The sequence below is a fragment of the Glossina fuscipes genome, unplaced genomic scaffold, assembly GCF_014805625.2.
Source record: "Glossina fuscipes isolate IAEA_lab_2018 unplaced genomic scaffold, Yale_Gfus_2 1, whole genome shotgun sequence".
Classification (NCBI taxonomy): domain Eukaryota; kingdom Metazoa; phylum Arthropoda; class Insecta; order Diptera; family Glossinidae; genus Glossina; species Glossina fuscipes.
This window is the reverse complement of record NW_023998415.1, coordinates 532,107-604,195: the sequence shown is the minus strand read 5'-3', so window position 1 is coordinate 604,195 and position 72,089 is coordinate 532,107. Positions and strand designations below refer to the sequence as shown.

General features: G+C 33.2%; 2 protein-coding genes across 2 annotated transcripts; one reads left to right on the top strand and one right to left on the bottom strand.

Moving 5' to 3' along the window:
- Window positions 1-35,014: 35,014 nt before the first annotated feature.
- On the bottom strand, window positions 35,015-36,183 carry LOC119632046. The gene is made up of 4 exons (XM_038024732.1): window positions 36,061-36,183; window positions 35,854-35,973; window positions 35,506-35,765; window positions 35,015-35,222 (listed from the first exon to the last, which is right to left on the bottom strand). The coding sequence occupies exons 1-4, from the start codon at window positions 36,181-36,183 to the stop codon at window positions 35,015-35,017; spliced, it is 711 nt and encodes a 236-aa protein (XP_037880660.1).
- Window positions 36,184-37,346: 1,163 nt separating this feature from the next.
- On the top strand, window positions 37,347-38,536 carry LOC119632370. The gene is made up of 4 exons (XM_038025235.1): window positions 37,347-37,645; window positions 37,742-38,040; window positions 38,118-38,228; window positions 38,292-38,536. Exons 1-4 carry the CDS (start codon window positions 37,532-37,534, stop codon window positions 38,470-38,472), a joined length of 705 nt encoding a protein of 234 aa, XP_037881163.1. The 5' UTR covers window positions 37,347-37,531; the 3' UTR covers window positions 38,473-38,536.
- Window positions 38,537-72,089: the final 33,553 nt, after the last annotated feature.

Sequence of the window (72,089 nt, the reverse complement as noted above, 5' to 3'; positions counted from 1 at the left end):
CGAGCTAAGATCGATGGTCACTCTGTAGTCTTTACCCAGAAATGACGTTGAGAGACATTAATATGATAACCGAGTTTTCTGCAAACATCATCCTTAAGCGGGGAAACCAGTGCAACAACCAAAAAAAGAGCATTTTGGTAGTTTTCTTTGGATGAAAGAAAAAGTATAAGAATAATGATATTTCAACGGTTTAATTCTTGTATTAGTACGACTTCAAGTAGTAGAAAAAAAATTTCTTTTTGAAAAATATTAAACGTCGCAGCCGTTCTCTAGAGATACCCTTAGCTCAAGGCGCTCTGCGGCAAACAGCATGAATGGCCGAAAATTTAATTAACATAAAAAAAATCATTTAATCTAATTTACATACCTACACCTAGTAAAACACGTAGGGGTTTTTCAAAGTATTGATTTTTGTGTAATTGACGAGCGTTCGAGTGGAAAAGCACAATTTTCGACCAAAAAAAGACAGTCTTGTATTAATATAAAATGTTTAAATTAACTTATTGAAAAAATCTTATGTGTTTCACTAGAATTTGTTGTTTTGAAGACATAATAAAGAATTTGAATGAAAAATTTGAAAACTGTTTGAGTCATGCTGGTTGCCAATTTTAAAAATTACTTTCCAAGATAAACGCGTTTCAAGTTTTGACCTGTGGTAAAGACATGTTTGCTTATCGCAATAATTTTTTTTTTTTTTTAATTTTCCCATTAGTCTGCAGTTGGCGGTCCATAAAACTGCCCTTCCGAGTTCAAATACTCCTCCTCTTTCTTGTTTCTTGAAGATGTTATGCTGCAAGTTGCCTGTTTTGTAACATCTGTCAAAGTACGCTCATCTGTCTTGATCCGGTTAACCTAGACTTCAATGATTGGATACCAATACCCATTTTTCCGAAACTTTAATGACTTTTGGAATACTAGTCATACCGTCATTAAAATTGCACACAGCAATGTAAGTCGCTATGTCCACGATATTTTATTTATCGAAAAAGCCGATATTTCAATGAAAAACTTTTTTACGAGTAATGAAAAGTTTCCCATGCATTCTAGAACATAGAATGCATCTATCAAGCCCAAAAAAAACGTCAATTGGAAAAATTTTCAAATCTTTATGAGTATTCAATAAAGAAAAAGGGGGGTTTTTATCTATAAATTTTCAACTTTGCTTTTAATAAATAGTCAAACTTTTAGGCTAAATAACTTCTAACAAATTGTCAAAAGGATGGAAAAATTTTTAAAAGGTAAATCATTTTTTTAAAAGTAAAGTAAAAACAACGACTACTAGCACAACTGTTAAGCAAAATTAAAACGTCGTACGAAATCACTCTACGCATAAAGTTCCAAAATGTTTTCAAATATAGTAGAAATGATGTGCTAGTGTAAGAATTACAAATATGCAGAATTGCATATGTGTACGTTGTATGATTCCTATTGGGACCAGAGGTTTCAAAGCTTCATCATGTTCACTAAACATATTTCTTTATTTCAACTTACACGGTTTGCTACATGTTGTCTCTTAGAAAACTTGCGTTCTCTTCAATCGATGTTTCGGTTTCTGCCACGCACTCGATCGTGGCTTTTTTTAAAATGGAATTGCAATGTAGTGCAATCAATAGTTCCGTATCTTTAAAACATCGGTCGCCACAATACGACGGATAATCTTTTTTTTAACGGTCCCCTTGGTATGCATATTATATAAAAGTGGCCGGGAAAGAAGAATGCGATACGCTAAGCATATTAATTCTAAGGTAAATATGGTAGGCCTCAGCAAGCAACAACTTATCTTTTTCTTAACAATCCCCTTTGTATCAAAAAAAAGGGTCTGCGTGCACAAATTTTTTCAATTGGGATGTTTTTTTTTTTTTGATGAGCTAAAAAGTTGAAAAAGAAACTCTTTCTCAGAACCACTAAACAAAAGCTTAGGAGATAATTTGACATTAAAACCTAAAGTGCTCCAAGAGACTCTAGGAAACAATTTATTTTCTAGGATTTAATTCATCGAAATAAAAGCTTATTTAAAAAAGTTTTTTTTTTTTATTAATTTATTTATCCATGTTCTATCTTTATAGATGAATTTCCGAGAAACATATTTAAAAATAGGATGCAGGTATGCCCTGGGATATTGATAAGAAGATTAGGAAAAATACTACATAGACGCGTTGTATTATATTCATATTTTCAAGAAGAGTTTATGCGAGTTCCTCTTCCTCCTAAAAATTGGGCCATCCGATCCAAATTTTTCATATCACCTTGGCAAGAAGTTCTGAAAATTGGAAGGTCTATCTTTTTCATAATATGGGGCTGTGGTCGTAAAACGGGTTCTATGACGCCTTTTAGCCATTGTCTACAGATTTCGCCAAATCAAGTCAAGTGGGGCACGTCAATGTACCAAATCCGATCCGAAAATTTACGAGATGTAGGTTGAACACAAAAACACAGGCAGACAGACGGACGGACAAACAAATTTAAATCGATTAAGAAAATGACTCTTAATCGGTTGATACTGAAGGAGGTAAGTGTTGCATATACCAGCGCAAACGCAATAAACCCTATATAACAATGTAGATTATAAATAGAATAAAGCGAAATAAATCGAACTAAATTCAAATAAAATCAATTTCCGTTTTATTTATAACTTTCTTTTCAATCTATGTGGTAATAAATTTGCGTTCTCTCTTTATCTTAAATAGTAACAATATTTTCCTAGCGCATTCTAAAACGTAACATCGACAACACCGTCCAACAACGTTCCTCTCGCCTAAAACATATTGTAATCATTACCAGGAAGTCTTTGTAATGAGGAAAAAACACGCAAGGAGAAGAAGAACTTGTGTAAAGAATTTTTTTTAGATCCCCTTTCTTCATAACGTGCAGCTTCGCTGCATTATTTTGCAATTGTTAAGCCGCAGGGTTTACATCGGAAACAATTAATCATGGTTACAAAATGTGCAACTGTACGGACATCAATACATATATTTTTTTGCAATTACATTTGTTCGTATCCTTTCGCTGCTCCGCTTTAGATATTCGTCTGTCTCTTTTTGTAATGGATGACTGTCTGGCAAGCTGGTTGGCTCTTCTCTGGCCTGTCAGTTTAAATCTGTTATATGGGAAAGTTTTTTTTTTATAGCACGACAACTTATTTATGAATATAAACGTGCGAACGCATGTGTATATGTTGTGTTGAGTATACATTTTCTTTTAAACGCTTTAACATATTTATATGTATTCAGTAAACATCTTTTATATATTCTACATGTTTTACTTTCCTTCGTCGTTGACCATTACCTTTGGCGAGGACAAAACATTTGACCTTTACAGATTATTTTACCATTAATCTGTTACAACAATTATTAACACAAAAGTCAATAAGTCCCGGCACCGATACGTGTGTCTCGTCTCTGAGTTAAAGTCCATATTATTTTTAGGAAATGTCAGTCCATTTCTGTCATTTGCTTACAAGCTCCAGTAGTTTTAGAGATACTACCTGTGTTATTTTCAAAACAATGGCGTAATCCGAATTTCGTATATTAAACAATGCGCTCCTGTAAAGAAAAAATACCATCTCAACGCAGCATTGGTTTGAGAATTGTTTTTGCAGTTCTTAATTTTTGAAAAAAACAGAGCAATTTAAACGAAAACGTACAGTCATCGATTATCCAAAAGTCAAGTTACAGGAGAGGTTTGAGATTCTAAACATATCAATAGAGAAAGTATTAAAATTGGCCGTGAGTAGGTTGTGTCCCATATGATCGCCGCGTTTACCCACAATGTCACAAGTCAATGGGAAATTATGTGAATTGGATTGACCCACTCGTTAAATTCTCCAAATCTGACCCCCAATGCTTTGCGTGCGTACCTCAAAAGTATGTTCCAGGGGAAGGTATTTAGATCAACGATGACGAACTTATTACGAAAACTGAAGCTTGTGTTTCGAGGGTCTGGACAAACCATTTTATAAACCATAGCTTGAAACGTTAGAGAAGAGTTAGGATGTATAACATCGTATATAGTCCAATTTTGGAATAGAAAATTTTTTTCTTTACATTTAGTCCCGGGAATCAGGGACTGACATATTTTTCAATGACAGTACTGGTTTGAAAAATGTTACGGCAATTCTTCGCTCTCGACAACAGAAATATATCGATGGTTTGCTGATTTTAAACCAGGTCGAGCAGACACCAATGATGCTGACGGCAATTAACGCGCAAAGGGTGTGGTTACATTTAAAAAACCTAAAAATTTGTTTTTAATAATCGACACATGATAAAACATAAAGTATATTCGCTATTTGCGGATGAAAAAATTTCTTGAATTGTATGAGATCTTATTATTTGGATGTGGCGCATAACGTTCTATTGGCGAATATCAAGAGAATACTCCGTGGTGTGCGGTCATTGTGAAAACTGAAGAAAATCCTAAGAGTTTAACATATCATTCCATAAGAGAAGCATCGAAACTTCATAGCTGAAACTTTACACTGTTCTCTCTCGACGAATTTTCTCATATTGATTAAAAAAAAATTGTTCTTACTATTTAGTCCCAGAAAGTGTTGACAAAAATATTACATATAAAGTTTATACATTCAGTTGCGCCCACATCGGCACACTGTCGGATTTACTAAGTGTAGCCTGAAACAAAATGCGGAAAGCAACTAAAACGCTTTCGTAACAACACCCTTAATCGGTTATCGTCTTGTCATTTCTAAAAGAAAAGAAAGAGAAAAATGCTGTGAAAAAGTGCAGTAAAACTCAACTAAAATGGGATATCTTAATACTTATCACTATTTTGCACGCTACCGTGATTTTGTGATCAGTGGATTGCCATGTCCTTTTTAAGATATCCTTATATCCTACACCACTTGTGGTGCAGGGTGTATTAAGTTTTTCGCACGTATGCATCACCCAGTACGACTTGAGACAGATTCGACATTTATTATATCCGTCAATTCAGAATCGTTTTCTGAATCAATCTAAGCTAGTACGCACGTCCGTCAATGTATTCTTGTGTTCAACCTACAGGTCGCAATTTTCGAGATATCTGGATAAAATTCGGTGCACTGATGTGTTTTGGCTACGAACAAATTCTATTGGAAATAGTTGGGATCGCACCAGTTTTTCGTGTGAATACATTGGAACAGTTGGGGTTATTTTTTTAACCCTTTACCATATAACCTTTCGTACGAAAATTAAACCCTCATATGGTAAAAAGGCCTAATTTGCAATATTTCTTGATGAAAATTTCGAATTTGGACCACGTAGGTCGTTTTGTTGGATTCCAACCGATATAAAGGTTCTAATGGTGAGTAAGTCTTTATATGCCAAAAAAGTCTAGTTTTTATTATTTTATAATAAAAATTGGTCCATAGAGAATTTGGCTCAATATAGATATAATTTTTAAACCGCACGACATATAGAGGCTCTCATGAAAGCAAAACTTCTATACCCGCAAAGTTTAATCTGTACTTTGTAAGTAGACGTCGATATGAGCGCCTTTAATGAGAATTATACGTTTACATAAAAATATTGTATAATTTTTGATGTATTATTAAGGAAATATGTAAATGACTGTAGCAGGCCGAGTGGTGTAGCGTGTTTCTGGTCGGCCTTGTTCAGCAATATCTTTCTAACTTGTTTTGGAGTAAGCTTTCTGAAGAAAAATGGTCGAATTTTAAAAAAAAATTTTGCGTCACTATTTTCACGCATCCCACGCATTTTCTTTTTTGCATTTTAAATGAATTTGACTTGATAACCTTTTACCATTTCGTTGAAAACATTATTTTATTATCTATGAAATCAACCACCTGATCAGGTTAAGTCAACTTACGATGCACAATTCTCCTTACACACGAACTATCGATATTTTGCATAAACCTATTTCTATTTCTGGTTAATACTTTTTCGGGAAAATCTTCACGCGATCACAAGTTGTAAATGAATATATAAGAAAATTTGGGGTGTTATTTCGCGATTGTTTTATTATCTTCTTTATTGCGGAAATGCCTGCAGGCAGGTAACATACATTTTTTAGCCATAGACGCCCAATCGATCATCGAATGCTCATCCCAACTTTTAGCTCACTATCGTCACTTTTGGGGCTATGGTAGTTTTGAAAAAAAGGATATCAAAGTACTTCCTTTTGGTAGAAATCAGTGCACCTTTTCTGCATACAAACAACAGCTAGAAAAAATTAATTGTAGATATTTAAAGGTCTTCTCCTATTTAAACAAAAGTCAGTACAATATTTTGGAATTTTTTCATGTCTTATAACCGCGTTTTGAACCTCGAAATTTAAGGGGAATCGAAATGATTTGCTCGGTAGTTCTAGTGGTAAAATCCCACCAAACAAATAGCATTCATTTATACGATTTCAGATTGACTCTTACCATCGTTTGTGCAACTTTCTTGATCTTGAATGTAAATATCTATCGTATATAGTTGTCGTATGTAATTCGGTTTTCCACCTTAAATTGACAATTATAAAGAAGTGACAAAAGAGAAGGGGAGAAAGAAATAAGGAGGTAACTGATGGCTACAGCCCCGTAAATGTACGCCCAATCGATAAGCGTGACCAAAAAAAAAGAAATTTGAACCCACGAAAACTGATTTCGTAGCCGCGAGTGTTATCTGCTGGGCTGCTAATGCGGATCGTACCTAGCTTCTTTTTATGTTTATTCTCATGCAAATGGTTTAGAATATATTTTTGGCTAATGCTAAGTTCTGACGTGATAGCAATAGATAAAATATGGCGACCTTTGCTAATTTTTTTAAGAATTGCATGCCATTTATCAAACCCCAGCTCGTTTTTAACAGCGAGGCTCTAACAGAAAGAACCTGCGAACTATTCGCTTACTGCTGATTGTGATAAACCATCTTCACTATAAAGGCTACAAATTTCTTAACACATCTGCGAAACGTCATCGACTTTGTTTAAGTGATATTCGACCGATTTAACAAACTTTTTCTTTTTTTTAAATCAGTTTTGTATTATCAGGTTTCGTATATTTTGATAGCACTAATATTGCTAAAGTTCGGAGAAATTCTAGGAAAACGTTTCATGAGCTTTTTAAATGTATAAGATAAGCTGACATAAGCACTATATTTGATTACTTTAATTTTTTATATAAAAGTGAATGTGGAAAAAAACAACCCAAGTCTTCTTTCTAAAGATATATTTGGCAAAGCCAATAGGGTCTCAAAGAAATCTACAAAGCGAAACGTCTTAGCTTTTCGTAGACACACTATGAATGTCTTCTTCATTGTATATTACTATGTGTTACTAGCATTTAACACATTTCATATATACTCCCTATAGTATTTATAAAAAAAAAAAGGTTTCTTAGCCCAAAATTATAATGCCTTAAAGGTGCCTTTTACGCATTTCATTTAAACAAAGCCCACACGAATACAGCCTAGATGACGTTGAGCATAAACAAAAACAGAAAACAATTTTAATTTCCTTTTCGTTAAAATTACAATTGCAGCTGCTTCTCCCTGCACAATTGCAGTTTAATTATAAATTTCAAACAATTTTTGGCTAGATTTACTGTGAACTTCAGACCATAATGTGTAAGGATATAATACCGCAAAGAATATCTAAAGGATATTGAAAAATAATTTATTAACCATTCAGTTGCACACAGAGCGAATCGAAAACCCTATAAAGTGTCAAAATTCTATATAAAGTAGTTTTCTAAAACTCAGGACTATTGCTTTAACATTATGAGTTTCCAATATAAAATATATGTACGTTTTACGTTTTTACTGATGTAAGTCTCTATGCACACAGCTGATTGCTACAAAAATTATAACAAAATTAACTATAAATCACTTTTAGTTCTATGCCTAAAAACAAAAAAAAAAAAAAACAAAAAAGAATTAAACACTATCGGTTATGTGTTCTGCTCCGGAAAAAGAAGAATGCCTGTATATGCTGCTGCGTAGGTCGAATGTTATTTACCCTTAAGCTATGCAATATTCTTCAAATATGAATGAATTCAATAATGGTTAAAATTTCGAAGATCGGCTCTCTCATCGGTTCTAATACGTCGATAAAGATGTAAAACTTGTTAGAAATCTTTAATGATCTTGAATCTTTATTTTACATCGATAGAATATAATCTTTGTTGATTTTTAACAAGATATTTAACTGACTACTTCGATAGCTTCGCAGCGCACCTACTGCTGTCCCAAGTATCCATTATTTTATGTAGACTAGAATTGTAACCTAACGGGAGCTATGATCGACTTCTTATAAAGAAATGCACTAAATTGTACAGAAAAGCTACCTCGATGACTGAAATTCAGCTCTTAACCATGTGCTATTGCGTAATAGATATTTAAGCGATATTTTTAGATGGTCGTTCAAATTAATATACCTACCTGAGGATATATATATAAAAAGGATATTTTCATTTAACCATATAATAGCAACATTATCATTATTACTTCTATTTGCTAACATCACTAAAGCAAACGTATTGTAAAAATATTGAAAGAACACAAGTTGCCTATACTCGTGCGGGGAAGTTACCCAACAAAATTAATGGTGCCGAAAATCTCAATATACGAAAATATACGAAACGATGCTTTCCGCAAAAAGAAGAAGAAAATCGAATATCTTTTATGACAACTCCAAACATATTTCGAATTAGATCGAAGACGAAGAATTATCAAATTCCATACGTAAACATAAAATACTACTCAAATCAAAGTTTTAGTTCAGAGTCTCTAAATACTGAATTTTCTTATTCGTTCATCATTATTAACACATTTCGGCCAGAAGTTCGATAAACCTCGCAATGAAAGGGGAAAAAACATTTAAAATTTTCCCAGAATTTCATATGAAATCTACCTATATACTTGAGATCTCATTCGACTCAGGACTCAAACTAGCAATTGTGAAAGTTGTTAGTATTTTACAAAACTGTAGGAAAATTTCGAATGATGTGTACTCACCTTTGTTGGTTTCCTTCTCCATTAAAATATATATATGTTGAGTAACAATTTGAAGGCTTCCCTTTTGTTAAACAATTGGAAATTTATCGTCGCTATTATCATCATAACCAATACCAACACTAATGTTTGCGTTTTTGCGTTAGTATAACAGACATCATGGATACAGCATGAGCTCAGTTACAATGAAAAACGAATTATATCATACATGTAATGATGACTTCTCGTTTCAGTTTTCTGCAGCGTGAATTATATGTATGAACTGCAATCGAAGGCCATTAAAATACAATTGTAAGACAACTGTTTTTAAGGATTTCTAAGAAACACAATAACAATAAAAAAGACATAAGCGACTATGTATTTTTGTTAAAAGTATTCTATCTTTCACACCAATAAAAAAAACAAAGAAAAAAAATAAATGAAGGACTACAGACATATACATACATGTAAAGTACATATTGAAGAGCGTGTAAGACCTAAAGTACATATATAAAAGGCCGAAAACTAAAAATACTGCAATTAAGGTCAAACACAAACAACAATGACTACATCATTTATATATTATGATATTAACTAATTATAAGCAAAGGGAAACATTAAGGGGAATTTTTAATTTATTGCATTAAAATTGTAATCTTAATTCTCTTTCTTCAGTTAAAGGTATTTTATAAGGTAAACAGTAGATGAGTTTAAGTATTTCGCTTTTACTCATGTGATCTAAAAAGAAAAAAATGCTTGGCCTGTAAAGATTGCACAGGGATTCTCGTTCAATAAGATTGGAGTAATCGGAACCCTTGATTGATTCTAGTAATTTTTTCCCTGTAACTTACTGTGTCTTGTTTTCTTACGAGTACCTTTGCAATTAAATCAAAATAACTTTGTGACTGAAGATTTAGTTAGCCCTCGTTTTTGTAATAGTTCAGTCTTCGTAAGTATTGTTGGGCTTATTTTTACAGCATAACATATTTGTCTTCTCCAGCAAATTTCACAATAGTCTCCAATTCAACCATTCCTTAGGCGTTCTAGCTGATTTTAATTTAACAAGCATCAAATGGCGCTTCGTTGAAGGTATTGGTCATCCTTGCCAATCCCATAAGTTTTTACAGATTAATATTATTAATAATTTCTATCTCAATCTATTGAATCTTTCATTTGCCTTTGGCTAGTTCATAAGATATAATTGATTCGAGTATTGTTCTTTCTGTTCATACTTTGATTAGTAAACAGTTAAAAAAACCAAACTTTGGCGAAACTAATTATAATTTGTTGAAACTTTTAATGTCCGACTTAAATTGATGCATTGATTGTTCCGACATTGATTTAAGTGTCCATTTCTTCCATGAACTATTTGACAATATTTGTACAATGCTTTATCGCCAGCCTGGTTCGCAGAGGAATTAAAAATGTTTATGGATCGAAGGATTAAAATCTTAAGAAAGCAATTAGTTCCCCTATAACTAGCGCAATATACATAAGTACTGCGAACATATTTTTAACACTAAGTAAATAGTATTGCTCAAAGTGCTTTCAAAAGTGAAGTATTTCTACGAATTCCTCGATTCCAAACAGAAAATTGTTGTCTTTCTCATAAAAAAGTGCTACAATATATTGACTTCATTTCGTTTCATCAAACTTTGCAAATTTGTAAATGCTTTTTACAACGAACGTAATCTTTTAGATGTGAAAGTAATCCGCCTGAGTGGCCGAGTAGGCAAGAATCTCGACTATCAACTCTTAGACTTTAGTCTTGGAATTTATTCTCTGGCCTCGCATTCACAGGGTCTTGGCAAAGTCTATGTGAATCGATATTTAGAGATACCCATATTTTTTCAAGGTGATACATGAGATAGTTACGACCTGTGTAGAAGGCTGTGGCCATAAGTAGGTCGCTGCTTTTTGGTTCCTGTAGCTATGTGCTATGCCAGAAGATCTTGTAAATATTTTTGCTAGCCGTTGCAAATGGACTTTGCTTTCAATGGTAATCTGATCTTTTCTATGCGCATTACGGCACCAGACTTTCAATATGGCTTTTCGATACGTTGCAGAAAACCTCAACACCTGTCAAGTTTCCTCGGACGCCGGTCAGCCCTTTCGTTGTCCTTAATATCCAAACGTCCAGACAAACCTATTAGTTGCCCGTCAATGTGCTTGAGCGGTTCATTCAATATTCGACGGAACTCAAATACGACCCTAGAGGTTATCGTCCATCCTCTCAGGGCTTTGTTCAGCGTTGTAAAAATCAAACAGAGAAAGTGCCAATAACTACATGGAGATTGGTAAGCTTGAGTTCATGCCGAAGTTTTCTGAACAGTTAATTGCTAACAGATCGCTACATTTAATATCATCGATAGTTTCTGCTCAACGGCAAAACTTCATTAGCGGCAAAAGTATCACTGGTCATCTGCTTGAATTTTATAGCAACCTAAAAAACTTTTTCTACCAGCAAACAAACAGACGTGATTTTCAACGGTTTAAGTAAAGCACGTGATATTATCAATCATCATCTTTGGAATATGTTAATATTATCCAAGCTTTTCCTTTTAAATTACTCCTCCTCGTATCACGAAATACATCACATGTGGAAACCCCATTTCATCTAAGTCGAACCGCCAGCAAAATTCTGTAACGTCCCGTTGACGGTGACTACATTTGTGTTTATATCCTATACTACTAATAGGGTACATGATAATATATATATATATATATAACCTGCACAGATGTGTATAATATCCAAAAACAGTTGAGACGGACCCACCCTATATTACACCAATTGATTCAAAACCACTTTTCGCATAGAGTTAAGCTTGTCTCCTCTTCTGTACGTCTCTTCGCTTATCTGTTTTCTGTCCCATACATAAATTTCCATGAAATATTTAAACCTTATATGCCAAAAACATCTAATTTTGAATATTTTATGAAGAAAATGGATCCACAGTAGCAATGTAGCATAAACATTAATCGCAAGCAGTTTACATCACGTAGATCCATTTCTTGAAACCAACCATGTTTCATGGAGGGCAAGCCCTTCTACAGCGACAAAGTCTAAAACTAATATAACCTTTGTTAAATTTAGATCGCGTTGACGTTCGAATATCGTACAATACGAGGATTTACAAGAAAATTGTGCATTTGCGGAAAAATAATATGTAATTTTTGGTGTATTACTAAGAAAATCAATGAATGCCTGATGGTATCTAATACTCAGCCTTTTACGGTGCTGGTACCTGCTTTATTTTCCTAAAGATGCAATCCATTTATATATTCACACTATAAATCACCTCAAACTATTAATTGGCACAAATGTCATGAATTATTTTAAGAATAGCATGTTGATTATCTTTACTTCAAATGTGACAAGTTTTTTAAGGAACACGAACTCTCATCCAACAATGAATCTGTTTTAAATTACAATTTTCGAAATTTCCTAACAATGAGTGATGACCTGATTAAATTTACTACAAAAAAACTCCGACCACTGAAGAATGATAAGTAGTTAATTGATTATTCCCTATATTCATGCACACTTTAGCCCACAATCCGCATACAAATTTGACTGGGTTCTGAACATGAATAGATCTCTCTATAGATCAATTATGGTGACCATAAATTTAACACACTCTACACTGTATTTTTTTGTCATTTTTATCTTTCTTCGATACGTTGTGCAACTGTACACGCTCAGATGATGATTTGGCAAACAACTGTGGGCATAAGTATTAATTTTAGTAAAAAAAGACAGGCACTATAACTTTTACAAAACATAGCGTACGGCTCTGATATAAAAAGTACTTAATTGGTCTTCTAACCAAAGAAAAAAAGAAAGTGTATTGGAAAATTTTTGTACCTTACTTTACGCTCAAAAAAGACGTGGTTCGAACAAAGAAATGTGGAACTTGTATTTAACACCTTCACTAAAGAACATCGGCCATGCTTGAATTGATGGCTAGATTGCCTATGGGCACTGATGGCTTCTGAATTTTGAATATTCAAAACTACTTTTTAAAGTAGAGCTTAATTCCTGTACCAATCTGCAACGAAACACAAAGTTGTAACTATTGTGAATTTTAAAATTTTCCTCATTCTTTACTGTATCAATCTGTTGGCGCCTAAGGATAAATACCAATAGTAGAACTAAATTAGAAATGAAAATAAACTCTGTCATAAATGGATAAAAATGCCGCAGGCTATTTATACACTTAAAACTTTGTCAAAGAAGGGAGATATCTTTTTCTGATGACATCACGTTTACCGTTATCCCTCCATCCATCATCATCATCATCATCATCATCATCATCATCAACAGCATTATCCTTACTTAGCCATCCGAAGTCAATCCATTTACAACCAAGTATGCTTGATGAATTTATTTATGCATACACATATTCGTGCACAGATATATATAGGTATACCTAACAATACAAGCTTATGTAATTCTTTTAATAGCATTTTATTTAAGAATAATGACGTACGACGAATGGTTATTGAATTATGTGAAACATACCAAACAGTTGTACAATGCGAAAAAGACAATGACGTTGTCCTCCTATAAACGAATTTATGTTGTTATATATGTTTGCTGTATATGTATGTATATCCAGTATATGAATGCTGTTCAATTCTTTTGTGTTGAAAGACAAATTTTGCTAAAAGTAAATTTTACAGAGATTAATAAACAATTATCCTTCTGGTGGCTTCTTTCTTCTTTCAGACAATTTTTAATTTTTTTACCACAGCAACTGTAGTACTAATAATAAACGAACTATGATTGTTTGTCCATATTTACGTACAAAAGCGAGGAAACGGAAATGTCACTGTTATTTATATGCATTGTAACTGATGGCTAAGATAAAAGCGAGAATGAATAAATAGAAAACGAAAATAACACAATAGACGTATCTTACAAAAATACCGCAGTCGCTTAATTGTTAATGTGAAAAGAACAAAAAAAAAAGGAAGTAAGAAAGAGTGTGTGTGACAATTTGTGATCTATCACATAATAAAGTTTATGGGCAGTATAGAGTACATGTAATTATACGCGTATGAACAATTTCTTACTAAATTTACACAAATCTAATTTTTTGTTTCTATGTATTTTCACAATATTTTACTTGGATAGACATTAATTTGCGTCAGCGCAACATATTGAGGGTATCTGAAATTTAAATAATATAGCTAAACTACACAGGAAATTTATATTAGAAACATTTCTTTCACTATTTTGTAATTTATTTATTTATTTATTTTATGAAACTCAACAAAAACAAATTAACCGTCGAATTCAATAGATTCTTGGAAGTAAATCGTATACTAATTAATATTAAAAGCTATTATAAAGTATATAAGATGAAATATGGAAACAAAAAAAAAAATATATATATATATATATATATATATATATAGAATGATTATTGAATAATAACACATGTATAAATAAATAAGAAAGAAAAAAGCCTGCACAAAAGTAGCACAGTACAGAACCAAATTGCAAATGAACCACTGAGCGATCGCAAACATGCAAAAGCTTCGCAACCGATACAGTAAACAACAATTAATTTTCGAATCATAATGAGATATTAAGGTTAAAAGTTACGTAAGTAAACACGACATAGGTAAATCGCGCGTATTAAGCAAAATTGCTTTGATGGACTTTAAAGAGTTCGTTATTGAGATTAACTGATAGACATCATTTAGCTTTTTGCAAACAACTCTAAACGGGGCTAAAAACAGCTCATAATTATATTTACGTTGGCTTAGCTTAATGAACATAAAGTGCCTAGAGAAGCCGTTAGAGAATAAATACCGCTTTCGCCCCATTTTAAAACATAATATAATTCTGTGTTTTTAAGGAATACTGGCGAACTATTATATTCCAAACTGTTTTTATGTTGAATTCTCTGCTTCATGATTTCCAGGCGACGTCTGGGATACTCGTGCGTCAGATCCATGTTAGGTGTTCAAATTAGGCTGTTATTCAATTGTGCACAAGTTTGCCCATGTACATTTATCAACAGCTGCATTTTATGGATAAAATTATTTTAACCACATCTTTATATAGCGATATCATCGACAACGCCATTAGAAGTCTAAATATATTTTTTAATGCCTTGTTTTGCACAACTTGAAGAGATTTCAAGTCATTATTCCCCTCATAGGCATAAACGATAGATACATAATTTATCCTACTTTGAATTAATGACTGAACTGACGGAATCGATGTGATTTGCCAAGACATTTGAAATATGGCGTTCGCTATTTTATAAAAACCAGGACCAGAGTTTTATCGTAAAAATCGAGTTAGGGCCATTTAAGCAATTTTTAATGACTTCTGGGATGCAGTAGCCATCCTTTAATCTTTCTTATACCAATTTTGAAAAATTCTTATAAATATATCCTGCATCGTTTTTAAAGTAGGTGCTACAGTTCACCGGAAAGGTTGCTCCACACGACTAATATGACATTAAAATTAACTTTATCTAACATGGACCCCATGCGTCGGGTTCTTCGATATCACCCCACATAACGTTTCTCATAAAAAGTAAGGCTTTTCGGCTACCGCCTAACCGAGTAGTTAAGAATCGCGTCTATCAGATCGGCATTCGGCATAATTAAATGACATTTTGGATGCCATCATAGCTATAGCAAATCCTCGATCTCTCTCTGTCTCTCTCTCTCTCTCTCTCTTTACCTCTTTCTCTCTTTATGGCCCTCTCTTCGGGCCATTAGTGCGTTAATATGAAAATAAATGGAAAAGTGTATTAAGCGAAACTGTATGGCGTAATTAAAGGAGGCCTTGCACGACTAGATTATTTTCTTTTTTTTAGAGAAAGAACTCTAAATTTTACAGCGAATAATTAGGCGTGTTCAGCAAACATTCAATTTAAAGTTAGAAACGAAGAGAATAGAAGGAAATATTAAAAGCAACCTTAGAACCACTCTTTTCGATTAAGCAGTGCTCAATGGTCAGCGAAGACAACAATGAAATGAAATTACATTCAAATCGATCCAAATTTTGTCATATTCATTATCATTTTGTCATTTTGATTGTAATAAAAAAAAAAGATTTTTATAAATTTCAGATGCACAAAGGAACGAAATCGATATATTTACCATGCTAGGACATGGTGAATATAAAAAGTACATATATAAGCTAAGTAAGCTAACTATAAACTCTTCTGTAATCAATCCCCTTAACAAATATTTCATATATTATGAGTTAAAAGAAGACTATGAAAAGAAGACGCGATCTAGCATATATTTTTTTTGTGTGTTGTGTGCGTGTAGAATTGCTGTAATGCTCGTAAATTATCCTCAACTTTTTGTCCATTTTACATGCATTTTATTCTGTACATATACATATTATATATATAATACTGTTACGAAAGTCGCTTTTTACTAAGATACAGTCCGTATCACTAGATCGTGGATAGTTTGATCAAGAGAAATACACTTCAAAGTTCTTTTATTTTACTACTTTGTCTTTCACAACAGTAGGGATATTTATTTACAATTTATTTTGACCGTACTCTCAGCTTCTACGTTCTTGCCAGACTAACTCTACTTTTCACAAATATTCTATTTATATACAATTTTACAAGCATGTTACTATACCTAAATTTATGGTTTTATTTCTAATCCCAGCCTGGTTTTTCCTCTAATCGTTTTCATCGGCCTGCACCTGCACGACGAGCCTGCGAATATGCACTTAGCTTTTACCTGTTTGCTTTTCCGCTAATCGTTTTCATCGGCCTGCAGCTTCATACGAATGCTCATTTCGTTTTTCCTTCTTTAGGAAATTTATTATTGCGAAAATTACTTAGCTGACGTTGACTGAATTTGGGATTTTCGTAACAATATAAATATATTTAATTTTTTTTTCTTTTTGTTATATAAATTTTTTATTCCTTTGTTACAAGTCATCACATTAAGAAATAAGCTTTTCTTTAATAATTAGAGAAGGGCGTCCTTTAAGTAACTTAGCATATGCACAAATGGGGACACACACGCACACACGAAAGCTCGGTCGTTTCTAGAGACGGCATTCATCTTTCAATATGGAAGTGGCAATAGTTGGCGTAAATATTTCACAAGAACAATATGGATTGAGCACAAGTAACAGTATCTGTTATTTTCAGTTAACTGCAGATACTTATATACTTGGAATTACAATTACTTGTGTGCCGTGTGGTTAACACATCAAAGGCTCCCGCATATTAATAAGCAATGTGTGAGCAATAGTTGTTCTATGACTGCGTTCTCTCTTATTTATGCTTTTTCATTGTTTCTAGAAATCCAGAAATTTTAAATGTTTCTTTGTTTCTTCTTAAAGATGTCAAGTTCGATTGGAAAAAAATATTATAATACCTTACAGCGTATATGGTACAAAATATGTTAGATTAGTGCAAATGAAGGCAACATCCAGAAGAACTTCAAATAGACCCACCTTTTATTATTTAGATTGTATGTTCGTTTAATATATGTCTCTGTGTTCACGCGTTTAACATACAGTTCGCAATTTTTGAGATTTCAACAGCGTTCCTCCTTGAGTCCAAAACACGTCGCTGTACCAAATTTCATCAAAATATCTCCACGGTTGCGACCTGTAACTTGAACACATATATACATGGACGGACATCAGATGGAGGAAAAGAAGGCTGGGAAGACGGACAGACAGACTTCAGGATTCTGAATCGATCGGTATAATAAAAAATGGGTCTATTTGAAGTGCTTCTGCGTGGTACAAATGTCCGTTCAAACTTAATATACCCGAAATAACGAATGGTGAAGGGTATAACAGTTTACGGACCGATCAGCGTTTTCAAAACGGTAAAAAAATGATTGTGTAGACAATACAAACAATACTCTTCCCAAGCTGGACACTAAAGCTTTTCCTTTCTTTTTGTTTGCTTTATAATAATGTGCGTCCATCTCTGTATTTCCATACGCACTCAATAAACTGCAAAGTTTTCAATCAATGGTTCGAAAAATCATTTAAAAATTAAAGAACCACTTAGAAACTAAATCGAACAAAGAAATATATTAGATATTCTAAGAATTTAACACGAGTGAATTCGCTTTAAAAACTCCGTAGCAGTTGTGACTGCACTTCATAAAAATCCCATCTCACATTTCTTGTATTTTAGGCTCTTCCCCCACCAACCTGTTATTACAGTGTTCCTGCTGAACAGGCACGTGAACTTAATATTTGCAGTCCGATGACAGTTTAAGATTATTGAAAATGGAACGTTACACGAGAGAGCAATGCGTTTGCATTGTTAAACAATATTTCAAATTTGAGGGCCATAATTCGCAAATTTTGTACAAAATATGACTTAACCTCGTCAACTATGAAGAGAGATTGGTTTCAATGGACTCTTTTTTTATAGAGTTACTTGAAATCAAAGATCTATGCCAATAAGCAAATAATTCTGTTTTATATTTTACTCAGACGTTGCGTAAATTTTTGGTACCCTTTATAATCTAGGGCTTAGACAATAAGTGAAAAACTGCAATTTTTCTTTAATCTTGAAGACGCCCGGAAACATGTACGTATCATCTTTGCACTAATCCGCGAAGCATGGATTTTAGTAGATTAGTACCTGCCACTTGAGGCTTGCACATTTAAAGAAGAAAACGTTTTTTTCCCATCACCGCAATGCATCAATTCATTCATCAAGCATTACGTCCGCAGGGTTGTATGAGTTGCTTTTGCAATCAGTCTACTCTCCAGATTGAGCCTCCAGCAACTGGTATGCACAATGTTAGCAAATTGGGAACGAAAGTTAGATAGCCGTCTTATCAAACGTAAACGGTTCAAATATGTCTACTCAACCCAATATCCCCGAAATGGCTTTTTGATATCAGTCAAAAATTGAAAGCCGGAAGCAAGGAGAAGGGGAGAAGAGTTTATATCACAAAAATTCTGGCGAATACATTTATAGGAACTAAGCATAATGACATCATAACAGTATGGGAGTACGTGACTAGGTTTTCTCCAATCACAACGGAGTGCATTATAAATATGGTTAGCAAGCCTATGTATAAAGAATTCACTCGACCCAAAATAAGAAACTCCAGTTGATTCATAAATTTTCGGCTTACAACTGAAAGAACTAAACTTTCTTTTAAACTATATATATAAGTTTTCTTTACTAAATATTTACAATTACAACGAGCTATAGAAAGAGGGTAAAACTCCCTGTTTCGATATGAAAATGTCGAAACATCATAAAAGACGTATTAAATACATACGTGCATAAATAGGAAATTTCTAAATGTCTGCAGAAGTTTTATGTCATCGAAAATATCGAAAGAAAGGAGGAAAAACACGCACACTCTTTCTAACTTTTGTAAGACTTCCCGTGTGCTCTCGTTCGAAGCTAACTTAAGCAACTAAGAATATTATATTCAGTTATGCTGACTTCTTTATAACCACCATCTTTATCTTGAAGACGTGTAAGACCATCACAGTCGGGCAATGCCGGAAATAAAATACCCTACACCACTTTATCCAACACACTTTTTATTTTTATTGTAAAACACAAAAACTATATCTTATTTCTACGTAAAGGCATATTTTTCATGTGCATATTTATAGAGAAACGGAACCAAAACACAACCTAATGTAGTACAAGTTTAATCTTTACATACGTCATGATCCAAAAATAGGCGTAAATGGGCCAATTTGGTACAGTTAATTTTTTACCTTATACAACTATTATGATAAAATTTTCATCATAAGGCATTGAAAATTGTACCTTTTCTCATATGAACTTAAGTTTCTGTTATATGAGAGGGGCTTTAAAAATTGCCACAGCCGGTGCAAAGTTTTCATATTAATTAATCATGCCGAAACACTACTACTCAGCCACTTTTATCAAGAACTTTTGAGAATTTCAATTTTTTTTCATATAACGAAGTTACAGAATAGGGCGTTATATGGGAAGTGGTCGAACAAGTGGACCGATCTGAACCATTTTCAACAGCGTTCGTCCTTGAGTCGAAACACGTTGCTGTACCACATTTCATCAAATATCTGAAAAATTGCGACAGGTAGCTTGAACACAAGTTTAGACATGGACAGACTTTAGGCGGACAGATGGGCAGATAGGCTTAGATCAGCTCAGATTATTATTCTGAGTCTAATACTAATTCGCATGCAACAACTTCTGCCACCATATCATATATTTTCAAGCTTAGTTAAACGACTTCAGCAAGATTAAAAAAAAAAAACAACAACGCTTGGAGTTAGTGCTTGTTAACCAATTTAAGGGGATACAATGGCTTTACTAGCTTTGTAGTTCTAATTCAGCGCTGGGTAGGACATCGCCATATCATTTAGAAAACCTTCTTAATTCCGCATGTGTACCCGAGTAGGTAAGGATAATGACTACCACGTCTATAATGGCAGTCAATAAAAGCATAACAATTAACAACCAAGCACACACACTAGGCTGACGGTGCTGCCCTTTCTCTTTCACTCTCCTTGCTTCTATCCGATCATCTCTGTATTACATGAATAAGAGTCGTCCCCCGAGTGATTGATCATATAAAAAAAAAAAAAAATTGAATACTTTAAATGCTGCGTAGTTGAAATAATTTGTTTTAATACTTTGGCGCTACATATTTTTAGTATTAATCGGTTATCAGCAGCAGGCTTAAAATCTTTACCACACATCTTTTCATATAACATAATGCAACAAATGTAGGTCGTTTTATTACCTTACCTTTAAAATTATTACAGACAACGTCATTCTAACTAAAGTTTCGCTAATAAATTGAGACACAAATTCAGGAAGACTGAAAGAGATAGAGTGAGAAAGTGTGAGAAAATGAGAGAGTCAAAGTTCTATAAAGTGGAAACGAAAATTTATAAATTGAATACACATGAATTTCCTCTCCAATGAACTTATAATTAATGGCCTGTAAATTCTTGAAAAGACCAAAAAAGGAGTACAACATTATTGACGAAGAAAAATGTAAAATATTTAACAGATTGTTGAGTTAAAAAAAAAATTATGTAATAATATAAAATTTAATACATAACCATTATTGCCTTTGGGAGATACGGGGACAATAACATATAGATAAATCTGAATACAGTCGGGTAGTCAGTCAAACACGCAAAGGTAGAATACTTACACATTATCGTACAAAATCAAGGTGACCATATATCATTTGTTTTTATACTCTACACAACTTTTGCAACGGGGAAAGTTTGAGCAGATCTACGCAATAAGCAAAAGGGCTTAAGATAGACCCACCTTTTATAGTATCGAACGATTCAGAATCATTTTCTGAATGATGTTCTCAGACGATGTAAGCGCACCTCGTCTTATTTGCTTTTGTTCAATTTACAGACTGCAATTTTTAAAATATTTTGCTGAAATTTAGCAAATTGCCGCGTTTTGACCCGAGGAGGAAGGCTATTGAAAGTGGTTTGGATGAGGCCACTTTTTCGAACCCTCCACATTATGCAAATAATTGCAATTTACAAAACGTTTTGGCAAAACTCGCTGTGTAATAGTATTTCGACATTCTAAATTATGGCGAAAAATTTGGTAGGGCTGGAGCAATTTTTTGAACCCCGTCATATATAACCAATATTTTGAAAACTGAATCTTTGTATCATAAAAAGACGTAATTTTCAACATTTCATCGTGGAAATTGGTTCGTAATAATGAATTGACAAAAAACTCAGCCTTATTAATACAATCAAAATTGAACCACGCAGATCTATTTCCTGGACCCAGCGCTTCCCATTGATAGTAGGCCCTTCAGAAAAGGCTTCATTTTTAATGTTTTTTAATGAGAATTGATCCATAGAAGCAATTTAGCAAACAATTGATGGTAGGGAATTCGGATCACTTACGTCTATTTTTTAAACCCTAACATATGTAAGGGCTATTATGACAAGTAAGGCCTTACTCAGAGAGAATGTCGAATTGCTCATTTTTTATGAGCAAAACTGAAAAATAATAACATTCTTAGGAAGTAAATTAAATTTGCTAAATTTTGATCACGCCATGTGATATTCTGGGTATTCTCCAATATACGGGCTTTCATGAGAAGTGTGTTTTTGCATAAAAACAATGTGTAATTTTTCGTGTATTATTACTAAAACGAGCGAATAACTGTACTGGGCAAAGTAGTGTAGGCTATCAAAAGGTCGGCCTTGCGCAACTATAAACATGTTACTTGTTTGTTATTTATTTCATTTCTCTTTTTTGTTTTCTTAACAACATTTTTTAAAGTCAGTTAGAAGGTTTACCCTTTCTCAACAGTCTTATGAACGATTTTACATTCACCTGCATCCTTTTAGATGTGTGTTGTCGTGATAGTCAATTTTAACTCAGGTAGTTATATTTTGGTTTTGTTTTAGTATTGATCTCTTACTTTCTTATTGCTCTCCCGATTTCGATTAGCATTTGAAATCGTTTTGTAGTCATTGTATTTATTTATTTATAAAGATAAATGAATACACAAAAAGATGCAAGGTGCAATTTGACTTATTTTTCAGCTGTTTTTCGTTTCGCCACAGCCACATACCTGTAATGTATGTGATACATGCATCGCAGATACCATAAGAGCGGTATTGATTCAAACATATTCGTCGATATGTGTGATTATCATTCATTTATCTATCTATTTGAAATGACATTTATTACTATCAAATCTACGAGAATGAATTTTGTCTTATATATTTTCTTTTCCGCTCTTGTAGGTTTAATTTCGAAAGTCACCTGAGTCAACTATTTGGCATCATAATGGGAAAAAAAACTCAGAAGTTAAAGACGTTTTCGAAAAATTTTCGAATTAAAATTTTCACAATGTGAGGTTTCGCCATAAATTTTTCATTTCTACAAAGCTCGATGGTAGCTCAACGATCAAGATTAAATTGAGCTTGTAGAGCGATTTCCCGCGATATTCTGTCAATTTAATGAAAAAAATCTCTTTTGAAATATTGTTAAAATACGAATACTAAACATTGCTTATAAAAACATGCTAATGGTGAGTATCAGAAGAGTCGCTCTAAACCGAATTCCATTTCTTTCTTGTTTGAAAAAAAAAAAAAAAAAAAAAAAAGAAAGTAGAATTGTATGTTATGTATGCAGGTAACTGCGGTTACTGTGTTAGCTGGAAAACGAAACCTTTTCACCATCAGTGGCATCAAATTAACGAATGCAGCTGGAATCTTAGTATGTTTCGCATCTTAATTCCATGATTATTAACAATTCCCTTTTAAGTTAAGCGATGATATTTGAAAAATCTAAAAACTTGTTTGAAATATGTGTGCAAAGAGTGAAGACCCAAATTAAGAATTATTTAAATTCTCTTGTTTCAGTTTTCTTATCTTTTGATAAACGCATAATTAAATTTAGTGAATAGAAAATATTCTACTATCTGTAAACAATTCGTTTTATGTAAAAAAAGTCTCTAATATAACAGCTTTTCTCTCATACCACATTTTTAACGAAAATGATATAAGTTTAACGCTTAATACCGCAATTTATTCAACAAAACTTAAACCACAAAGAAGGATAACTCCCATCATATAAGTATGTATAACATAATTGTTAATAAAAAATAATTGACACAAATTTGTTCCTTCCTCTTAATACATGAACGAAATGTTTGAAAGGAAAACAACTTTTAGCATTCAAATTAACTCCTTAATGAACCCCCAAAAGCACAGTCGCCGAGATTTTTATTTTGTAGCTAATGCCCGCCTATCTTTTTCCGAAAATATTTATAGACGAGTTTCAGTGAGAAATGTCCGAACTTTATTTAAAGCTAACACATATACCTATATTGATCAGAACTATGACCTTTATATATTTTATGATCATTACTCGCCTCCTTATGGGATGTAAGTGGGCAATCAATGGCTTTCATTACGTTCCAACCGCGCGCAATTAATAGTTGAAAACTATTTCAAAACTGCCCCCTCTATTTTTCTAACCGAATTAAAATTTAAAATCATGCAAATCGGTTATTATATCATTTTGTAATTCGTAAATATTTTCAAAAAAATTTTGATTTTGACAATTTATACTTCAACAGTTGTCTCTTTACATAACAATTCTTCGAATATAATCTATACGCTTTTTCAACATTTCACAATTGTTTAGATAGGTATGTGTTATGCATTTACTTGGATAGGATATGATGTTTAAGCTGCCCAGGCTCACTATGTTTACAAACTAATGATTTCTCATAAAACACAAAGCAGTAACTGTTGAGTATCGAAGCATTTAGATCTGGCCAAAGGTAACATGCTTATTAAACGATTTTTTAGTGGATCCATCGCTCCAACCACTAGAAGTACAGCAAATGTGATATACATTTAATAACGTTCGCAAATCTAATATATTATGCCCACCAGTGAAGAATGAGGATAAACTCATTTTGTTTTTTTTGCACAATGTATGTAACACCCAAAAGGAAGCTTTAGGGAGCCTATAAAGAATTTATATTCTTGATTATCCGCCTGAATAGCCGAAGGCGAGGAATCTCGACTAGCAAGTCAATGGTCGTGGATTCGAATCTCAAGTGCGGTAGAGTTTTTAATAAAAGCCGATAGTCTTAGATGCTAGTGCTTTTAAGAGTTTAGTCTTAGAATTTATTTCTCTGCCGAAATTAATAATAATAATAATAATAATAATATATTCTTGATTAGCGTGAAGTTCTGAGTTTATTAAACTAGGTCTGTCTGTCTGTGTGGTGTTTGTTGTTGGCACTCTCCTGGTCGCAAAAATCGACTTCGAATTTGGTGAACACATAAGAAGTTTTTGCTCGCACGTTGCCGTTGAACATGGGCCAAATTAGTCAGATCAGAAGCCCACAGTGGAGTAATCGGTTAATTCTAGAATGAATATGGTAGACACCGCGATTAATTTTTTTTAATAACACCAGCGAAATGAGTATCAAATAAACGAGCTTGGAGAGTAGAATGTAAAAAGCATAGTGATGGATATCCGAATGAAAACTGAAAAACATTTTATTCCCGCCCATCACAAAAGGATTAGGAATATATTCATTTTTACAAAATGTTTGCAATGCCCAGAAGGAAGCTTCAGAGCGCCCACAAAGAATGTATATTCTTTGTCACCATCAATCTCTGAATCGATTTAAGCATGTACGTGTTTCCGTTCGTCTATATGTATGGTCTATTATAAACATTTTCCTGGCAGCAAAAATGATCTATCGATCTTAAATTTGACAGAAAGATTGGATGCTTTTGCCAGCAGGTTAAAATTTGAAAATGGACTAAATCAGCCAAAGAACCATCCTTTTCAAAAGGAATAAAAAATTGGGTTTTTGCTCATTACTCATGAACTACAGCAAATAAATATTTGTTTGTAGCAAATATTATCATTATTATTATTCTTATTATTATTAATTTAGTCAGAGAATAATTTCTAAGTCTAAAGTCTTAAAGCACTAGCATGTAAGTGCTTTCGGCTTTATTAAAAACTCTACCGCACTTGAGATTTGAACCCATGACCACTGAGTTGCTCGAGAGGAGCAAGAGTCTCGACTCTTGCCTATTCGGCCACTCAAGCGGGTATATAGCAAATAAATTTTGGCGTATATTCTATAAAGCGATGGTGCAGTACTTGTACAAAAATGGAACAAGCTGCCAAGCCTATCCAATATTGTAATCTATCAAAATTTAATTCAATATAACGCGCAGAAACAACCTTCAAAACCCTCATAAATTATATCAATTGTTAGCCAGTTTCAAATTCGGAACGTACCTGCGCGTGACCGTCTGCTCATCTGTCTATTTGCTTGTCTGCTCAATCTATAATCGCCTAAAAGATTGTAAAATAGTTTGAAAATGACGTAGACGAGTCAAAGAACGGATTCTCTCAAATCAATATCGCCACCAGCATTATACACAATTAATACCCTTGGTCTGGCGGAAAAAGTCCACTATGTACAATGCCAGGCAAATTGAACAGAACTGTTAACATCGCCTTGATTATTGAACTATTGCGGTCTTGGTTAAGCGTCTATTTGCTCGATTGGTTGATTGCTTCCGGATCTCTAGCACAGAAGGCATTATCTGGGCTAAGATAATGTTATATGAAAGTGAAGTAATAATAATAAAGCGAAGCATATGAAGAACACAAACTAAACCGCGCTACCATATTATTTTATAGTATAGTAAAAAATGTGGGAACCGATGTACAAATGCAAACAAAAACATGTGGTTTGAGAAGTAAAACTGAGGTAATCAATATAAATGTAAATAACGATAGAGAAGTTAATGTAAAAGCAAATTTTATTTTTTTTTTTTGATTAAGGAACTAACGAATGAAGAAGAATGACTTCAAAAGAAGGAGCATGGAAATGGACTTTACTGATACAATAAAGCAAAGCAAACGATTGCTTAAATGTTTTGATTTGACAAATATATTTAAAATTGGTAATAAATCGTGTTTGTTCCTTTAAAATAATATAGAGTATAAAGAGAAATTTTCCGTCGTACAACATGAAAATTTTTGAATTAGTATAAAATAAACATAAATTAGATAAATAAAGTTTAAATTTAATATAAGTTATCTTTAATGCTTCTTGCACGCTTTTTCGTTTTGTTTTACTTGTGCATGTACATGCAAAAACATATGATTATCCAATTTCAAAAAGTCCCTTAAAAAGTCGGCAATGTTGAAGTCGTATCACCGAAATAGAAACAATGGTGATCTAAGTCTTTCTTTTATATGTCAATATTCCTTGCAATTTAACTATTGAAATAGTGAAAAGAAAAAACCAAGTTTACAGAAAGATGAAATCCGATCCAGGACATTCAACTGAACAAATATATCACAAATTTTAAGTTTCATAGAGCGCTCAAAATTCCCCTTCTTCCAAATCCGTCACTTTTGTTGTTTATTTGAAGAAATCCGCTGCCGAAGCGCATCAAACATGTTCAGAAGCTTATGTTGATACTTCTCCATCATATCCCAATTGTACGTTTTCGGTTTAACGGATTAAAAGTGGCGATACAAATTGACTTGTTGCAAGGATACACTGTTGCAGCAAGCATGGCGCCTCCTGATTACCATTTGCTCAGATCAGTGCAGCAAAACTTGGCTGGCACGGGGGTTCGCAAAGCTGAAGAAACGCGAAAATGGGTAGGTGGGTGGATCGCTGCCCAAGCAATATAAGTTCTTTCGACACGATATCGCCACCTCGTCAAGATTTTTGTAAATTGTTAAAGAAAATGATGGAAACTATTTTGATTCGTTTATACGGTACCAATTTTCCACAAAATTTCTGCAAACACATAATATATAAAAGTGAACGTGACTTGTACAAAGAAACCATTCAGTCGATTGAAGTGAAATTTATTGTGAACTTATTTAATACATAATATGTACGTTTTCGCTCAAGGGAACTACGTAAAGTTTCTAGATTTCGATAGGTGGCGCTGTAGATTAACATTTGTGTTATTTTGATTAAATTTAATTATTTAATGACAGTAAAATGAAATAATTTTAACTTTGATTCATACACTAAAGTGCATTAATTTAATGTAATATTTCCATATTTTCTAAACATTTTCCAATAGATGAGGTTAGAATTAAAAAAGTGATTCTATTTATTTCTCTCTATTTTTCTTCCCTTGTTTTTCTTTTTCTAAATATACCAAGGGAAAGTTCGTTGGAACGATTAGCATTTCTGTAGATCATTTCATTTGTATTGTATTTCATTCCGCCCTTCAATTTTCCGTTTTCCATAATCTATGCTGCTTTTGTGTCCAAAGCATGTATGTACGTAAGTTTTACAATCACTATAAACAAATTCATTGAAATTCCATTTATATGTTTCTTTACAAATTTACAAGCAATAGTGGTATAAATATCCACATCTAAGCACTAAAAAAAGTAGCCGAAATTTCTATGGATCATTCATACAGGTTTAAAAGCGCTTGCTTCGCTGAGTTTCCAACATATCAATTCTTGTCATCATATTTCGCTTGCTTATAGGCGAGTATATTTTGCAAATACTGTGTGCACAAAATTATTTGCTTCAAATACGGCCATTCATGATCATTCACGTCAATTCCAAAACGAATCCCGCATATTCCCGCATTCATATATTAGTTTGGGGGAAAAGAAATCCATTATTTTTTCGGTAGATGACTGCACTGATAGATTTCTCGTAAAGTATCGATCAAACAATTTCAGATGTATGCTCGTTGGAAAGGTGACATTTCGCAGTAAAAAAAATTCTTTTGCTGTTTTTTGTTTGGTGCATTCAGTTGTGAGTTACAGCGTGTTAAAAATGGAAGTGAACAAAGAGAAAATTCGGTACATTTTACAGTTTTTCTTTGACAAAGGCGAAAATGCAAGCCAGGCGGCTAAAATTGTGAATGGTGTTTATGGTTCCGATACTGTAACAGCCAATTATGTGCAATTTTGGTTTCGTAGATTCCGTTCAGGAATTTTTGATGTTAAAGATGCACCTCGCACAGGTAGGCCGTTCGTCGAAAATGTCGATAAAATCGGAGAAATGATCGAAGTTGACCGGCATGTTAGCAGTCGTAACATCGCCCAGGAGCTAAAAATCGACCATAAAACAGTTTTAAACCATTTACACAAAGCTGGATTCAGAAAGAAGCTCGATGTTTGGGTGCCACACCAATTAACAGAAAAAAACATGAAGAAGCCTTAGCCAAACGGAATGAGATAGACCCATTTCTTAAACGGATGGTGACTGGAGATGAGAAATGGATCACATACGATAACCCTGTGCGAAAACGATCGTGGTCGAAGAGCGGTGAAGCACCTCAAACGGCCAGGAAGGTTTTGCTATGCATTTGGTGGGACTGGAAGGGGATTATTTATTATGAGTTGCTTCCATATGGCCAAACGCTAAATTCTGATCTCTACTGTCAACAACTGGACCGTTTGAAGATAGCGATTGACCAGAAACGGCCAGAATTGGCCAACAGGAGAGGTGTTGTGTTCCACCAGGACAACGCTATGCCACACACATCTACAGTGACTCGCCAGAAACTTCGGGAGCTTGGTTGGGAAATTTTAATGCATCCGCCATACAGTCCGGACTTGGCACCAAGCGATTATCATCTTTTTCTTGCATTGCAAAATTTCTTTAATGATAAAAAATTGGAATCTAGGGAGGATTGTGGAAATCGACTACTAGAGTTTTTTGCAAATAGAGACCAGGACTTCTATGAGAGAGGCATTTTGAAGTTTCCTTTAAAATGGCAACAAATCATACAACAAAACGGTGCATATTTGAACCAAATCGGACAATCCGAAGCATGTTAAATAAAGTCCTGAATTTCATATAAAAATAATGGATTTCTTTTTCCCCAACCTAATATATAATTCGTTGATTTTTTAAGCTTACTGATTGTAGACAATAACTATTACAATTGAGCCGGTTTTGAGCATATAGCATCCACGATATATGAAGGACAATGATGAATTGATTTTTAATATGACAATGTTTGACTATATTGTAGGTCCAGCGAAAACTTCTATCGGTTTGATTGAACATCTCTTAGAAAACTGATACTGTTCGTCAGATGTTATAGATTAACTTCAATTGCTATTTATTTTGATAGAGAGAATTATCTGTTAGCTTACGTTACAATATTTTGAGTTATATAAGCTTTTCAATAATTATGAACTAAATAGTATTTTAAAAGAAAACTATGGGTGGAAATTGCGCCAACTGTTTGATACGTTTTAGGATTTTTCATGCACACCTTTAGGATTTGCAAGCAATTTGACAACATTTGTGTATTTATATTTTTGTTCTTTAATCAGTTCGCTGCGTACCTATTTTTAAAAATGCAACGAATGGTAATTTCAAAAAAGTTCATATTTTAACTAAAAAAAAGGCATTCTTTTGTTAATAAAAAATGCTCAGTTGAACATGTCGAAAATATTCTACTTACTTCTCTTTAAAATTTTGAGCAAAACCTTCGAACGAAAAGAAGTTTTTTACAACAATAAATTTTTTGTTCCCTCACTGTGCCACCTCAATTCTATAAAAAATTTCATAACCGAATATTTTCCTCATTTGCTTGCAAATGCCTCTTTGGCTGCATCTTTTAAAGACAGAGTCGTACGTTTAGCACTCTACGAATTGCAAAGCGATAAAGAACACGACAATAAAATGTATAATTCAACAGGCGAGTTCATAATCAACACCAAATGTTTCATACTAAAATTTTAATTTCTTTGCAGAATTAAAAAAAAAGTTTAATCTCAGCTTCAAGTTTATTCAACGGCTGTCTTCATAAAGCTACACTTATGAATTTTTGTTTTGATATATTTTTAAAAAAGTATAAACTATTTCCAAAGACATTTTTGAGCGACAACAATCGAGCTGGAAATAATCACCACCCAAGATATTGAGCTGTAACTTCTCATTCATTCGACGCAGGCGGCCTTTCTTGAGGGTTAAAAGAGCGCAAAATTTCAACAAAAAAAAATTTCTCTAAAGTAATGAAAACAAACAGTCAACACATTATTAAACCAATAAAAAAAACTTTACTTTGTTGTTACCTCTTAATACGTTAATTTTTATTAGTTGCACGTGGCAAAATAGTCATTAATTATGGGCTTGAACGTATGTAATACCTTGATTATACGAGAGATGGCTGAAAAGTTTCCCATCCAAATATGAAAATCATTACCTTTTACGAAATTCGCACTTATCCATACTTCGGGGATGATACGGTCAATCCAAGGGCCCTCCAAGATTTCAATACTTTTTTCATAAAACGATTTTTCGAAAACCTCAAAAAACGCTTTTGCATCAAATTTTAAGATTTTTCAGCAGAGAGTAATCATTATAGGTTAGACCTGGGATGGTCCGGTTATGTAATTTTGGAATTATAGCTATCTACTTGTGATTTCATACACTCTGCGTACCCGTTAACCATAAATTTGCAACCCCCGGCGCCATATGTTGAACTTGGGCGATCTTTTCGTCAGTGAATATAGCCTTTGGTCATTTCGAATATTTATCGTCGATTCGTCTCGAACGATTCGTCTTCAATTCGTTTATCTTTCAAGGCCATATACTTAACGACAGCTCGATACTCAATCCTCTTCATTTTCACAAAAACGTTCCCATTGACTCACTCATACGATAGTCAAGCATTCAAAATGACTGAAATTGTGATTAGTAGTTATCAATGCGTGCGCAAATATATTCTTCAACTTTTATGAACACACACGCAGACACAAGTGAAATCAGCTTCACGTTCAAGTCGTAAACTTTTTAGACAACCAATGTACATAGTTTCCTATACGTACTCATAAAAGCAATATCGCATTTCAGTATTACATCTGTTCCAACCATGTCCATGATCTTTATTTGTATTGCTTTCGTCTTGATCTCACACAACATAGTGCAACTTTTTCTTTCATTGTTCTGGTTTCCTTATATCTTATATCAGTTCGACTCCAAATATTTACCAACAAAATACCAGTATTATATTCTGATAATCAGGTTTACAAATTACAGATTAAATGGGATTATCAAATCTACTATATACAGCCTGCATTATGTGCACAAAGCGGGAAAAAGGAAAACATCTTTATTTGCGGTTTTGATATCTTCTTAAGGGCAAAAAGGTGTTTCAAAAGAAAGTATGTAAACCGCTTACACGCCTCTGCAAAGTTATAGTAAACAGATTACTTTATGTTATAATGCACGTGTATTTATCATGAACACAGATTGTTCAGTCATACGGACAATACGTGTAAATGCCAGTGGTAAAGCAGCAAGGCAACAATGTATTCGGTTTTTCGAGCAGAAATAAGAAAGGCAAAGAGATTAGGAAAACTGCAGTTACACTACAATGTTTCGTGCTAATAAGAAGAAAAATTAAACAAAAATAATACATTTTTTGTTTTTTTTTTATAAATTTCAGTTCATTATAAGCACAATTTCAAATGCAATCTTTTTTTCACATCTTTATTTATTGCAAATGAAAAAACTAGAGAAAACTTCATTATTCATGGATTTTTATAAAATATTTTCAATGAGGTTTCATTGTTTCCACAATTAGTATTTGTTTTTAAAAGCTGGACTTTGACTAAACTGAATTGAAACCGAAGATTCTGCGAGAGAACATGTTTTTAAACGGATCGCTTAGCTGTCTTCCGCTTAATCAAAAAAAAAAATAAAAATAAAAAAAAAAAAAAAAAAAAGCGAAAAAAAACTTAAGGAACCACAATATATTTCGATGTTCATAAACGGTGTTGCACTCCTATCACTTCGTATATGTTCTTTTATTCCAATTGTTTTTTCTCAACAATGCTCTAAAATATTAAGAACGTAAAAAACAGTAAACGTCTTTATAAATGCTTTTTTTTTTTTTAATTTTTGAAACCGTCATCAAAACAATTGATGTTTTGTTTGAAATTTTCTTTACATACTGTATTTATTGTTGTCGTTGTTGTTAGAAGTATATATATTTGAAGGCAGTTTAGGATTTGTTTTAAATCGCTGTGGAGTTCATGTACATATAGAATTTTTTGGCATTGCCTGGTTCTTTAAACTCGACGCTGGCGCGTTATATTGGATCTGTTATACGGTTTGTAATGCGCAAAAAGTTGCTTCGATTAGGTCCTCTTCTCCAATATCAGAGCATTACAGCTAAATCTACTAAAAAAATAGCTATAGCAAAGAGTTAGAGTTTTTCCGAAAATATTGACCTTTGAAATGAGTTCAATATCTAGCTTCACAAATTTATTCACTTACATCCTCTCTACATTTGAATATGTTCGGTCTTCGTAGCCTAACTTATGCGACAGTTCATATAGAAATATATATATTTTTATTTTTTTTTTTTAATTTTTAAAAAATTAATACTCGACATAGGCTTGACATAAACCTATAATATTTTTATTTTTGCGTATTTAATTTTCGTTTTTTTTTTTTTTTTGTACATAAAGGTTTGATTCTAAAGGACTAATTTAAGCGCAAAAATGACGCCTTCTTTGATTTCTACTGCAGCGTATTGCTAACAACAATAAACTTAAAAAATATCTAATTTCAGTAAATAATAATTAAATGTAAATATTAAGAAATGTTTTGTTCCCGTTCAATTAATTCAATCCTTAGGGATTTGCTACAGGAAGCTGGACTTTTTGTTAAAAAATAATGTTTTTTCGGGGGTTTAAAGTCTCTAATCTAATTAGTTATTTATGATTACATGAAAATTCGCTTAGCGAAAACCGATGTCCATATGAATTCGTTCGGCTTGATAGAAATATTTGCTCGATCCACAAATATCGAAGCATGATTTCAATAAATCATTAAAAGATTTGTTTGGCAGTCAATATTGTAGCAGGAGGCATGGAAGAGCGGAAGGGGTGGAGCAATATTAATTGAATACGATAAACAAATGCAAAATAAATTACTTATTACTTACTCGACCAAAATCATATGATATTTGCCTTAAACACCTAGATAAGCTGAATAAGTTTTTGCATCAATCCTTGGACTAACATGTCCTATAAATTTTGTAAATGACCACACGCAATATTTTGAAATTTGCAATGTTTAAAACAGGTTCTTTTCCATCCAAAGTGGATGATGTCCCCTTTTGCATTTGATCTGGCGCCACCTCTGTATTAATCGTAATAATGCGAAAACAGTAATCTGTACAGTCTCCAACCGATTGTCATAGAATTGTATTCTTTCTGCTTGAAATTCTACCAAAACATGTGTTTTGAACGCAACAACGCCCTCTTCCACTGACGAAATTCGTACTACATACAATTTATTCTTGCCGTTCGGAAACAAAAACAATCATTCAAATTATGATTGTGAAGCAAACGATCGGTTAATTCGATTTTTCGAGTTTTTAAATAGTCCGTTACTAGAAAAGATGAACAACTTTTGTTGTATTTGATTCATCTTAAAATACCTACGCAATCAATTACTGTTTACTTTCCTGCAATTTTATATCGCCATCGCATTTCTTAAGCATTTGTTCGCGTCCATTGACATGAGCATCTTTCCGAGATTATGTGAAATGATGTGGAATCCAGTGGACACAAACCTCTTTCACGCAAATATGACCATGTAATATTTTATATATGCTTATGAAACTAACGCCTAAGGTTGTGTCAATTCCCAAGCATCACTGTTTTCTCGCATATTAAGTGATATCAAAAGATCTCTGTGACTTTCGTCGGTGAGCGACAGGCGACCACGATTAAACTCATTATATCAGCTTTTCTGAAGGGCAAAGGGTGACGCTTCGTCGCCAAATTTCAAGGTAAAAAAAGGAGATCGATGCACTGATGATGAATCGAAGTCTTGATGATTCACATAGAAACTTGTAAAAAATCATCGAACTAAACTTTTCACGAGTTAATGCAATTTTTGTGCACAAACCGAATTTTCAAGTCAAAATGGTCTGACAAAGGTTGTGTTCAAGAATGCTAAATTTTCCCATGGAAACATCAGATGGTACCCGACAGCAATTATTGCTGCCAAGCGTCAAAATAGAAATAGTGCCGTGCGTACCAAATAATGGTATACATGGTATGCATGGTATAATGTCCTTCCACTGTCCTGAGAAGGTACAAAGCTTTGAACGACAAAATTGCAAAAAAATAACAGCAAGTTAGACCGGTGACTTATTGAGTAATGTCGTATATTACATTGACAAAGCTTTTCGATCCATTATTGAAATAATTTTGTACTTTGTCCCTATCTATTGCATAAGCATCAGAATAATTAACTATATTCCTTAGGTTACGTCCGCTCACCCGTGATATCTTCGATCATTGCACTAGATTGTAGTGTCTTAGTAAAAATCTCTATAACATTTAAATGCCTTAATCAACTTAAATAGAGTAGATATTAGCTCACTGCCAAGTGCAAAATTAATAATCAAATTTTTATGAGGTACACAAATTTCACAAGAACAAAAATAAAACTTTCTCACTTATTTTTTTTTTTAATGTACATACAAAACTTCGTTCACTTCGTTTACACAACAAAGAAGAGCATGTAAATGCACAAAATATGTAATAGTAACATAACATGTTTTAATATAAAGTTGAAATCATATTAATAATTTCTTCAGGACACCAGTCCATATAATCTAGACAGTTTGTTGCGGTATCCATATGATTATCAGTTGTGATTCCTGTTTGAGTTTTCGATTGGCTACCTCGGTATTCGGCCTGATAGAGGTCGTGTTGCGTAAGACCTGATAATAATAGAGATGGAGTTTCTCGTGCTGACGTTGTTGGCCTATATAATTATGTGTAATTGAAAAACAAGAAGACGAAAAGGGGGGAATAATGGAATGAAGAGAATGGGTCCCAAAGGAGTAATTACCACGAACTAAGTATATAATAGCACACATGCAAACGCACATACACTTAAAAACACATTTATATGTGGATCTCAAACGAATGCACACATTGACGATACAGATTGGTATAAATTTAGTACATTTCATTTATACTAAGCTTGTACATTTTGCATTAATGAATGTGTGTCTGCGTGCTGGCTTATCTTCGTAATTACATACATGAATAATATTTTGAAAATGCTTCCCAATACGCCGTTGTTTTCGTCCAAATTGGAAGAGGCTATTTCACAAATTGTTCTCAGTAGACATGCCGTACCATTCATGTGGAAATAATTTAAATAACCAACGAATGTTTGATAAAATGAGTGCCGTCCATAATAAGTCGGTCGATGCGGGGTACGTTTACTTTTCGCCATTTGTCGACCGTCAATGGCGGTTATATTATTACTAATGCCCAGCAACTCCTCATCTAAATTCCACTTTATCGTGAGCAGAAGTAAAACAACGCGTTATGAAATTTCACTAAGCGCACGCATATATCTATACATGACAACATCGTTTACTTACCCTATCAATCCATTCATGGTAAGAATCATTTGACGGCAAACCATAATTGGCCTCAAAATTGAAGGCCACATAAATATTACGATTGGGCAAATCCAATGGCATGGCCACAGCGGCTAAATACTTAAAACAATACGATGAGATGTAAAACGTTTTCGGTCGGTGTTATTCTTTTGGATTAATTAATTTTAGGAAATTTTAAATACTTACACCAAATGATCCGTGTTTGGTAAAAAGCACATTGCTTTTGGTTGATTTCAATAATATTGTCACTACAACGATATGCGACCATTGTTTTAACGGTACAACGGGCAGTTGCTCTAAAGAAAACATATCGCTATTCTTCAAAGGTTAATTTGTAACTGTTGCGCTTTTAGCTACTATGAGAAACTTTCACTCTGCACTTGACAGTGCAATTTTCTCGCTGCGCAAATATTGAAGGAGGTTAGGTTATTTCGCAGCGAATCTTAGATATCATCCATTTATTTGTCAAGCAAAGAGCATTAAATTATAAAAATGTGTTTGTAAAATGTATGTGTGTGTTTATGCGAGTAACAATAAATGAAATTACGAACATATACGGAAGAAATAATGCAAATTATGCAAATTATGCATTTTGAACATTTTAACGGTCTTGCTGCAAATGCAAATGAAGAATACAAATTAAAATGAAGAATGCGTGTAAACAAAATGAACAAATCTAACTACGCACAATTTTCGATTTCCCTCCCTAATCGTTTATTGTGGTCTTATAACAGCAGTAGCCAGTCTACTGTGCGTTATATACAATCTGCATATAGTATTACAAATGGGTTGAAAAATTTAGTAGATTCCCCTTAATACATGCAAAATAAGTACGAACGGAAACAGGGTGTGAATGCATTCTTTCTTAAGTGAAAAATGCATTTCCAGAACCAATTTAACCTTTTCGTCATCACAAGAATTTGTTGTTCGTTTAGAAAGTTTATGAATCGTATGAACCGAGTAAGTTGAGAATATATTTTCACCGCTGTCGTATTTATGGATTATATTTGTGGTTGTAGTTGTGAAAAGAATTCTTGCACTAATTGAATGCGATCACAGCGCTAAGCAAGATAGATTGGCGCGAACTCAGTCTCGCATACTTTAATTATATCATTGTAGTATTGTAGATTCTAACAGGGGCGCCTAGCATTCATTTGCTTTCGCGTGTAATTATATTGGATCCATCATATGAGCTAAATAAGTTTTCTGAAAGAAATTGAGGAAGACGTCAAAAGGATATCAGTATAAGTTTTTGATCTTCAACTATTGCATAAATAATAGCAACACCCGGTATTGCTTCACAAATGATTAAATCAGAAACGAGCACACAAACAGATTAACGATTTACATTTGCAGCCTACTTTAAAGTGTTAATTAAAGCAACTTGTTTTGGGAAATGTTGTTCTAAGATGTGAAATAAGTGATCGAAGAATAGGCAAACAAACAATATAGAAGAAGAATTCTAAAACGTAAAAAAACAAAAACTGGTTTCTTCGTGCGTAACTAATATTTGTTCTTAATTGATTAAGATGTTTTAATTTTTCATGGGTTACTTTCGATACCAACCTTAGAAACCGATTCAGTTTGAGAGAGTGACTCTGGATTTCAGTCATTCTATGGAAATATGTCAAAACTTATTTTACTTTGTGTTTAAGAAATGTTGCTTGATAAAGTTGTGAATAGTCTTTTATTTTTAATAAGCTTGTATCGTTTACCAGTGAGCGCTAAGCTACCTTTAATATTTCCACCCACTTCACCTACCCGAACGCAGGTAAGTTAACACCTTGTTTTTAAATCGTTGCGCATTCGACTTTTTTTTTCTGTTTTATAAAGTTATTCTTTAAATAAGTTTATGAACGCATTACAGTGGTTAGCGGGCATTGGCATACCATTGGAAGATTTAGACTATGAAGCTTTGACTACTGGCTATGTCCTGAAAGCTGAGTATTTTTTACCTTACGACGTGGAACAACTCAAACAACAAACTCCTCTACCCATAACAGTGCGCAAACTTAATAATCAAATGACAACATCGAAACATTTTTTGACCGCCGTCAATGAATTGGCGGTAAACTCAACTGCAACTGTATCTTCAAAGAGAAATCAAAACTACCGAAGCAGCTACCGCTGGGCTATGTACAAAGGCTTAGAAATTTTAACACAGCGGTGAGTTCAATTGTATATACGCTTTAAAAAAAAGTAGAGAAAAAGCAAATGTAAACATAAAATTCTATTGTTTAAAGATTGGGATTAGGAGGTCGTGACTGCGTAATGAAAAGTATTTGCGAAGTAGCTGAGGCACCTTTTCATTATTACAACGGTTTATTTGCGGAGCTATTTTATATATTGCTAACGTAAGTTTTCCTTTTTTGTAACCATCGTATGAGCTTCGTTTTAATTTATTTACGTATTTTTAGACCTTCATCGTCGACCGATAAAATTTCTACTTACAAGGATAATGAATATTTTCAAGCTGAGTATTTGGGACGTTCTGGTGCTAATTGCCATTTAGCGTTTAGTTCGTGTCCAAAATCCTTGCTGGCTTGCATTACAAAAGTACAAAAGTTAACCGAAGATCTTATTGAATACCTCGGCTAAGAAATTTTTTAAAGCATTAATTTTTAAGAAAACAAAATATGTTATTTAGTTAAAAACTAAAAATATATTTTTTTCCACACACCCTATAAATTTGTCTATAAAATAAGTTATTAGAAAAATAAATAAATAAACTTCTTCTTCTTCTGTCATTCATCAAGTTGACAACTGAAAATTCGCTGGAATGTGTAAAAAAGGCCCAACGTAAACACAGAGTTCTTTGTTTTGGGCCTTAGTTAAATTGTGGTTAGATTTGGTATAAGATGTTATTATTTATTTACTTTAGTGATTATTTGATTAAAGATTTTTTTTCATTGTTAATTTTGCGTGTTATACGTCCGCCACGATATTTTTTTTTTTTTTTTGTAGTTTTTATTAAAATACGCATATTACTCGTCCGTCACGTAAGATATGACAAAAGAGCGAGGAGTAAATTCCGATGTATAAGATGTAATGTGGTACATGAGTAAAAAAAGTTATATGAAAGAATTGACCGATGTGAGAGCAAAACAATGTAAAAGAGAGTAGGTTCATAAATTGACTGTAAACGCTTATAAGTCTTAATTGCATGATTTCAAAAAAGAAAAGATTGCGACTTAAGCTGTTAAATTGCGAGAACGCAAAATTTCAAGAATGCTGTGATCACGAAGAACACACAGACTGAATTTGCGAAGCGTGGAATGGCGAATAAAAGTGGTAACATTCGGGCAGACAAATAAGATATGATCAGAAGATTGTAAGACTCCACATGTGCATAAAGGGTTGTTTACCATGTTAATTTTGAATAGATGATCATTACATATCGTGCGATTGATCATCAGCCTGTTAATAAGAGAAATAATGCCGCTTCTGAGACCGCAAATGATAAACCAAGAAGCTTTATTTATTTGTGGAAATGAAGAGTATAAATAACGACCGTCAGGTAAGTCATCCCGTCGCTGTTGCCAAGAAAGAATTGAATGCTTTTTGTCAATTGTCCCGTGATCTTCAGGAATAACGGCACGATCATTATAAAGAGATGATCGGGCAGAAGCAATTTTATCTTCAGCATTGTTGCTGAGAATTCCCATGTGACTGGACGCCCAGAGAAAATGAAAACAAAATATATCAAACTTGAGGCTATAAAGTAAGCATCTGATTATTGTAAAGCGAATAAAGCAGATTCACTGTCTGATATCACAAGGAATTTCTTTTGAAATTGAGTACTCGCTAAGCGGATGGTTTCTAGGATCGCAAGATCTTCAGCCGAGAATATAGTGGGGATTTGAGAAGTAGACGTCTCTGTTAATATCTGGAAACCAAACGCCACTGCCTACAACATTGGTCTTAGATTCGTCAGTAGAAATGAAAGAAAAATGTTTCTATTTGGTATTGACTAAGTTCGAGTAACGGTGATGTACCTCTACCAGAGTAACTGTGGATTTTCTCACCGGAAAGAATTTAATTACAGATCGCAAATATTGAGAACCAAGAGGAATTTTGAATAAACTATGTACCCCCGTTCTTAGAATAATGCAGTTATTAGTTTTGCCAGCAAAAATTTTAAAGAAGAAAGGAGAGGAATTGAGAAATATAAAGTTGTAAATGAAAGGTGAGGCCGGATGATTCTCAAATGATAGAATTTTATTCGATAAAAAATTTGCGAGTAAATGAAATCTTTTTTGTGGAGGCATAACATTTGCAATTTGTTCCAAGCTTAGTGCGTGCGTAGAATTCATTCCACCAAGCGCCAGCCGAAGGCATTTTCATTGGATTCTGCATAATTTCAAAAGGTCGTCAGGCGTATTCTAATTTTGGTCGGATTAAGCCAGAATACAGTTTACTCATGTAAGAAAGTTCAGAGCCACAAGAAATATCCCAAATAGAGTTTTGATTACACTGACAAAAGTTTCGAGTGCAGGAGTAAGTCCAAAAAGTCGAAAGTTTTAACAAACGGGATGGAAGAACCATAGATGAGCAGAGGAGTAACCGTGAAGTCTGTCCTTTTTTTTGAAAAGACCAAGCATTTGGTCGTATTGACCGAAAGTGTGGTTTGAAATGATTTAAGCCAAGAGGAAATATTGTTGAGGGCAGATTGAAAATTGCGCCTACATAAATCTGGATCAGAGTTGGAACTAAAAATGGCAGGATCGTCAGCATAGCCCACGATTGAGATATTTTCAAGGAGGAACTGAAAATTTTGTTAACATATAAATTAAAGAGAACTTATTACAGATCTCTGAGGAACACCTACTTAAGATCTCCTTTGTACAACGACACCATCATCATTGTTAACTGACATGTTTTTATGGAGAAAGAGATTATATAACAAATTACATAATTTGGTAGGGATATTCAAAGAGAGAAGAATAGATTTTAAGATGTCGATATTGACAAAATCAAGCGTTGAGATTATGTCCACTGAGAAAGTCGTTCTTGGCAAACGCTGAATTTACTGCTGACTGCAAAGTGACGATGTTGTCTTGGGCAGATCTGTAACGTCTGAAACCAAATTAAAAATTGCTGAGAATATGTTTGGACTCGAGATACCAGTCTAGACACTTTCTCGAAAATTTTAGTAAGGGTGGAAACTAAGGCAATATATATGCAGGAATTAAAATTAACTGGCGAGTTACTCCTTTTTCTTAAAGTGAAGGTTTGAAAGTCGTACCAGAAAGAGGGTATGTAGTCGATAATTAGAATATTATTAAATTCTTTTAGTGGAATTAATATTTTGTCAATATTCAAAATTTTGAAGTGATTATTACGAATACCATCTAAGCCCGGAGCTGAGTCTTTTAAGAAATTAACGGCTTTGTCGAGCTCAGAAAGAGATATGACGTTTAAGAAAAAATTATCATGTTCCTCATTGAGGGAAACAGAGGGAATTACAGGACCAGAAGGTCCCGCAGGTTTGTCGTAGTACTCGTTCAAGTGTTGTGAGGGAGAAAGTGGCACCTCAGAAAATTGTGAAAGTGACCCAAGGATCTGAGCTTGATATGTCGCTGAGATCGACGGTTTCACAAAATTGTTTCCAACCTTTACATTTTTCCAGCCTGAGAGTATAAATATATTCTTTTCTAATATCGACCAAAAATTTGAAATTTATTGTAGAAGGAGATCTTTTGCATCTATTTACAGCGAGTCTAAGTTTGATGGTGCATGCCGTGTTCCACCAAGGATTAGGAGGATGGGATATTTTAGAAGACTTTCAGTTCGGAGCTTCAGTGAAAGACTTTGAGAATTTATAAAAGAAGCAAACCGAAGAATCATTTGTTTGGATGATATTTGAAATGTTACAGATGGTATTGTTAAGTAAAGAAGGTTTGATGTACTTTCGAACATGGGTATGTAAGTGGCAGCGGGTAAAAGGACGCAAACGAAAGCCAATTTCCAGTAGACAGTGAGAACTACATAAGGTGTCGTTAAGGATCTTCCAGGTACTCAGAGAACTTAGATTAGGTGTACAGATTTATGCAAGAAGAGACGGAACCAAAATAAGTAGGGTCACCATTACTTAGTAAGACTAAATTGTTGCTTTCAAGAAAATCTTGTAATTGCCTCTTGAATTGGAGAAGCGACTACACCAACAAACATTGTGAGCTTTAAAATCACTACATATTAATGCAGATATCTCGGATCTGAAAGAAAACAATCTATTAATAGCAGAATCAAAAACATTACAATTAGGTGGAATATAACAACTATTGATGAGGAGTTCCGCAAAGGAAGTGTAAATGGTGAGCTGCACGCTTCAATGGATACACAATTTGCAAAATTAGAAATGTTAGAGGATGAAAGTTTATTAGGCGAACGTTGACGGCGTAGAAAAGTTCTGACGTGTGCTTCAAAAAGAAAGACTAGGCTTTTCTCTTATTTTGTCTTTCATTCGTTACCAGTGAAATAAATTCAGTTTTCTTTGACGTTAAATAAACTATTTTTAAATATCAAACAAATAAATCATTTTACGTCCCCAATTTTTCATTTTCGATCTCTTTTACATTTTAAGTAACAAGAAACTTTTTACGCAATCGTTTTCTTAAATATCACTTCGGCTTAATCATCGATCATCGTTGCGTTTCTGAATGAAATGGAATCTCTTTAACCAATTCCTGTGAGCCTACGGTGTAGGTTTCCTTGCCTTAACAAATAATTATATAAATTTTAATAAATATTGGTAAACAAAATCACGTTTAGGCTGGTCGTAGATCGATGTAATAGACACTTGGGTAAGTTTCTCTTTATATGCAGATGTTTAAGAAATTTTATTAACTTGCAAATATTGAAGCAACTGTTTAAAAGGCATTTAACCTACATATGTACACATATAAATTGCAATCAATTATTTTTAAATTAAACTTTTTGAAACTTTTATTCTTCTTGGTTAGCAACGGTAGCGTTAAGCTGTCGTCTTTTTTTTAGGAAAAAAACAATTCGTATTGAATGTTAGTTTAAAGTGTCACTTGATAAAGGAAGTAGGAGGTTATGTTGTGGTTGGTTCATGTTATTTGTGCTCTTTCTCTTTATCTCTATGTGCGACGAATCAGTGTACGCCTCTTGTAGTGCCTATCGTTTTCCAGGTTTTGTTCTGATGAAAGATAAAACGTGTAGGTTATAACTCGTGATATTCTTCAATTTACTTACCTTTCAAAACATTTTCGTATATTTTTCTATTGTTTATTTGCGCTGAAAGTTGATCTATGTTATATTTGAGATGAAATAAGATTCTTATTGAAGTATTTTCATTTATATGCTTAGCTTTGTTTTTAAGTGGTTTTGCGTTGAATTGGTTTGATTATCGTTTTGTTTTTAGGATATTCGTACTTCTTCTTATTGTACTTTTAAATACACGGAAATGCCATGAATTAGATGTTTTTGTTGTGTGAATCTTTTTTTATTACAGCTTTCTGAAGAGACAAGACACTTTAATGCAGGTGCGTCTAAGCATGATAATAATAAACATGAATGTAAAGTAAATAAAAGAAATGAATAAGAAAATAATATAAAAAAAAATTCTAATAAAAAAGTACAAGCAGAAAAGGGAAAAGATGGAGAGAGAGAGATAGGAAGGGAGAGTGATGAACGTAGGAGGGGAAGGTGAGGGGGGATGGACGGGACGCACGAGTGGAGGAGAAGAAGGCGTAGAGAGAGAAACAAATATGTTTTGACGCGTACTTTGATGGCAATATTAAATATCACAGTGTAATCTTTGGTAGAAGTGAAGAGATCGTGATAGATATGAAGTATGACATCTATTATCTCACTTCCTCGACATTAGTTAAAAAGATTTCATTAAAAAATGCATTGGCAACAGTGTACTCCTTAGCCATCTAGAGAGACAAAGCAAAACAGGAGCAATTCGTCATTGGTTGGGTGACAGGGTAAAGGTGATTGAGTTCCGTTTTCATTGCCATGACCGTCTTTAGATACGTCTTGAAATATAATCATACTTCTGTATCGATGTATAATATATTATTCATTTAATTGTGATAACAAATAATTTTATGAAACTTTATTTTTTTCAAAATTTATAATCATTTACCTAAATGCATACATCAAATTATTCTTCACTTAAATTATTATAAATATATCACAATAAACATTCCCTAATACTAATGTCACGTGGTTTTTTTAAAGTCTTTTTGTGCTTCACAAAACAAGTTAATGACAAAAACCAGATAAGAAATCTACCTATGAATATGTAAGATTATAAGATATGTGCAGTAAACCGTCGCCTTCTGTATATTGAAAGTTACAGACAACAATTTTTTTTTAAATCTAAATTTTTGAAACTTGACTACGATCATACACTAGGATTAAATACGCATACGCCAAGCTCCGTTTTCTTTCTCATTTTCGCGAAGTGTGAGCTTTAACATTACATGGTGCCGTATGTGCCGTCGTACATGTACTTTTTGTGACTCTTAATAGGTGTTGCTTATCCATACAACGAAATGAAAGCTAGACGGAGGCTTTATTCATCGTTTTTCTGATTCTTGTGGACAAATAATCGCTTATTACACTTCAGAAGTCGTCTAAAGGTATTTTTTTTGATTCACTGAAAGGAAAAGGATAAGAAAAACAAGTAAAAGCACTATATATATATTGTTTTTCAGTATAAGACGTTACAAAAGAAGTGCTCGAAAAAGTGTTCCGTTTGAACCATTTCGAATGGCGTCGATTTTTAGACGACAAAATGTTGGTGTATCAAACTTTATCGAAATTACTCAAAATTAAATTTCCCCCTATAGATTGAACACAAGTAAGCAAAGCAGCTAGACGGACAGCCAAGTTTCAGAAAATAATTCCAAAACGATCGTTATGAAAAAAGCTGGTTTATCTCAAATTCTTCAAGGTGTTGCATACATCCGCACAAACTTAATATATACTCTTGTACGGTAAATGGTGTAGGTTATAAAAACAAATACGTTCTTCTTTGAATGCGTCTTAAATAAATCTTTTAAAAAATATAGCAGAAATGCTCTCCAATACAATGTAAAGAAAAAAGTTTAAGGATATGAAAAATAACATATGAATATTTTTTCCGATTGTTACAAGCAGGACGAACAGGTGGCTTTCCTTATTGTAATACCGCATGTTAAACCGCACTATATGTAAACAGTCAATGGATAGTATATAGCGCGCAAGTTTATGTGTAATTAGTTACAGTTTGATAAACTAAAACACATGTGGTTATAAGGTTTGAAATGAAATTCGAGATTTATACCCGCACGTACATGTTTCATGTCACACGTTGTCAGCGTATGTTAGTCAGATTGTTTCTTTTTTTTTGTGACTTGAAAGATTTTTTTTCCTTTCTTCGTTGGTTTCTTTTGTAAAAATCTATGTAGATGGAACAAGAGTAGTAGCTACTTTGGTGTGACGCTTGGGGCCATCTGTGCTCATGTGTGCAGGGTTAAGTTACCTGAATCTTTTTTGTCACTTTAAAGTCTAACTACTTAGTCAGTGTAATCTTCGGGATGTGGTGTATGTGCAAAGCAAGTCAATAACTAAAAAAAAAAAAAAATTGTCTGGAGCAATTTTTTGCTAAAATTACTAGCATATGCTCAAAGATGTTATTTGTATCTTTTTTATAGTTGAGCAAATTTCTACTAATTAACGGTATTATAAATAAGATAAAAATAATATAAAGTAGGATTTTAAGGCTACTGCTGCGTCAACTGTAACATATGTTGAATTTGGAACACATAACATTATCACATACATCTTTAAGAAACTTTCTACGCTATATAGAAAATTTTAATTTTTAATCACTTTTTTATAGTTCCTCCACTCAATTGCTGACTAACTGATCTTAGGATTAAAACAAATTTTCCATTCTGAATTTACATGTTAATGCTTACCCTTAATATTCTGCTTACATTTGTTTCTTTTAACTTTTCTTTAAGCACGATTTTTTTGACGGCCGTACTTTAACAACTGAAAGACTTAAACTGTAATCAAAGTACCACTGTATATAAAATTACTACTCAAAATGAATTTTTTTAATTGATTACCTTCAAAACGCTTCAACTCGAGAGATATTATACTATACGATAACACTCGCTAATAATAATAATAATTAATAATAATAATAATAATTAATAATAATAATAATAATTAATAATAATATTAATAATTACAATAATGTATAATATTACATATAAAATATAATATACACAATAATATATTGTTATGAAATTCGCTTTTTACAAGATACAGTCCGTATCACTAGATCGCGGATATTTTATTCAAGAGAAATACACTTCAAAGTTCTTTTATTTCCAATTATATTCCTTAGCAGTAGAATCATTTATTTACAATTATGTTCCTTAAATGTAGGATTATTCACAATTTATTTTGGCCGTACTCTCAACTTCTACGTTCTTGCCGGACTAACTCTCTCTTCCACAAATATTCTATTTATGTACATTTTCACAAGCATGTTGCTATACCTAAATTTATGGTTTTATTTCTAATCCCAGCCTGCTTTTCCTCTAATTGTTATCATCGGCCTGCACCTGTATGAGGCGCCTTCGAATGCTTCTTTAGTTTTTCCTTCTTTAGGGAGTTTATTATTAGTGAAAATTACTTAGTTGAATTTAACTGGATTTGGGATTTTCGTAACACTATATTACATTTTCTCTATAAAACTATCTAGGATTTTAACAGGATGCGGTAAATTATGTCGCACGAAATTTCTGCAGGAATTTTTCCACATCCCTTATACATTATATATCGTACAGATTCCATGAATTTGAAAAAATAATACTACATAAGACGTATGATGATCAAGCGTCGTATTTAACGACAATTTCGACCTAATTAAGAAAAGCATAATTTTTACTCTATTTGTAAGAATCGAACTTATTCATCATCACTTCGATGGTACTTTTACATTACAACACCATTTTTTTGTAGAACGAGTTGTCAAGATCTTAGAACACATTTCAATTTTAACGATTACTTCACCATTTATCTTTTCCCCCTGCAGCATCTTTTAATTATTGCGGATTACATCTGAAAGAAGGTGATTCTTCATTCCTAAATTTTTATCCTATATGTGGCAGATACGTTCTTTGGTCATGCTCATTACTTCTGCCGTCGCTTTAGCCTTAATCCGACTTAAATGATGTTTTCGTTAGTGCTTACAGTTTCTTGATCCAAGCTGATACAGGTATATTGTCCTTGTAAATGCCAAAGAACACCTCTGAGAAAACAGTGAAGTAAAATATCCAATAAAAATTTCCGAAAAAATTATACAAGAAAGAAAAACATTCTGACGATCGAGGCTTTATTTCACAGTTTATTTACAAAAGATATGATTTAGAATTCGTTGTGTACTAATTAAAAAAAATGTTACTCCTTCGTGAGTAAATCGTTCTTCCTATCCGCTTTAAAACTTTCGTCTTTTCTATTCTTTTCATTCGCCAGATGCCAGCGCCGAATATTACTCTTTTTGCATTCTTACTATTGATATTGATGTTAATATTGATACTGATATTGATATTGATATTGGTATCGATATCGTCTCTCAAGTTTTATTAGTCCTCGAAAAAGAGTTTTTTTTTTTTATTTTTAAATCGAGAATTATTTTAAATTTTATAGGAGATTTATTTTCAAGTTTAGTCCCGGGTACTTCTTTTCTTAATGTAAGAAGTTTCTTCATCTGACAATTACGTCAAATTATCTTTTAAACACGTAAAGGATACTCGAAGCTGGGCCCTTCTTTTCATTACTTGTAGTTACTTAAAAGAAATGAAAAAGGTAAAATCTAACAAGGTAGATGGATATGTCAAGAGATTTCTGAAACTTTTTCCTTTCGTACCTTTTTTATTATTAATATAACTAAAATGAGATCAAGCCTTTCTTTTAATAAAATAAAAGCTGAACTCCCCTTCGAAATTCGTTTTCTCCTTTTTTTTTTTTGTGCATTCTTTTTTATTATTATTGTTTCCATAGACGTAATGTCTGTCCGTTTACATGTTGGTTTTTTATATTCATTACGTAGCGTTTGAGCCTTTTTTCACAATTTTCTCAATTGTGTGCAAAGAGAACGTTGACTTTCTGCATATAATGATTGCAACAAAAGCGCGAAACTCAACAAAATTACAAGCTTTTTACATGAAATATTAAAAAATATCCTTTTATTAAATGCAAATGCGCACAATACAGTTGCGTACATATATACATACAACGATGCAAGCATGAAAGCCCAAGGCTTTTTACACATAAACTCATACATATATATATATATATATATATATATATATATATATATATATAAACTCTATTCAACTCTTTTCAAAACATATTTCATTACCATTTGTTAAAAGCAGCAGTAGGCTGATTTCACGCAATAGCACTGGCTGGCTGTAACTTAAAAAAAAATAAAAAATAAAAAAAAAAGACGCAATAACAACTCATTTAAAGCAAACAGCACCCGACAGATTCATGTTAGCTAAAATTTCATCATGAACATCATCAGGACGTTATCCATTTAGACATTCATCCATCTTGGCTGAGCCATCGTGAAACATGAAAACGATTATACATACACATTTTCATACTTTGAAATGGCTTACATATGTACGTTTATTTTTGCGTTTATAGTTATGTATTAGTGTGCAAGGTGTTGTTTGATGGCCGTAAACCGTACTCCCTATATTGACACTCTCTGAGTGCACTTGTATGCACACAGCCCATCCATCCAGTCAACAACAACGACAACCTGATGAAATGATATAATGAATGAATGAATGCATGAATGAATGAATAGTCAGTGAGCTGTCGTGCAACCAGGGCCAACGCCGTCATCAACAATACAACACAACAACATCATCATCATTCAAATCAACTCAATTCAATACAATTCCCATTTTAACACTCTTACCGCTCTTACCGCTCTTACCGCTCTTATACTATACAATACTACCGCAACTATCACACCACTACTATCGCAACTATCAACTAGGCTTACTAACTACTGACTATACAAAACTGATACGGAAAAAAGCTACTGGCATTGAACTTTATTTGATTACAAAGAAAAATTCTTCAAAACCAACTAAAAAAAGATATTAGTTTCTTTCTTCCTTGATATGCTCGCAGAATTTCGTAAGGTTTTTTAACATCGTTAAAAAAACAAAAAAAGTCATTATACAAAGTGAGATAAATAACAACAACAAAAGTAATAACGGCACTAACAAAGCACTCTTTCACGTACTCTTTTGCCTTGCATGATTTTTCACCTGGATATTCTAGTAAAAATACTCGGCAATTCATTGCTCGTTCTTTTTTTTTATTTTCTTGTTTTTTTTTTTTTTTTTTTTTTATTTCTTTAAGTTCTGTTCACGAACACGTTTTGCACTTTTGTATGTACGTTATGTATCCACGAGTATATGTGTTAATTCCCAAAGTGTTTCTTTCATAAATTGCGTTTTCTTTGGCGTCCCATTCATTTACATCATCTTCATATATTGTGTGCGAATTGTGTGCGAATTTGTTTACAAAACTCATAAAAATTCATGCAATCAAAGGCTGACTGACTGACTGGCTGCCGACTGCTTGAATAGCTGCACGGATGGTTGGTTAGTTGCCTATGTGAAAATTTATGCATTCACTGCCGCACGCTCCTTTCGTTTTATTAAATATGATCAAGCGCATGGTTTCTTTTTTAATTAAATTTTTCAGTAACTTGACTGAAGCCCATGTATTCTATTCTATTCAGAAATCAGACACTCTGTCGAAACCGCACTTCGAATGCCATTTCATTGAATCAATATAACATGTTGATGTGAAAATTTATTTGCTTAAGCAATTTAATTTAAAACGGAATAGTTATATTCAGTAACAGTCGAAATTTCGTATAATTTGATGGCACATATGTACATATTTCCATTACTGCCCAAAAACGTGGTAAATTGTTCAGAAAAAGCAAAAGAAAATATCGCAATAAAAACACAAACGTCCAAAGGTTTTCTCTATCAACCATCCTGCAGTGAAACGAAGTAGAGAACCAATGAGATTAAACTTTGTTTTGGATCAATTATTGGATATTCGTCAATTAAAGTTCTTCAGTTAAAACGTGGCCTGTACATTCAAGTATTACTAGCTGTTTGATCCCTCTGTTCCCTTTCTTAATTAGATCAGAAGTATTATCGTACACCAAAAGTTGTGCTAGAGTATCCACCGCTGTTCTCGGATACAGAGTATTGTGATATGACTATAGGACATATCTCTAGATATATATATATATGAACGTATATAAGTTTCTGGATTATAAATTTAATTAGCGGTGATAGTAGTTATGTAGTTACTTTATTATTAGATGGTGATGTGAGAAATGAAAATAAATAAATGGATAAACTGTAAATAATTTATTTATAACTTGTATTCCAGTTCTATTTGATGCATCACACAATATTTGATTCTTTCGTTAAATATGCTGGGCTCCGGCTGCTGTTGTTGTTGCTAATGCAGATGTCATTTATTTATCTATATAAACATTTTTTTCTTTTTTTTTGTTAATACATTTATTTCCAATTTTTTTTTTATTGTATGACCAATACCCGTACAGGGGATGTCAATTCGTTTAATACAATAGTGGCCGCCGGGAAGTGAGGATAGGGAAAGAGATAGGGAAATGGCCGCAGCCTAGTGGTTGTGTGCACAAGTGTTTTGCCTTTACTGACTAAGGACTCTCTGTAGCTACGACCAAAGTAAACTCTTCCGCATTGAGATTCGAACCCGCGTTATCTTAAGTTATCTTAAGAAATAATGGTGTATGGATACTTATAATATTAAGCTAAGGCATGTAACTGTGAAAGTGAATGAAAAACATTGAAATGAATAAATATGTAATCAACATTTTTTTATCAATTGACAGAATAAATAATTTATTTCTGAAGTCAATTCTTATGTTAGTTTAAATCGTAGTAAAAATTTATAGAAACCAATTTTTAACGAAGCCATTAAAACTTAAATACACATCATCTATTCTTCCTACGCCTGATGAAAAAAAAAACGTGCACAAACAATATTTATTATTTCTCTTTACTTTTGATTCTACAGAGTTAAACGATTTGGCAAGTGAGGCACTCATATCACAGCCTATTATAATCAACATTAATGCAATCAGGTATCGTTTCACTTATCCATAAACAAAGAATTATGTCATAAATTCATTCTAATTTACGACTATTTCCCTTTTTCAACGAAAACTGAGACAAAAAAAAAAACACAAACTATCCGTGTACTTGTTATATCCTACATTTATATACGATATAGGGAATATTAACTTTGTGCAAGCATGAGGACAAAAGAAGTTGTGATTTTTCCTGTTACACATCATTTCTCGCATCGGCCTAAGCTTTTCTGTCCGTCTGATGTCTGTCCATGTGATCTTGTATTGAACCTACAGGCCGCCATTTTAGATAATTTTTGGATGATATTGGGTACACTCAGGTGTTCTGTCCGTGGACGAGCAGCCATTAGAAATTGTTCGGATCCGATTGCTTTTTTGAGCGCTCTCCATATTTGATAAGCCGTTATATGAAAACAAATTGTAATTTTTAGATTTTGGGAACAAAAATCGCTTAGTAATAGTCTTGCGATATTCTAAATTAGTAAGAAAAAATTGGAATGAATGGGACCATTTTTTAAAGCTCGTGCTATAAAAACTTTCCTAACGAAACTAAATCTTTTTAAGGTAAAAAGGCGTAGTCTTCTTAATGAAAATTCACTCATAATATAAATTTGACGTACAAACCAAATTGATGGAATTTGGGTCACGTAGGTCTATTATTTGGCCCCGAAACCATATAAGTATTGTAATGAAAAGTAAGGCTTCCCCAAAAAGGTCTAATTTTCAATATTATATGATGAAAACTAGTTCTTAAGAATAAGGATCGCATTGATCGTGTTTTTTGACCGCACTATACGTTTAGAGGTTCCTACGGAAGCAAGGCCTTCTATGGCGGCAAAGTTCACTTTGCGGTGTGTTATGACAGAAACAATTAGAAAATAATGATATTTTTGACAAGTAATCTAAGTTTACTTAATTTGGACCACGTTAGTAGACATTTTAAATATCGGCGAATCGATATCGGGGTTTTCATGAAAATTTGAAAAGTGAATGAATGTATTATATAAAATATTATAGAATAACTAACACTCGGCCTTGCCCGACTATAGCATTGTTATTTAGTTTCCCATTATTTAATCATTGTGCACAAATTTAACATATTTTCAAAATTTATTTGCAAAATCATGAGCTATCGCACACAAGTGAATATAACATATTACATATACTTATATATATGACGATCTTCGATAGTGGACTCGCAATGAATGATGATGGATAATGGATGACGAATAATAATTTTAATATGGGTAATGTGAATGTAATGCTTTTTACATGATTGCGCTTTTATTTTGCTTTTTTAAACGCATAGAAATTTTTCTAGGTAAACTTGAACGTTGCACAATTGGCTTACTGCTTTCACAAATGTTTCAATAAATTATTTGGTTAATAGCAATTCCTCTCTTTTTGAAAATATGCATAAAACTGAAGTGAAGATGACCCACCAAGACAACTCAGATTTTTATGCTTTTTTTAAAGGTACAATTATACGCGTCCTTACTAAATTATGCTTTACAGCGAATAAACAAAATTCAGCAAAATAATTATAACAAATGAAAATATTTATTAATATTCAATACAAGAAAACACAAGTCTTAGAGAGAGCTTGAAAGAAATTTTTTTTCCAATTTTTCAAAAGCAAAGTGGATACAGGACAGCTTTTGCAAGACTATTCTTTTTTATTTTCCTAATTGTACTACAATGCAATCATAACAAGCAAAAACTCTGTAGGGGACACGGCCCGCCATTAAATACCCTACATCACTCCACTTAATACAGTTATTCATACAAAAAGTGTTTGTGTGTTAGGAAAAGTGGTCCGACCCGAATCATTTCCAATAGCTTTCGTCATTGTGATCTAAAAAAGGCAAATAGATTTTCTACGCACGCTACATTTACTTCACTTTAACTATATATAGAGTTTTTTTTAAATGTTTTCTAAGAAAACAAAGGGACCAGCTAAGCATGACCTCTACCATTTCATATGTTAACCCATAAAGTATAAACAAATGCCAGAAACGAGCAAATATGCAGCTCATTTGTAATCATGGATAAAAGTGAGGCTTTACTTTTAGCAACTAAAGCGTTAACATAAGTGAAAATATGAATTTTTCTTGGTTTTGCTCGCACATACCATATAAGTGAAAAAAAAAAACAAGAAAGAAAAAAACAGAAGAAGTAAAAAAGACATAAAAATATAAGAACAAAAAAATAAAAAAAAAAATCGCAAAACGTAAAATAACTTGAAATGAATTAACTCGCTAGACCATGAAATTTTTTAACACGTAACACTCGCTCTCCTAAGGCTTACAGATGTACATACGTACATATATACATATAGACATACGAAAAAACAAAAATCACTATATACACCGATATCATAAAGAAAAATATTTTAAAAAGCATTCTGTCAACTATGCAAGCTGTGTGTGAAAAATTGTTTACAAGTGCCTGAGTAAGTTTTCTTTTAATGGTTTTTTTTTTTTATCCTTTGTACGTAAGTTTTTTCATACATTAATTTGCATAAAGAAGAAGTTTATTTTAGCAATTTATCATGCGAAAAAAAATTTTAAATAAAAATTTCCTCGCTTTCGTCTCCTTTCGCTCTATACATCTAAAAAAATAATAATACACAGTTACGTAAATCCGCCCGTGCATGCTTTAGCATTGTGGTTAATAGTTCATATACTGTATTACACATACAGACGCACCTCTAAGTTTATATATATGACTAAAGAAACAATTCGAAAGAGCTTTACATTAAACTTTTATGAAAAGAAAATTTCTTTTATCTTTTGTCTTTTTGTACGGCTTTCCACATATGACGACGGTATTCATAAAGACGACATGGGTGTAGATGTTGGTCGTTGGAAGTGTGTTACACAAAATTGTATTGCTTTTCTGTTATTGTTATTTTATATTATGTTGAGGAGTTGTTCCAGTCTTTATAATTATCATTTTCTTTTCATACTTTTGCGGCTGTTATGTTAATATACTTACACGTATTCTCATATATGATGTTAATGCGATAAGCAGTCACTGAAATTTTTACAGTGGTTTATTCTACTGCATCATCATTCTTTTATCATCCATCCACTTCATAACTTGTGTAAGGGTAATAAATGCGAGAGAGGAGCATCGCATGAAATATGCGAGACAGTTGCTTGTCCGATGCTAAACGATAAATGTTACGAACGGCTAGCTCATTACGTCATTAGATATTATGTATATACTCAATAAACTACTTTGAATATATTTCGTTAAGGAAAAAGTTCGTTGCGTTTTCTCATTAAAAATATAAGAAAAATATATTAAATTGAAGTTTGGGATATAATAGGCATTCAATCAAGTCTTTCGCAATTTTTCCAGCAAAACCATTACCACTATCAAACACCTGAAATTTCTGAGCGAAAAACTGAACAAACTAATTTCCACAAGCTTTTCTTGAAGTCAGTGTCACACGTTCAAGTCAATTTTGCTAAGAGCAAAACAATGCAGACAATCAGCCACACTTTTAAAAAATTAGAGTATACATCGCATATGCGGGCGGGAGCATCCAAAGTTTCCTTGGAGGCATAGAAGTTCAATTGCTCGTGGGCTATGAAAGTGTGGCTAAAACTCTCGATATCCTCAGGCATCAGCATAATGTGGGCTGTGTACTGCCTATATATAGGTAAATCCAGGCCAAAAGTTCTACACAGATAATAGAAATTTTTTCACTAACTAACTAAAGCCTAGAACGAAACTAAATGATTGTCGTACAACTCGCCCTTTTCAAACCACACTACTCGCCTTTGGAACAACATACTAGCGGTAGTCTTTTCCACTGTGCGTGATGTTTCGACTTTTAAAAGTCTAACGTAACTGTTTTTTCGATTCTTTCCTATCTATAACCTTTCTTGGAAACTGTCATGCTTTCACGTATAGAGGACATCTTGTGAGTGGCTGGTCATATACAAAAAATGAATGCATCAAAACCTCCAGCCCAGTTCTCTCAATTTTTTCCGAATGAAAAAAACATGCGGAAACGATTCGTGTACTACTATTATTAATAAACGTTTGAATCGTGAACAGTATACATCTATTTAGAAGCCTCCAAAGTTTTATGACCGAAGACTGTCATTTTCACAACGCAAACACTGGATTAATAGGATAGATGACACTTCCTTTTAAAATATCTATGTACACTGTTAATTTTCCCACGCGCCATAGTATCGCCCTAAAGTTACACAATTGTCAACCCATTTATTGTGAAAAACGATCGAAACTTTTCTCGTCGATCAATTACTAAAGTAGATTTAGATGCGTTCGCTGATTTATAGAAAAGACGCGTTAGAAATCCTAAAAATTGTACATGTTCTTCTTCAATATCAAACTCTAAATCAATGCAGGCATATGTGTCTATTCGTCTGTCTGTCTGTGTGTGTTTCTGTATAAGTGTCCAAAAGAAATATTCCCCCGGTCGCAATAAATAAGGCGTCCGCCTGACAACGTTCGAAGTTCTTTCAAGCAAGTTGGTATTGAAAATGAGTCCACGCGGCCCAAGAGCACCCGATCCATACAACTTAAACAGGGGACATCTTTGTTTTCAGAAACAAAAATTCGAGTTTTTGCTCATTACTCATGGCTTCCGACTTCCGAAATCTAGAGTCCCCAGAATTTTCAATTCTCATCCGATATTATGGGAAATTCCAGAAATATTCGATATTCTCTATATATATATATATATATATATATATATTCTCAAAAGGCCAGCGACAGATATTATGCAGAAATCGTATTTCGTTAAACTATCACCTAAATACAATATCCGTATGATAACCATAATGACCGTAATGACCATAAGCATGTCGATCACTGATGTTCGATACACGTCTGTATCACTGTTCTATAATGAACAATCAATTATAATTTTTTCCTTTTATTTATTATAAGCAATACATGGCTCCTATAGCAGTCAGCTGTCAAGATTAAATTATTTCACAGATCAGTTCGTAATCTATGACGCGTTCGCATGAAGGATGGGAATCGTTAAAAAATAATTATCATTGTTGTCGCCAATCTTATTCATGTTTCATACAACGAAATTTTTAGAATTATCTATGGACGCAGTAAACAATTAGTTATTTTCATGTTTTCGTTTTTGCAGGGCAATCGCTTAATTATCGGTTGAGTTAGCTGACGCTGTAGAACTCCTTATTGTGACTGCCGGCCGTGAACAGAAGGAGAAGCTATAGGAAAATATATAATTTTTATCGCTGCTATACTCTGACTTACAAAGTACGGTCTCGCGCTGAATAAATTCCAGCAATTACATAATGAATTATTGCGACATTTCCTATATTAACTATTATATAATTATATATTCCTCTCTCCTCTTACCTTTTCTCAATGTCAAAAAAATTCACATATAGCAAAAATACTTATTAAATCAGGAAGTTATTAGATTATTATAGTTTAAGTAAACGTGTAATGTATAGCATATGCTTGATAATAAACGCATGTTGACTCATTAATTCACGCTTCATGATTATTAAAGTACCAATTCCGGAGCATATTTTATGCGCTGCAAACAAATATTTTAAAAGAATTATGAAAATAAATAAATTTTAAAAGAACTGTGAGACCAATTCACTTAGGTAAAAAAATATTGAAAACGGGCTTTCGAATTTAACAGAGAGGATGAGCGTTAAACTTGGCTCTAAATTTCTTATTTGACAATTTCAAAAATTTACTTGTAATTAAGGGGAAGCGTGACACATAAACGGAATACGTACACAAAAGTAAGGAGTGAGTGGCAATCGTCATTTATATTACCGTATGTAAATATGGCTTAAAATGAATTATCATATGTTAATCGTATATATCATTTTCACACAAACGATGGAACATAAAAATATCATAACGACCCCGACTTGTCACAAGCATTTACAGTTTTACTACAAACGGCGACGCTAACTTCGCTTATAAACTTTCAAAGATCACAGAACTTGAATTGCAAACATTTTGGGATAAAAACGTTGTAAATGAGTATCTTGATTTCCGCTTAAGCTTCGGCTTTCGGCTTTGAAAATTTATACGCGAGATATATCAATTACGGCTTGAAGAACTGCATGGATTTATAACAGGGTTGGAAACATAGTTCAAATCAATCAATTTACAACAAGTAAAAGCATAAAAGATATAGCGCCCCCTTCAATACCCTACCCCAATTCACTTTACTTAATGCGGTTATTCATTTAAAGTGAGGCTTTTTTAAGTGAGGCTGTGTGAACCCAATAAAGCAAGACGGACAGACAAGTTCTCTTCAGAATTCGATTCTGAATTGAGTGGCGGATATATCTCAAGTCCTTCTGAGTGTTGCATGCACTCGCACAATCTTAATATACCTTTGTATCACAAGTTGTTTAGGATAGGAATAAAAATCAATTTCGGACGGATTGGACCATCAACAAATTAACATCAACTTTTAGAACTTTATTAAAGTTATTGATTTCATCCTACAAACTGAACGCTACAGTAAAAAGTAAATACTGAATAACGAAATGTTATGTTCAAGTTGCAGTATAACAAAGTAAGGAAAAGAGTTACCATAAAATGCGGATATTCCCCATAATAGACCAAGCGACTAACAAAGTCAAAATTCCAAAATTTTTGGTATTTATGCTAGAATAAAAAATCCATGTAATGAAGTGTATTTGTTTTTATTGGTAAACCGTGTCAATATCAAAATCGATAAAATCGGGTAAAAAAAGAGTTGAGTGTATATTTAAATGTTAGTAGACCTAATAGTTATTATTTCGAAATCCATCATGAGTAATCTTGTGTTACTTATTTAGCAACGACCTACACAAATTTTTTACAAACCATATCAAAGAGAACATGGTTTCTTTACAAAATATATTGAAGAATAGAAAACGACATCTGCACTAGGAGGGTAGGAAGTCATATGAGTAACTAATATGTAACGCCCACCCCACACATATATTTACAGCAAATGGGAATCCAATGCAATGTAATTTGTCACGAGATACGGTAATAATGTATTAATTTTTTGTGTAGAAGAAACCGCCTTAAAACATACGTCTACCTTCAGCATCCACAGGTTAGTAGAAATGAAGAATTTCAAATATATGTGCTTCGAGTGGCAGTAAAAACACCCATTTCACGCTGTTTTATAAATTGATGAATACTTGGGTTCTTTTCATAAATCAGTTTCTTTTTTGTATCTTTTCATATTCTACATCACTTGTATATATATATGGTATATTAACTTTGTGCGATTATATGCAACGCCCAGGAGGTTTTAAGACAGAACCATCTCTTATTGCATCGATCGAATCAGAATCGCTCTATGGATCTTTAAGCTTATCTGCCTGTCTACCTGCATGCCCGTGTATTTATCTATTTGCCTGTCAATTTGTCTGTCCATCCTACTGTGCATGTATTTCCGCATTTAGCTTACAAATCAAAATTCCCGAAATATTTTGACGTGTTTTAGTGCAAGAACGAGCACTGAAATGGAATGCATGGGACCAAATGCACGATAACTCCTCATATAATACTCCGTTTAATAATTTGCATTTTTTAATATTTTTCGATAAAAAGTTTTTAACTCCACTCCTTATATGTAATCTTATGAGTAAGTGAACCTTTATACAAACAAAATATAATTTGTGGTAGTTTATGACAGAAACAGGTGCAGAATATAAGATGTGTGTCAAAAATTTAATTTTACCAAATTTGAACTATGTCAGCTCACGCATGGGCCGCCTTCCCTATAAAAGCTTTCATAAAATGTATGCCTTTATATGAAGCAGGGTATAGTTTTTAGTAATTTATCATGAAAGTAATGCAAAAATTATATTAGTTGAAGTAGTGTAGTGTATTTACTGGACGCTCTTTTCCGATTATAATATTTTTACTTTTTTTTTTTTTTTTTTATAGTGTGAATCGGTCACATGTAATGTTCATAGAAATCGAAAACTTTTACGTTAAATTTTTTAAGAAAGTAAAGTAGAACGAATTTATGGAATCATCACAGAGAGAACTAAGGCACCATCATGGTCCATAAACATAACGACTTTGTGCTGAATTAGGCACTTCTTCTAAATATTCTAATTAAGGCAAGAATGAAATAACATATCCTTCATGCCTTAACGCATTTTCTTTATTATTTGATTTAAAGAAGATTAAATCTCGCCGCTGCCAAGCATAACCATATGAATGAGTTTCAAATTGAGATAATTTTCATAGTTCAGTTGCAGTTCAGCTGAACACTAAAACGCAGACATATTTCTGACGCATTGATTTTGATGACGAACAATAAGACAACGTTCAAGGGTTCAAGGGTAAATGTACGAATTACAAAATTAACCTTCGTCTTTTGGATACAAAAATATTTTTAAATGTGTTTCTAATGAACGTTATCGTAGGTGGTAAGAACCAGGTTTTTAATTCATCATAAAGTTAGTCATTATAGTAAGATTCCACCAATTAATGCGTTCAGAACTTCTTTAATTTCAGACAACATTTGCTTTATTACTCTGGTAAAAGTTTCGTGTTGATAAAAGCAGGAATGGAGTCAGCCCATGTATACGCAATACTATTGTTCTGATTTGATCTTACAAAGCTTGCAAATGACACACTCTTTGTCGTACGTCCCGAAGACAACAATACCTATTTCCCGAATTGGATTTATTTGTATTGCAGACAGCGCACGGAAAAGCTTTTCTTGCGTCGGCCCCATTTTTGAGACATTTCTGTGTAGAGTGCTTGGCAGTGCATTTAACTTATTTTTGGTCTATGGCGAAGAAAACCTCTTTAACTCTAGCAACAGAGATCAAAAGGATGCTGTCAGGTTATATATAAATAGTCTTTACCTCAAAAAGAAACAAATCTACTCTACAAACACTCAGCAACCGCTTTGCTATGAGCTCTTGTGTCGATGTGCTTTCGAATTTTAAGGCACTTTTCAATATGCACCTTGTAGCCACGTAGATGATGGAACTTTTTATTTATAATTTTAAACGGATTTTGTTTGAATTTTACTTCTGTAATTGGATAAAGCCTCTAGAATATGTTCATTCTTACCAACAATCAATATTCTTTATATTGTTAGTCATGATGGGTGGCGTTTTTGGAAAATGGGAAACGGTTTTTTTTCGTTTAGTACTCAGTATATTTCTCCACACCAGGAAACTGATTTAAGGTGACTGGTTCTTTATCTAGCCAGCATTTAAGTTTTTCGCCAAAACCTAACACGTCTGCTAACAGATGCGGACTCTTTTTTTGGACGTAATCGCCATTTATTCTTCACTTCCATAGAAGTCGTCGGTTAAACCTCTCAGGGTGACCAAATGGACCTTTTCCCTACAAAATAGAGACTCAGCATTTTCATACATCTTCTCTATAGCTCTGACCTGTTCGTCCTTACATCTAGTAGCAGCAATGTTAGCTTTAGTTCGCAAATGTTCGTCATATTCCTATAACGTGATTGAATCCTTTAAAAATCCACTAACCTTGCATTTGCGTTTGATGTTAAGTAATGCTTTTATTTAGTTCATTCTAATATCTATATTCTGAGGTAATCAGGCTTTCGTTACATTTGCTGAACATAAGGAAAGTCTTTCCTTTGAACGTAATGAAGGATTTTTGGTTACTAAACGCTTGTCAATCTATTTATTACTATACTATTACTATATTGGCCCGGTGCCTTCAAAGACACAATATTTAATGGATCACAAGAAGAGACATTTTAGAAATTCAATTACGATACTTTGGAAACCTTTTCATTATCATCACAAAACAATGTAGAATTGACACATACTGTCTACAAAATAAACAATAATTGAGATAAGAGGCCTCGTAAGCCAGGCAACATTTGCCAAAACCGAAAAATCTTAACCTATCGCGACAGTAATCACAGAAATTCCTAGAGATACAATCCTTGCTTATATATTAGGTAGTCTTCGAAGTAATACATTCTTATTACCCTACACCACTTGTGGTGCAAGAATTTATTAAGTTAGTGTGGATGTACACAACACCCAGACAGATTTGAGATAATTCCATCTTTTATAATACTGGCTGTTGTAGTGTGACCTTCTGAATCAATTTAAGCAACCCTGACTGTCTGTCTATCTATCCGTCTCGTTTTCTTGTGTTCAAACTGCCCGACGTAATTTTTGAAATATTTTCCTGAAATTCATTACCTTGACATGTCTTGGCATAAGCATGCACGCTATTCAAAATATTTCGGATCGGACCATTTCTTCGACATTTCCCATTTAATGCCTTATTTTGAAAAGTCGTTATATAATATATATACAGTAAATATATATATACATATATATATATACAGTAAAAGTTCCTTATTCGCGGAGGATACGTTCCATAAAAATGCCGCGAATACAGAAACCGTGAGTACGGAATGATAATTTATATGCGATTGTAAGGGATACGTTCCTAGATAACAAAATAAAAAAACATCAAATATATAAAAAAATCAATTTAGTTGAACACGAATGTGCATTGAGTTTTTCCCTCTCTAGACAATTTGTTATTTGGGGAAATTACTTAGCCGAAGTGAACTAGACTTGGGATTTTCGCAACGACACTTTATTCTTTGAGTAACAAGGTTCCTTTCATTCTGTTTGTTTACATTCTCAAAAATCGAATAATCGAAAAAATAAATTTATAGCCGCGAATATAGGAATTGGTCGCATTTTTTTCATCCACGAATAGTGACACCGCGAATAAAGGAAAACACGAATAAGGAACTTATATATATTTAATATAATATAACTTATATATATATAATATAATATAGTATATAATATAATATAATATAATATAATATAATATAATATATATATATATATATATATGAATAATTGTAATTTTCAAAATTTCCCGGCAAAACCGACCAAGTAATAGTAATTCAGCATTCTAAATTAGTATGAAAATTTTACAGCGGCTGGGGTAATTTTTGAACACCCCCCACATATAACGAAAACGAAATGCTTCACAATGACAATTATATCGCAATTTAACATAAAAAAATTAGCTGTGCTAAATTTGGCCCATCTCGGCCTATTTTTTGGATCATATATTAATAACGATTTTGACTAGAATTTACCCTTTGTAGAATAGAAAATTCTAAGTTTTAATGTGCGGTGAGCGAAATTGATCGACAATATTATAGTAAATTCATACAAAAATGAACTCTACAAAATTTCGACCATCTACGCCTATTTTTGGATCCTGCCCTATGTAAGGATTAATCTTGTAGTGCGTTAGGTTGCGCTCATGAAAAATATGCCTTAATACAAGCAAATATACAACAAAACAAAATATAATTTTTGTGTTCTATAATAATGATATAATAATAAGAATTGTGTTAGACAATATGGTGTAGGGTATTTAACGGTCAGCCTTGCCCGACTATATGTTCTTACCTGTTTTTATTCAATATATTGGCAAATGTGCGTTAAAAAAGCGGGACATATTTGCCTTGGCTATGCTTCGTTAAAATTTTTTTATTCATATACAATAATAAACAGCAGTATAAATAATTTCTTCACACTTTGTTCTATGATGTATGGAATAAATGTAAAATTTTTCTTTTTCGACCTCAAACACGTTATTTTTTTAATAGATTCATTCATCTAAACTGAGTGTTAAATTTATGTGAGATTTTTAAAAATTTACTTTGACACGTTTTATAACCTTAAATAAACCCTCAAATTTATCTTTTTATTAAATATTTAATAACATTCACTGTGGGGCGCTTTTTATGTTATACATTTTATAATCTTTTTTGTTTGCCGTTTGCTGATAAGTAACGAAAATTTTTCTAATAAGCTCTTAGTTATACTCATGGAATTCTTTCTTACTTTATTGGTTCAGATAACTCAGGTAGTTTATTTACATTCATATAAAATAATGTTAAAACTAAATTATTTAAAACATTAGAATGATTATATTGATGCGCTTCTTTCGATTTCTTAGAGAAATCGATCGCTTACCATATTTCAATTCGATACCATCATTACTTAAACGACATGTACATTATATGGGCCGTCGCCATGAAAAAGCTTGACATCATGCTCTTTTATAGACTGCATTGGTTTTTTCGTGAGTAGTAGGCTCACAAATAGGTTGTTAGCGTTACTCAACGATGGTTCTGTTGAATTCCGACTACTCATAATACACCATCTGACTGTGTCACATAAAGAATATTCCCCTGTGTACTCAATGATTCCTATGACTTGCTTCATGTTTTGTGGACTTTAGATATCGCACATCACGATTCAGCAACGTGTTTCTTCAAATTACTCAAAAAAATGCTTCTTAAAATTCCGTTTTTTCAAAGGTGAAAAAATAGTTTACATACGTTTCAACAAGTTAAGATGCCGTGTACCGTAATGGTTAACGTTGGTACTACAGCGTGGCTCAGTAAGACCTTTTTAAAATGAAGCTTTAGCTCATGAAGCTGAACATTGCTTCTAATTCTTTTATTAAATATTATTCTTGTCACAGAGACCTACTATTTTTTGTTGTTGTCATTCGAAAGGACGGTTTAGGGACTATATCGTGATAGTTGATCAGACTAGATTCAAATGGGGACATTTAAGTCGGATTAACATTATGCGGTTTGTTGTTTACAGGTAAATTAATCGCATTAAATTTTCGAAAGGATTAAAAAAATTTGATCTTAAGTTTCTTTTCCCCAATAGGAAGCACTACCTATGCAACTAAGGGGCGTTCGTTACATAAACGTGGCTCCACGTCTTCATAAAATATTAGCATTACGTACTCCCTTTATGAAAAAAGAAATGTTTGATATTTTACATATCCATAAGAAGATAGAAGAACTCTTTCAATATCTTTTTCAATAATAGGGAAAAAGAAGACAAAAGCACACTATGTTCTGCAGTGAAAAAGGTAATTAACGTAATTAATAATCTGCCGACACAGTTAAGTTACGCGTAGAAGTTAACATGTTCGGTCATAGGTCATAATATTAAAGTTCAAAATTTTGATATAATTTTTTCACATTGAATCACCAAATGAATATCCTAAAGGTAAGTAGAGGACAGAATAAGAACTTGATGCGGGTTTTACCGCGTGGTTAGGGGTGTATCTATTTTGTCAAAACGACCCGTAAAGGGTATACATTTTTGCTTGGCATCAAATTCTAAATCGATTTAAGAATGACGGCCTGTTCGTTTGTCCGTTGTCTATGGTAAATATACTTTTGAACGCAAAAATAAAGTTGTCGGCTTCAAATTTGACAGTAGCATTGGAAGCGTGCGCACATAAACTGGTTTTGAAAATCGGCTAAATCGGTCGAAGGATACGTCTACGGTATCACATAAAGTTAGAACATCTCGCTTTTCAAAACAAAAGAAAATAGTCGGTCTTTACTTTTAAACTCCAACAAATACAGCTACAAAGGTTTACACGTACATTTTAGGACTGATTATTCATCGTCAGCTCAAAAATGAAAAAAAAGTCCAAGCCGAATTAGCATTACAAAGTTTCCATACATCATTGTTTAATCAAAACGTCTGAGACATATTAAAAGAAACTTCAGAGACGCTAGAAAAAATATATATATAAAATTAATCAGCCTCAAATTCTGAATTCATTTAGGCATGCTTGTCCAGCCCTCTTCCTCTCCTTCCTTTCATTGCCGGGAAACCGCTGCACGCAGATAGGTACTGCAATGGATCGAATTGGTGTAGGGATACACACACGCAGTACAACGTAAACTGAGAATACGTTTGGTTACAAAAACAATAAAATAGACTGTTTGCTCATTGCTCATAATCTACAGCAATAAAATTTTGCATATTGTATTTTTAAGAAAAGAGGCTGAGTGTGGAAGATTCAGCCTGGGCCGAATATAATTTTCTTACTCGTATTTCATGTTTTAAAATATGGCGTTATAGAAAGTGCGGGCTTCGCTCTAATCCGTTTTCAGTAGGGATGGTCTTGAGCCAAAACACATTAGTGTAGCAAGTTTCTTCAACATATCTCAACAATTGCGACGTGAGCTTAACACCGAACTTTGAATGTAGAAATAGATGGATAAACAGTAGGTGGACAGATAGACAAGCAGACTGTTTTACTCCCTGTCAGGCGCTACAAACGTGCACACAAACTCAATGTACACTGTAGCACGATTTGTGGGGGGGTGTAATTAAACTTTCTAAATTTGGACCACGTCAGTTGATATATTGGGCATCTCATCCAATATAATTGCTTTCACGAAAAGTATGTTTTTACATATCCGCCTGAGTAGCCGAAGGCGAGGAATCTCGACTAGCAAGTCAATGGTCGTTGGTTCGAATCTCAAGTGCGGTAGAGTTTTTAATAAAAGCCGATAGCCTTAGATGCTAGTGCTTTTAAGAGTTTAGTCTTAGAATTTATTTCTCTGCCGAAATTAATAATAATAATAATAATAATATGTTGGCGAAAGTTATTTTGGGTATTTATTGATCTGTCTTGCCTGGCTGCAGTGCTTTTAGTGTAATGTTGCCCGTAAAGACGTATTTTGAAGAAAATGTAAGGTGAATTTTTCGTTTCTGTTACGCGCATACAATGAAATCATAAAATTACTGACTTTGTGGTTTGGTGATATTATATGTGTACATATCTTTAATACTTACACAGAGTTTCATAGCATTACATTCAATTGCTGCTGATTGACACATGTTTTTGTGCACGCACAAAAGTGCATTTTCGAATTTTTAACTTACCAGTGAAGCAATGATTTCTGATTATCACGACCCTGGAGGTGCCAGTTAAATCTATGCATATGATACGGAATAAATTGATTAATCGAGCGAACATTATGTAAAAGTCTAAACAAGACCGATAAACCTGAGCCAAAATTGTTCAAATTCGATCATCGTGGCGTGATTCCTTATGAATTTTTTCCACGAGTCGACATTATTAGTAGGAAGTATTATTTCAGTATGCTGAAAGCGATGAAATTGTGCTAATGGGACAAAAAGGAAAAATATCCCATTTTATAAAAAAATTCACGTTATTTTTTGATCACAGTAATATATCAGCCGACAATTACTATCACCAACATTTCCGTTTATGAATGTCCAGACAAAATCAATTAATTTCACTAAAAGGTTTATAATGTGATGAATTAAGACATACGGACTCAAATCGAAACAAACAAGTGAAAAGCCATTTAGGTCCCTACTGTTGCATTCTTGCATTCATTACATTTCAAACAGGTTCTCAAAATTAAATAGCAGCTAGGGTATGCAAAAAAACCTTAAAATTTGAAGTATTATATCTATGAGACAGCAAGGAAGATAAAGCGATAGAGAGAGAGAGAGAGAGAGAGAGGGATAGAAACGAAAGGATTTATGGAGTGGAGAAGATAGAAATATTGCAATTGCATGCATTCCATATGATATGTAGAAAAAGTCATAATAACCAATGCAAAAAGCAAATGAAAACGAACAAAAAAGAATAGAAATTAAATACCATGAAAGGATATCATTTGGTGCGACATGCCACAATAATCCGACAGGTTAATTATGTACGGTTTGCGGGAACTTCGGAGACGAAACAAAAGAGATATATTGTTCGACTTGAGCCGAAGTTTCTCAAATCCGCCATACAAACGTTCAATCATATATAGAAGACTGTTCAAAATTCTGATTCATAAATGTTATAATTCGGCGAAAACATGCGCATATATTTCACAATTTGGCCTTGCAAATAAGAAAAAATAGGTAAACAGGAAAAATTGGACATCAATTATATACTGTCATATATATATATATATATATATATATTTATAATGTCAGATATATATATATGATATGTATATGATATCAGCTTCAATTACTTAATCATGATATAGATAAGTTTTTCGTGTGTAAATCAAAGTCGATTAAGAAGAAGCATTTATTTTATATATTGATCAAGAACATATATTTTATACTTAATAAGATTTTTGGTATTAAAAGCTGAAGTCTGTTCATACATGGATAATAATTTTTTTTTATATAAACTTCAATATAAACTGGATTGACAGATGAAAATGCGCAAAGATATTTAGTTTTTCTTTCCTAACCTTTATCTCAAACATAATTTTAAAAGTTACAAGCGATAAGATTAAACAAATACACTCTCCAGATCTGCGCATTAAAGTTTGAAAAAAAATGCTCCTGGTAAACAGAACAATGACAAAAATATAATGAAAGAGAAAGATAGGATTAAAATATGAATCTATAGATGCATGTATATAATATATATGAATATGAATATAGTTTGTTATGGAGAATTTTTGTATGTAAGTGAAAAAAAGGATTTATGATTCTATAGAAAAGTTTTCTTGTGTTTTTTATATTTAAATGGTTATAAGTGCATGTGGAATTCATTTATCGCATTGTTGTTATAGGCAAAATGGAAATAACAACAGAATTTTGGCATAACAGTAGAGTTGTGTTGAAAGAATATAATACACGCGCATATCCAAAAACAATAGCGGAATTATAAATGACTAAAGTGAAAATGAAAGTAAATCTTTTTTTTTGGGAATGGTACCTTCAAGGAAACGAAAGTGCTCTTCATTGATTTGCCTGTTCACAACAGGTTTTGACAAATACTACCGTTACCGATAGCAAAAGTGTAAAAAGGTTTTAAGGTTTAACTACTCCATAGTTTAGAGTAATATGAAATTCAATTCTGGTGGTTACATGTGCTGGAAAACAAATGCAAAAAAAAAGAAACTTAAATCATATGTTTTTTTCGCAGCGTGAATTACACTGTCTTAACGTCTCAATATCCCAAAATAAGCTTTAGTAGCAAAATATTTCCAAAATTATATTATTTAGTGTTAGCTTTCGATAATCTTAGTGGAATAATTTCCGCATGAAAATACGTATTAAGTAGTCTTTTTAAATATTTGTGCAAAACTTAGCTAAAGGCGAGCGAATGCCTGATTACAACTTTGACTTTCATTGATGAAATAATTGAACTTTTGTGATTGTAAAATTTTTGACAGCAATCGTATTCGGTGGACCATTATTATGTTGGTTCATACATGCTGACATATTATACTAGAAGCTTTTCCGTACATACTGCACCCAAGCGTGGCAAGCTTTACAGAGTTCTGTCAAGTCAGCATGTTTTTGTATACAGTAGGAATGTGAATAGTATTCGTACAATTTTCAAGTCAGGGTGTAACAAATCGAAATGCACTCTTTAACTCGAACTACCGACTATTTGCTTATACCTATTTCTAACGTTACGGGTCCTTTTGACCCATAATCTTTACGGCATAGCTAAAGTCGCAAAAATGAAGATAAGAAGCTCCAATTATATTCGGTTATGACTGAATCTTTTATATCCAGCACAGTTATCCTAAAAAATATACAAAGCTAAAAGAGCTAAGCTTTATAATATTGGGCTCTATACGCTCTAAAAATTTTTGTCGCTTCCGAATTCTTTTCCAAATTCATAGGCGATATCTTCATTTTGTCTAAAGGGAGAATGTTTGCCACAGATACTACTCAGTTGGGCAAACGAACAGACGGACATGTTTAGACGCATTCCAAATTTGAAACTGCCCAAGAATTGTATATTTTATTGAATTTTTGAAGCATGTTTCCACGCTTTATAAAGATATTGAAAAAAGATTAAGTTTTGATACGCTATAATATTAGGTAGGTGTGGTCAATTGTTTCCATTTTTGTACAGTTGCTACAGCATCGTCCATAAAAAACGCGTGCCAATTTTTGGACATTCATCTGCTATAATTTATGAATGATGATCGAAAAACCAACTTATTATTCCTTTTGAAAAACTGAGATATTTTTTTAGTTTACGTGCTGTTGTGAGCGTGTTTTTCGACCGATTTAGCCGATTTTCAAAACCAGTTTACATCTTTATTTTGCGTCTAAAAGTATATTTACCATAGACAATGGACAAACGAACAGGCCGTCATTCTTAAATCGATTTAGAATTTGATGCCAAGCAAAAATGTATACCCTTTACGGGTCGTTTTGACAAAATAGATACACCCCTAACCTCGCGGTAAAACCCTTATCAAGTTCTTATTCTATCCTCTACTTACCTTTAGGATATTCATTTGGTGATTCAATGTGAAAAAATTCCATCAAAATTTTGAACTTTAATTTTATGACCTATGACCGAACATGTTAACTTCTACGCGTAACTTAACTGTGTCGGCAGATTATTAATTACGTTAATTACCTTTTTCACTGCAGAACATAGTGTACTTTTGTCTTCTATTTCCCTATTATTGAAAAAGATATTGAAAGAGTTCTTCTCTTTTCTTATGGACATGTAAAATATCAAACATTTCTTTTTTCATAAAGGGAGTACGTAATGCTAATATTTTATGAAGAAGTGGAACCACGTTGATGTAACGAACGCCCCTTATTTGCATAGGTAGTGCTTCCTATTGGGGAAAAGACCCTTAAGATCAAATCCCCATTTGAATCTAGTCTGACAAACTATCACGATATAGTCCCTAAGCTGTCCTTTCGAATGAAAACAACAAAAAATAGTAGACCTCTGTGACAAGAATAATATTAGTTTGGGGAAAAAGAAATCCATTATTTTTTCGGTAGATGGCTGCACTGATAGATTTCTCGTAAGTATCGATCAAACAATTTCCGATACTGTACATTTACATACTGTACATTTCGCAGTAAAAAAAAATTCTTTTGCTGTTTTTTGTTTGGTGCATTCAGTTGTAAGTTACAGCGTGTTAAAAATGGAAGTGAACAAAGAGAAAATTTGGTACATTTTACAGTTTTTCTTTGACAAAGGCGAAAATGCAAGCCAGGCGGCTAAAATTGTGAATGGTGTTTATGGTTCCGATACTGTAACAGCCAATTATGTGCAATTTTGGTTTCGTAGATTCCGTTCAAGAATTTTTGATGTTAAAGATGCACCTCGCACAGGTAGGCCGGTCGTCGAAAATGTCGTTAAAATCGGAGAAATGATCGAAGTTGACCGGCATATTAGCAGTCGTAACATCGCCCAGGAGCTAAAAACCGACCATAAAACAGTTTTAAACCATTTACACAAAGCTGGATTCAAAAAGAAGTTCGATGTTTGGGTGCCACACCAATTAACAGAAAAAAACATGATGGATCGAATTTCCATCTGCAAAGCCTTGGCCAAACGGAATGAGATAAACCCATTTCTTAAACGGATGGTGACTGGAGATGAGAAATGGATCACATACGATAACCCTGTGCGAAAACGATCGTGGTCAAAGAGCGGTGAAGCACCTCAAACAGCCAGGAAGGTTTTGCTATGCATTTGGAGGGACTGGAAGGGGATTATTTATTATGAGTTGCTTCCATATGGCCAAACGCTAAATTCTGATCTCTACTGTCAACAACTGGACCGTTTGAAGATATCGATTGACCAGAAACGGCCAGAATTGGCCAACAGGAGAGGTGTCGTGTTCCACCAGGACAACGCTAGACCACACACATCTACAGTGACTCGCCAGAAACTTCGGGAGCTTGGTTGGGAAGTTTTAATGCATCCGCCCTACAGTCCGGACTTGGCACCAAGCGATTATCATCTTTTTCTTGCATTGCAAAATTTCTTTAATGATAAAAAATTGGAATCTAGGTAGGATTGTGAAAATCGACTACTAGAGTTTTTTGCAAATAGAGACCAGGACTTCTATGAGAGAGGCATTTTGAAGTTACCTTTAAAATAGCAACAAATCATACAACAAAACGGTGCATATTTGACCCAAACCGGACAATTCGAAGCATGTTAAATAAAGTCCTGAAGTTCATATAAAAATAATGGATTTCTTTTTCCCCAACCTAATATTTAAAAAAACAATTAGAAAAAAATTTTTATTAAGAGGATGTAATGAAACGTAAGTATATTTCAAAAATTAAATTAAATCTTGTACATAAGATTGCTCAACGAGTAAATTGTATGTTAGTAGTAATGCCAAATTGAAATATATGATAGCTTACGTCTTAAAGCGCTCTGCAAAGTTCGAATTAAACGGTTCAAAATAAAAATATTTGACCATAAATACTCGATAGCGCTGTGGCCCTAATATTGATAAAGGGGCGAGTGACTTAAAATAGTTTGAATGATATAAATAAGTTTTTAAAAAAGTGAGTTTTTAAGTAAATAAGCTTTTTTTATAAATTAAAAAATTTTTCAAGGAACCATCTACCACAAGGTAAGCCTATGAGCTAAGCTAGAGGCAAATGCACGAACACCTTATTTATTATTATATATTATATATATAATAAAGGAATATTCATCAAAAAAATCTTAAAGATGTTCATTAAAAATATTATATAAAAATGATGCTAGTGCAAGGTCATCGACGCACAAGCAGCATACGCACCACCACGAAAACAAACTTATTACGAGATTTATTAACAAACAACAAGTTATTATTGTCCTATCCTACACCGTGCATTTTATGGTACAAAGGCAAATTAAATTTGTGCGGATGTAAGCAATACCGAGCAGGACTTGAGATAGATCCATCTTATCTGTCCGCCTAGTTTTCTTGTATTCAACCTACAAATGGCAATTTGTGAGATATTTGGGTGAAGAACGAACGCTAATGAAAATGGTTCAGATAGCAGAACTTTTTCGATCACTTCCCATATAACACTTTATTTTCAAAAATCGTTATTTGAATTATTGTAGAGTGATATAGGGTTTTTAATGGTGGGCCGTACACCTCAACAATGTGTTTCTACTTGTTACTATTATACTTCATTTCAACGTAAAAAGTGAATTCAAAGACTAAGGATGCAAGGTGTCCGAATACAAGTAATCAAATATTAAAAAGGTTATGGCATTATCGAAGTATCTAATCGCTAAATTTCGTCCACAATTACAAATTGGAGGAATAAAGTATTTAAGGATCCATTGGCGTGTCGCAGTAGTACGACCAAGCTGAATTCTTAGAAATGTTTTGAACTTT

Bases quoted from the DNA above. Each gene is read 5' to 3' on its own strand.
- LOC119632046 (XM_038024732.1), bottom strand. From the start codon at position 36,183: ATGTTTTCTTTAGAGCAACTGCCCGTTGTACCGTTAAAACAATGGTCG. The intron at 35,766-35,853 runs GTAAGTAAACGA...CTCACGATAAAG, and splicing joins ACCATGAATGGATTGATAGG to TGGAATTTAGATGAGGAGTT. The intron at 35,223-35,505 runs GTATGTAATTAC...ATAATTATATAG, and splicing joins ATTTTCAAAATATTATTCAT to GCCAACAACGTCAGCACGAG.
- LOC119632370 (XM_038025235.1), top strand. From the start codon at position 37,532: ATGTTGCTTGATAAAGTTGTGAATAGTCTTTTATTTTTAATAAGCTTG. The intron at 37,646-37,741 runs GTAAGTTAACAC...AACGCATTACAG, and splicing joins CTTCACCTACCCGAACGCAG to TGGTTAGCGGGCATTGGCAT. The intron at 38,041-38,117 runs GTGAGTTCAATT...TATTGTTTAAAG, and splicing joins TTAGAAATTTTAACACAGCG to ATTGGGATTAGGAGGTCGTG.